General features: G+C 37.7%; 3 protein-coding genes across 3 annotated transcripts; 1 reads left to right on the forward strand and 2 right to left on the reverse strand.

Moving 5' to 3' along the window:
* Positions 1 to 35,068: 35,068 nt before the first annotated feature.
* On the forward strand, positions 35,069 to 51,968 carry LOC127094060 (uncharacterized). Its single transcript, XM_051032931.1, has 10 exons — positions 35,069 to 35,292; positions 35,808 to 36,177; positions 36,535 to 36,700; positions 41,741 to 41,837; positions 42,120 to 42,218; positions 42,326 to 42,461; positions 42,561 to 42,860; positions 43,041 to 43,201; positions 47,438 to 47,754; positions 51,690 to 51,968. Exons 1-9 carry the CDS (start codon positions 35,069 to 35,071, stop codon positions 47,502 to 47,504), a joined length of 1,620 nt encoding a protein of 539 aa, XP_050888888.1. The 3' UTR covers positions 47,505 to 47,754; positions 51,690 to 51,968.
* LOC127091603 (legumin J) lies at positions 43,974 to 46,042 on the reverse strand. The gene is made up of 3 exons (NM_001427859.1): positions 45,405 to 46,042; positions 44,682 to 45,266; positions 43,974 to 44,583 (listed from the first exon to the last, which is right to left on the reverse strand). Exons 1-3 carry the CDS (start codon positions 45,966 to 45,968, stop codon positions 44,206 to 44,208), a joined length of 1,527 nt encoding a protein of 508 aa, NP_001414788.1. The 5' UTR covers positions 45,969 to 46,042; the 3' UTR covers positions 43,974 to 44,205.
* Positions 51,969 to 52,551: 583 nt separating the features above from the next.
* On the reverse strand, positions 52,552 to 54,806 carry LOC127094061 (legumin K-like). Its single transcript, XM_051032932.1, has 4 exons — positions 54,720 to 54,806; positions 53,912 to 54,478; positions 53,254 to 53,829; positions 52,552 to 53,148 (listed from the first exon to the last, which is right to left on the reverse strand). Exons 1-4 carry the CDS (start codon positions 54,804 to 54,806, stop codon positions 52,771 to 52,773), a joined length of 1,608 nt encoding a protein of 535 aa, XP_050888889.1. The 3' UTR covers positions 52,552 to 52,770.
* Positions 54,807 to 72,089: the final 17,283 nt, after the last annotated feature.

The raw sequence follows: 72,089 nt of genomic DNA on the forward strand, positions 1-72,089 counted from the left end.
AGTATGAGTACAACAAAATTACAATGTGACTTTCTTCCCTTTCAATATACCAATTCAGAATAAATAATTACTAAATTCTCAAAAAACTTTTATCTGATATGAAAGTCTTATGTAGAAAACTTTTTAACAAATTTCAAAGTTATGCGGTAGAATTGTTATATTAATTGAATTTGAAAGAGGTGAACTTGAATGATGAAAAAATTATAATTTTATGGTGCTCAAGATACATCTACAAATCATGATAAACTTTAGAAACTACTCATGATTATTTGGAATTGATTTGGAAAAGGTATAATGAAAGTGTGCAAGGAAAAAGTGTGAAAATGGTTCAGAATTTTTTCAACAATTTGTAGGGTTAATCGAGTTACTCAGTGAAGGAAACAAATTTGCCTGCTTTCAACGTTCAAAATATTTTGAAAAATAAACTAGGTTAATCGGTTTACCTAAGGGGAAACTAATTTCCCTTCATTGTTTCTTCATAGATTTGTTTGACAGAGAGGAAAGAAACCGATTTCCTCCAATAGAGAAATCGATTTCCCTAGTCAAAAACACAAAATTTGGCCAAGTTAAAATCCATTTTTTAAAAGTGAATCATGTAACCGTATTTTTCCAAACTTTAGAAGATATGATATGAAAGTTGTGAGCACCTCATTCTTATAAATAATGAATTGAAACATTGTACCTTAAGATAAACACCATATATTAACTAGGATAAATCTTATGATAATGAAGATTTCTTTATACTTTTATCACTTAAGAATCCTCCAAACTTTTCCTTCTTTTCACTTATTTTTCTTCATCAAAATATCATACAAATGAGATTGACTTCATAGGATAGTCATACAAGGTTCATCTATAGAAACTATAACCTCTCGACAAATTTGTCATGAGCGACCTTTGTTAGGGCTTGAACTTAATATTTCTTGAAAGCCTTAAGTTTACCATCAAGTTCCATGTTATAAGACTTGGGACCGCGTGTCAAGATACTGACTTCTCATCTTGTAAGATTTATATTTATGGTCATAGAAGGAAGCTGATCAAAGCCATCAAGTTCCATGTTATAAGCCTTAAATTTAGCACAATCCATAACAAATGCCAAGACCTGGGACCGCATGTCAAGATACTGACTTCTCATCTTGTAAGATTTATATTTATGGTCATAGAAGGAATCTGATCAAAGTCATCAACAAATTTTGGATGATGGTCATACCCTCATTCTCTTCTTAGGAAATATCCAATAATTTGAAGGAAAGGTTCGCTTTCACATGACCAAAAATGTCCTGACTCTAGCATTTGGGAAATTAAGGTTCATAGACTACATCAAAATCCCCTCATCACAACTACGTATGTTCGAATAAATGGTGAAAATAAAAGGCCCAACCATCATGTAATTCAACTTAAATTTTTTTAAGGACTAAGTGAAAACCTCAAACATTTTGTGGATTTGTTTGAAGTGAACTAAACTGTAAGAAGAAGCTGAACCTTCATAGAAGCTTCTTGATCAAAATTTCTAAACATAGATTGGAAAACTCAAAAGAAGGCTCAATAGTTATGGTGTAACTGTGAAGGAGGAAAAACCAAGTAATGAAGAACCTCTTGCTTGAAGGTAGTAAACAAAAGAAAGAAATGCATTTCCCGAAAGACGATATCAAACACAAGGAAAGAAGGATGGGAGAAATTTTGACATCATATATTTGTGAAAGCTGATATTCTAATTTTCCATGCATTATAAGGACCTCCTACTTAAGTAAAAAATTTCAAAGTTCTCTAATTTCATAGATTTATAATACAATAAAGAAATTCCCAAGTAAAATTCTTTTAGCCAAGAGTATGAGTCGCGTTTGTCTTCACCAATATTAGGTTTAGAGGGGTATTTGATGGCATGAACCATCATAAGTGTCCAAAAAAAAGAATAAGATGTGAGGAAAGCAACCCCGTTTGCTCACTACTTTCTCTCACGAGAAATTTAGGACAACATATGGAGCACCCATAACTAACCTAAAATCGCCATCACATTATTGTAACAAAAATCCATAAATATAAATGAGCAGTGAATGATAGAAACTTACTAACGTAGAATGGTGAGGTAGTTGGAGAAGAAGAAGAATACTTTAAAAAGGATCAAGAGCATCTCGAGAAGCACAACATCTTGAGAGAAAGTAGAATAAGAAAGAAGACGAAAATACATATTTTCATAATCTAGAATCACAATGGGTAAAGGGTCGAACGTCAACTAGTAAACAAAGAACACGTTACTAATATCATCGTCAAAATAATCATGACAAACACAATTTCCATAAAAATAACCATATTAAGGTTAATAATATGCCATCACGCTATAAGCTACAGTTTGACACATGACAGACGACTAGGATAACAAATATCAAGAAGTCACATCAGTTTCTGACAAAGAGGTATGAGAATATCAAAGGACCAAATGATAAGACGAGTTAAAGATGGATGAAATATCCATTAAAACTGTCACTCACTTGCTACCGTCTTATAATAGACTCACAAGCCACACCTCGACTCCAATGAGCCATGCTTGAGGGGAAACTCTTCCTACTTGATATGAGATTAAAATAACATCGGCCCACCAGGACAAATGAATGTGATTTAAGAAGGAAGAGACATAAGGTGTCGAGAACATATTAAGTTATGCCCTAAAAATGCAACCAATAACCTGATGTGATTAAACAAAGGTCATTAAATGACATAAGGAATAATATGATAACACATGTACTGGAGAAAAAGTTTTGGAGTCCATAAATCCTAGAATTCACCTATAAGAAGGGGAAAACATAGTAATCAAGATGTACACTCTCTAAAATCTAAAAACATTCTTCTCTACCTTATTTTCTCATTGACATGAACATCAGAGTGTTTGGATATACCACACATCCTCTTCTCTCAATCAAAAGAAGAATTTTAAAATATAAATGCCATTGAAAAAGATAATCTTATTAAAATCAAAATTTTCAGAAAAATATTTTAATCGAGATGAGATGAAATACGGTTTTTTTACCGAGATAACCCAGTTTTTCGAAAAAATTCCTAAAATACCCCAGTTTTCAGCGAAATTCCCAATCTACCCTACTTTTAGGAGGAGGCGCCAATTGAATTGGCGACTCCTCTTAAAAATTGCAAGGAGGTGTCAATTGGATTGGCTAGGGCAGGTGCCCTAGCCAATCCAATCGGCGCCTATGTGTAATTTTTAAGAGGAGGCGCCAATTCAATTGGCGACTCCCTTAAACATTCCTCAAATGACAAAACCTCCAACATGAAAGTTGTAGATATTTTCAAGATAATGAATTTGGACATAAATTTTGCATCATTTGGAGTTTTTATGAGAAAGTTATGGGCAGTTGAAGTTGGACATCTGATTTTTTCAACTGTTATCTGACCTATAATGTTTTGTATTATTGCATGTGTTTCTTTTAGAATTATGAAATTTTGTCCAACATAAAAATTTAAGTAAACATCTCAAAGTTTTCAATGGACTTGGTCCCACCTCAAAATAATTAAAAATGAGTGAGTTAGGTCCTTGCGAAGTTGACCCAAAATTAGGGTTTCTGTCAAAACATGTGTATGTGAATTTTGCCAAAAGGGACCAACTTCAAGCCCTTCTATTTGAATGATAAAAGCCTCAAATGACAAAACCTTCAACATAAAAGTTGTAGATATTTTCAATACAATGAATTTGGACTAAAATTTTGCCTCATTTGCATTTTTTTTGAGAAAGGTATGGGCACCTGAACTTGGACTCTTTGACATTTCAATTGTTATGTGGCCTATAATGTTTTGTATTATCATATGTGTTTATTTTAGAATTATGAAATTTTGTCCAACATATAAATTTAAGTAGACATCTCAAACTTTCCAATGCACTTTGTCCCACCTCAAAATCATAAAAAATGAGTGAGTTAGGTCGTTGGGTAGTTGACCCAAAATTAGGGTTTCAGTCAAAACATGTGTATGTGAATTTTGCCAAAATGTAGTTTAGACAAAGAAACCTAATGTTTGGAGTTTACACAAAGATAAATTTGATATAATACGACTTGATATTAATAAAATTTGGAGTTTACACAAAGAATCCTAATGGTGATGACTGGGATCACCTAACCGACCGCCGGTCCCACATCCCCTAGCTACCCTAACCCTTGGCCCTAACCCACGCTGACGATTCTGCATCGGTGTTTGTTCATCTGAGGGGCCAGGAGCATCATTACCTCCTACAGGAGAAGATCTGTTGAGGTATTCAGCCAACTCAGCATAGTCTTCAGTATTCAATGATGGTGTACCGGCGTAGCTGAGCTCATGACCCATGCCAGAGAAGTTGGGGTGTGGTTGACTCATGGATGGGCGACCGGGACGGTTGAAGGGAGACATGGGTGTGAATGATGCGTCTAGAAAATGTTGGAAAGGTTGTTGGGGTGTTTGGAAGAGATAGGGTTATGGGATGTTTTGGTTTTGTGATGTTTGGGCTTCTTGGCTACGGTAGGAGGAGGGGCGATTAGTGTTTTGGCTAAGGCGACTTTGGTAGGATGATGGTGTGGGTGCGAAGCGATGTTCAGTCTGAGGTTGATAGTCCATTTGTTGGTGATGGTATGGGGTATATTCTGGGTATTGGGGTTGGGTGAATGGCATGTTTTGGTTGTATGTTTGTGTGTTTGTGGAACGGAAAGTTTGACGGATAGGTGGTTGTGAGTAACCGAGCTGAGAATGTTGTTGGGGGTTAGATGTTGATCTTTCTTGTGTGTAAATTGTCTGGCGTGGGTCGTAGAGGTACATATCATAGGCGATGAATTGAAATCCAACCGATCTGTACCAAGCCATATAAGTACGACTTGGTTTTACCTCATTTGGCATGACTGCGTCAGTTAAGACATGGTCATGACGGTGCTTCCACTTGTGACACTCTGATCTTGTGAAGGTTTGCCAAGGGTTGAAGTTCCATTGGTCGTTCACTTTACGCATATGCCATTCTCCTAGGCTAGCTGGGGGATCTGGGATATTCTAGACCATACCGAACTGCAGCTTCACACGATCGGTGTTGTGCATCTCCACGGTTGTGAACCGTATTATCGGTGTGCATGTTGTCCATACGGCTGTGTCTTCAGCGTTGACCTCATGGTCATGATCCAGATTAAGGTATGGACGCCAAATGAACTGAAATGTTAAAGAAGATAGGATTTTAATGAATGTAGAAAAAGTCAACATAATATGACGAAATAATGAAGTTATTTTGCTTACGTCTGTCGGTCGAAGGTGATCCAACAGGTTGCGATACTGAGTAATTTGTGTTTGCATGGTGTCTCCACCTCATTTGGCGACCATGTACAATCCTAAAGAGGGGTCGACATTCAAATTGGCGCCTCCATAGGGACATGCATGCAAGGCTAGGTCTGAATGCTTGGTTTCGAGGTCTGATTGCATGGGGTCGCCACTTGAATTGGCGACCATGTACAAGCCTTAAGTGGAGGCGCCAAACCATTTGGCGACACCATCTGCATGACTGACACATGGCTGTCTTGTCTCCTGCATGCTGAATAACTCACTTGTGGAAGGCTTGCATGGTTGACACATTAGCTCTGACTATCTTAGATGTCCGACACGTGGTTGTCTTGTCTCCTGCATGCTGATGACTCACTCCTTGATAGCTTGCATGGTTGACACATCATCTCAGGCTGTCTTGCATGACTGACACATCATCTCAGAACTATCTTACATGTCCGACACATGGCTCTCTTGTCTCCTGCATGCTGAAGAGTCACTTCTTGATAGCTTGCAAACTTGACACATCAACTCACACTGTCTTGCATGACTGACACATCATCTCAGAACTAGCTTGGATGCTTCACACATCATCTCAGAGTAGCTTGAATGTCCGACACATCATCTCAGAACTAGCTAGCATGTGACACACTGATACCATCTATTTAAGTGTCTTACTATCAACATCCAAGACACTTCACTCACATTCATCTGCAGTATTTTCTTAGTTTTCATCTCCACAATGTCATCTTCATCATTATACAGTGTTAACGTTCACTGCAACGGTGAAACTTTTGAGTCTGAACTTCATGGCTTTTGTTTTCGAAACACTGATACCATTAGAATCACGATCAAGAGAAATGCAACCTTTTTGCATTTGAAAAAAAGAATACAATCCTTTATAAGATCAGGTATTGTGTCAAAGATCACATATCAAAATCTAATATTTTTTGAGAATGGTCAATGCAAGTTTTTCCCCCTTAAGGTACGAGACGATGAAGATGTTGAATACATGTTTGTTAGTTATGAACATTCAGGCAACAACTGTATCGAGTTATACATTACTCTACAACCATGTATACCATCCCAACAGTCTCAACTAACCGAACAGGATGAAGCTGGTGAAGATGATGCAGATGATGCACAATGGTCAGATGAACTCAACCCAGAAGCAGAAGTAGAAGTCGACGTTGTTGATGAAGAAGAAGAGGAGACCGAGATACAGGTTGATCACATGTTGAACAACGACGATGAAGATGATGATCAACCACCACCAATACCTCCTAGTCATGTCTACAATCCGCCTCAACATATGACAAATATGGATCTTCACGATGATGAAACATCCGACAGTGTCTTCTATAATCCGTATCCGAGACCAGTAGGCGAATTAAAGGTGGGAGACATGTTTCGTACCAAAGAAGAATGTGTTCTGGTAATCAAAAAATTCCACATGAACAACTTTGCTGACTTTACAGTGAAACGCACTGATTCTAGAAGGTATGTTATCGAATGTTGTAACATGCTTTGCAAGTTTCATTTGGCTGCGTCTTACAAGAAGAAAAATGACTCTTGGGAGATCGCTTCAATAGACCCACCGCACAGTTGCGTTGCAACTAACGTTGAACAAGATCACCGTAAACTGAGCACAACTTTGATATGTCAAGACATTCTGCCATTGGTAAATAAAGACCCATCAGTGAAGGTGAGTATAATTATATCCCATATCCAAACAACATATAATTATACTCCATCTTACAAGAAAGCATGGATTGCGAGGACAAAAGATGTTGAACAGGTTTTCGGCAACTGGGAGGATTCATTCAAGGAATTGCCATGGTTTTTATGGGCACTAAAAACATATGTCCCAGGAACTGTGGCAATTATGGAGACAGTGCCAGCAATGATGCCAGACGGAACCTGTGCTACAGGTAATAGAATATTTCACCGTCTCTTTTGGGCATTTGACCCGTGCATCAAAGGTTTCGCTTTCTGCAAACCTATCTTGCAAATTGATGGCACTTGGTTATACGGAAAATACAAGGGTACTTTGCTCATGGCGGTTGCACAAGACGGTAACAACAATGTCTTTCCCATTGCCTTTGCTCTTGTTGAAGGTGAAACGGCTGGTGGATGGGGTTTCTTTCTTCGACATCTCAGAACGCATGTGGCTCCACAAGCCAATCTATGTTTGATTTCTGATAGACATGCTGCCATTGAGAGTGCCTACAACAACCATGACAACGGATGGCATGATCCTCCTTCTACACATGTCTACTGTATCAGACACATTGCACAAAACTTCATGCGTGCTATAAAAGATAAGAATCTTCACAAGAAGGTGGTGAATGCTGGGTATGCTTTAACTCAACCGTCATTTCAATATTATCGTGATGAAATTAGACTGTCTAATGAAGACGCAGGGAGATGGATAAATAACATACCAGTAGAGCAGTGGACAAGAGCATTTGACGGTGGTTGTCGATGGGGCCACATGACAACAAACATTGTGGAATGCATGAACGGGGTTTTCAAAGGAATTCGAAATCTTCCGATAACCGCCTTCGTAAGATCAACCTATTATAGGTTGGCTTCTATGTTCGCAACCAGAGGTGAAAGATGGAGTGCAATGTTAATGTCCGGACAAGTATTCAGTGAGTGTTGCATGAAGGTCATGAAAGAGGAGAGCATCAAAGCTACGACACACGCTGTAATAGTCTTTGACCGTCATAGACAAAATTTCAGCGTCCAGGAAACAATGGGCAACAACGAGGGGAGACCAAATTTAGCCTACGCTGTTAGACTACACAGAAGTTGGTGCGATTGTGGAAAATTTCAGGCCTTCCGCATACCTTGCTCCCATGTCATTGCAGCATGCGCTTATACTCGTCAAGACGCTTACAACCATTTATCTGATGTGTACAAGGCCAACACCATCATGAATGTATATAGTCAAAGCTTTTCAGTACTACCAATGGAGGATTACTGGCCTCCATATGAAGGAGATATTGTTTGGCACAATGAAGAGATGCGTAGAAAGAAGAAAGGAAGGCCAAACAACACACGTATCAGAACAGAGATGGATTCCACAGATAAAATGATAAGATTATGTAGTATCTGTCGTCAACCAGGACACAATAAAAACAACTGTCCCAATCAAGGAGCATCATCTAGATCTTAAGCTTTCTGTAACATTGTATTTCTGTAACAATCAATCATTATATATCATTAAGTTCTTGTTACAACGAGTTTCATAACAAACATCAGTACAAAACATCTTAAAACATAAATAATTCTAACTGATTACAACAATCAAATTAATGTCGTCTCGACCGAACATCATTTCCCTAGCATCCTTATCAGTCTTCATTCGCACCCAACCAAAGATACTGTCAAGTCTCTCAATACTTCTGATTTTTCCCCTTCTGGTATTTTCCCGTCTAACCATCGAACCAGCTCCCTCTTCAGTTGATCGAACGTGGTGATGTTCCAAAACAGCATCAGCATTTGAGGTTTGTCTCTCGCATAAATCACCTTACCGTATCGGCGACGAACACCAAACATGATAGCCAAATGATTATATGAGTTGTGGAACAATTTGTCACACAACGCATCTATTTATAATACAAAAAAGGCATTTTATGAGGGAGTCACCATTTGAATTGGCGACTCCACTAAAAACCTACACATAGGCGCCAATTGGATTGGCTAGGGCAGGTGCCCTAGCCAATCCAATTGGCGCCTCCATTCAAGTTTTAAGAAGAGTCTCCAAATATGAACAACTTTCATGTTAATCAAAAATCCATTTGAAACTTGGAATCTCATCATTCATTTCAAAACATTATAGGTCATTTTGACAGAAACCCTAAATTTTGGGTCAACTTCGCAAGGACCTAACTCACTCATTTTTAATTATTTTTAGGTGGGACCAAGTGCATTGGAAAATTTGAGATGTCTACTTCAATTGTTATGTTGGACAAAATTTCATAACTCTAAAAGAAACACATGCGACAATACAAAACATTATAGGTCAGATAATAGTTGAAAAACTCAGAAGTCCAACTTCAACTGCCCATAACTTTCTCATACAAAATCCAAATGATGCAAACTTTATGTCCAAATTCATTGTCTTGAAATGATATACAACTTTCATGTTGGAAGTTTTGTCATTTGAGGCTTTTTTAAGGGAGTCGCCAATTGAATTGGCGCCTCTTCTTAAAAATTACACATAGGCGCCAATTCGATTGGCTTGGGCAGGTGCCCTAGCCAATCCAATTGGCGCCTCCTTGCAAGTTTTAAGAGGAGTCGCCAATTCAATTGGCGCCTCCTCCTAAAAGTGGGGTAGATTGGGAATTTCGCTGAAAACTGGGGTATTTTGGGAATTTTTTCGAAAAACTGGATTATCTCGGTAAAAAAAACCATGAAATACAATAGAGACTAAATTAAATTATTCTTTGACCCGTAGTTAACTTGTTTAAAACTTAAAAAAAAGTAAAGTAAATTGAATTAAATTATTTGATTTCCATATATTATTTGATTCATATCTTAATAATTGTTAAAAGTAGTTGCAAAAAACCCGGATGTTAACCTATTTTTCGCAGGAATTTTGAATCCTAATATCTCCCTCCCTCAGCCATTCCCATACTCCTGTGTTCAGAACATCGATCACCGCTTCAGGTACCACTTTTCTTCTTCTTCTTCTTCTTCTTCTTCTTCTTTCAATTCTCATTATAATCAATCGCTACTGTAGCGGTGTATTCGTCACTTTAGGATTTATTGATTAAATCAAAAGCAAAGCATACAAAGAATCGAGACGCCACCGCACTTTTATTTATCCAAAGGAATGGCTAAAAAGCGAACAAAAGCCTAAGAAGTTTTACACAGAGAAAACTAATGAAAAGATCAGAGATCGGGGTAAGGGGTTAATTATGCAATGGGAAGGTGTTAGGCACCCAAAACGTCCTAGGTACTCCTAGGGAGCCCTTTTCACAACTTGTTGTATGAAATGTTATTCGTTTATGAAATATTTATTGTGCAAACATGGACTGAAGGGATGAGAAAAGAATATACAAGTTATTATTTTTGTGTTTGAACGGATGAACCCGTTGCCTACGTACCTTTCCATGGAAGGTAAGGATCAAAACGCCGTAGTTCAGCTAAAAGATTTCCAAAATTAAGTGAATTGATTTTAAAACAAAAGCCCTAAGGTCTTTCGTTATCCACGGGAGAAAACTCAACCTTATACAAACAACAAGTCCACCATGTGAGAAAAGCTTCAACTTGCTAGTGAGGGGTTAACCCTATAATAAGCAAGGAAGTCTTACAATTCAATCACTAAGGACAACAGGTGAGATTAACATCAACCAACTAGGATAAATCAAACCTATGGCTAATGTATGAAAACTTATCAAGAATGGACAAAGCAACAAAACAATTGAGTGAGTGGAATTAATCAATTAGAATTTATTCATAAAAGATGGTCAAAGTATGATTAGAATTCAATTCAAAAGAAGTATTATGAAAATGAAGTTTGAAAATCAGAGGCTTAAGGCCTAGGTTTCTAATTTGAAAAACAGATGAAAATGTTTGCACAATAGTTTTTAGGTTTTGGGTTAACATGTAAGTGGAGGTTTAAAGCAACAAAAGGTGGGAGGGTGAGGGAGTAAAACCTCTTAGATGTTCACCTCTTGAGATCATATGTAGATGATTCAAGTGATTCCTTTGGAATAAGGTAACAATGCAATAACAGATGGACAAAGTAAATGGATACCGGATGCCAATCAATGGACTTATTCCAATCTCCTAAAGCAAAGAGAAAACATGGATACCATATGCCAATCAATGGACTTATACTAGTCTCACAAAGCAAAATGAAACAAGGATACCAGATGCCAATCAATGGACTTATACTAGTCTCCTACCATATCATAGGAAACAACTGCCAAGAAATGGACTTATGCTTGCCTCCTCCATGGACAAAACAAAATGTTACAAAATGATGAACAATGTTTATGAAATGATATACAAGTAATGAAGATAAATGCACAAAGGCACACTCAAGCAAATATGCACAGATGAATCAAGTAAGCAACAAACAAGTCAATTAGCACACACTATATACAATCAATTAGGCTCAAGCAAGGTTAGGCTTTACAGCCAACTGGAATGGGGTATTTTGAGCTCTTAACCCTAACATTGAGAGTTAGGGTGAAGCAGATGAAAAGGAGATGAGGGGGGGTACCTCATAGCTCTTATCCCTGGTCAGGGAGAGCTTTGATCAATGGAAAGTGTGGGAGTTCAGAAAGTTGGAACTCTTCTCCACAAATGGACTCTATAAGATCTTGGGTTATTATTCACCATGCATCAACACATGGTGTGAGAAAGGTGAATGTACAAAAATGTGTAAGCCATGAGGCAAACTCAAATGAGTTAGCATCAACCTCCAAAACACACAAGTGTTAGTAATCAAAAGCCAACATCAATACTCAAATGATGGAGCATCATCAACTATAGAACTTGGATGTTCAACCTAAAATCAAAACTCAAATATAAGCAACAAACCACTAGGTCAAAGCCTTGGGTCAAAGATGGAGAAAAATTTGAAACAGGAGCTGAAATTTAACACAAAGTAACTTCACACACATATTGACATATCCTAAAAAGGCTCACATCAAAATCAATCACCAAATGCATTTCATGATCAAGAGAAGTTCAAGGCAATTTCAAAGCTCATATGTGATCAACATGAATAAAAAATTCAAATCAAAACAGAAATGATTTAAATAAATCTGGCAAAATTCATGCACATTCAAGACATCTAACATGATCAACATACAAAAAATCAGGGGAATCAGAGATCATTTGGCATAGAAATCAAGTTTGACAAGTTGGACAATCAAAGGTGTGACACAAATTGTCACACCAAGTTAACACAAGCATAAAGCAGCAATGGTAATTGAGAAAAATGTCAAACCAAAACCAAAATGTCAAGCAATGTGTCTAGAATTGTCATGCAAAATTTCAAGTTCATTGGATAAGAAACAAGCATTTCATGATGAGATAAGCAAGGCAAGGTCATACATGCATATGTATCCAATCATCCTAGCACAAATTATTTTTCCAACCAAGCACAACTTGCAAACTCATGCTCATAAAAAAACTAGACAGAATAAGGAGCATTGTGCAAAAAATTGGAGTGAAATTGATGCATTTTTCAATTTTATATGATTTTCCTAAGTTGAGGAAAAAATTTGAAAATGTAAATGAAGCATGGCATGAAAAGTGGAGGGAAACATGGAAAATGGCAAGGCATTTGAAAAATTACACTCGGCAGGACTCAAACCTTGCACACATTTGAATTTGCACGCTCAACATCAAAACGGTACCGTTTTGACTCAAAAACCCTAGCGCTGGAAACAATTCCCAGAATCGTAGCAAATTCATGAAGGTCGTAGCTAAATGCATGGCAAAACCGTAGCAAATCTGGAAATGCATGAAGTTCATACGTTGAAGATGAAGATCATGATGATCTTCATCTGGATTTCCAGAAAATCAAAAAAAATGTCCAGAAATCACAAACAAGCACAGCATTCGAATCATCATGACATGTACATTCAAGATCAACAACCAAAACACGCAAAAACATCAAAACAAACTCGGATCGAAGAAAATTATTTCAACATGTCAAATGTTCAATCATCCATAACTAACTCAAAACAGCACCAAATCACACGATTCAAAGCTCAGATTCATCAGGACAACAAGATCTACAACAATATCCTAATGAATTCAAGAATAATTGAGATCGAATCCTGACCTCTTGAAGAACAGAAGTTGGAATCGTGCTCCACAAAGCTCAGCAATGCCTCAAATCTTCTCTACAATGCTTAATGAAGTGATTGATGATGAATTTGAAGCTCCAGCATACACGAATCCAGCTCAATTTGCAAAATCCATGGAACCTTCAAGCTTCGAGTATGGTTCAATATGGCACCAATTTGCTCCAATTCCACGTTCAAACTTGCTCAGAAATGCTTCCTCATCATGAATCAATCAAGAGAAATGGCTTTTGTGTGAAGAAATTGAAAAATATTTTGAGAGAATTTTTTTTGAGAATTTTGAGATTCAGATCTGAAAATGTAGTTAATGGCAAATGCAGTTATGTTTAACCTTATATATGCCATGTTAATCATGTTTAAAACCTGTTTAAGCCAAAGCTAATGGAGATTAGCAACTTATGAGGTGTATGTACAAAAATGGTTTTTCACCTCATGCACTTCATGCATGCGTGAACAGTGCCAGAACAAGGCCCAAAATCACTTAAAATGAGTTCATGCACCCTTTGGAATTGGTTTTGTATGCATATGATTCACCAAAATGGTTTTGTGAAATTTCTTTTGAAAATCTTCATGAATGAGCACATGATAATGCTAATGGAATTCAAGCCATGTAATGAGATGTTAAGAAACTACAAGTCATGAGGAGAATATAGCAAAAAGAACCACTCATTTTGGAGCTTTGGTTGAAAAGTTATGCTCATTTGAAGTCCCATGCATACTTTGCCATGATTTGATCATATCTCCTCAACCACACATTAGAAATTCATGATCTTGGAAATTTTGGAAATGGGAGAGAAATATCTACAACTTTCATGTTCAACAAAATTTCATTTGAAGCCTTCTTGATGATGTAATATTGAGTTGAAGTTGGTCCAAAATCTTTCCATTTTTGGAAAGTTCAAATTATAGGTCACCTGCTATTTTTGGAAATTTTTGACCTGACTTCAAATTCTTCAATGTGAGTGTTTGAAATGTCAAATGAGACTTGTTTGAACATGAATGAAGTATTTCTAATCACTTCCCACCTCCAAATCCATAGTTGACTTTGCAGTTGACTTTCTAGGTCTTCAGATGACTTGAAAATGTTCTGATGAGATTCAAGCCTCTACCACTTGGGATTTTTGCTTCAAAATGACATCATAACTCATATGAACTCTTGATAATGATTGTGGGGTCCAAATCTCAAGAATGACCACTATCTATTGCTCAATGAATGCCTTTGATTGCCTTGACCTGTTAATGCTTCATCTGCAAGACAAAGGTTAGATGACATATTTTTGTACTTTTTGGTTAGTGATAAAAAGAAAAACAATGATATACAAATGCAAACATGCTTGGTGATCAAGAACCACTCTCAAAAAGATGACCCACCCACAGGGAAGGAAGCAAGGTGTCCAATGATCCTTGAGGCAATGCAATGTTATGATATGATGCCCTGAGGGATCTTAGGGACAAAATTGGGGTCTTACAGATGCCCCTATTTAAGGTCATTCTAGCCGGAGAAGTGAAGGTTAAAATCTTCATCTCGACGCGGTAGAATGGGCTTAAATAACAGTAATGAGACAAATTTTGGTCCCTAAGAGACCTCATGATGCAAATGTATGCATGTAAAAGAAACAACCTCTGTGGTGAATATTGGTCCACAAAGAAAAGACGATCCATCGGAGTAATACACTCACCAGGAATAGAGACTCTAACAGGACTCTCATGGGGATAAGAAAAAGAAAAAGAATGCGTGAGCAGGACACGACTCGGAATTAGGGGAAACAAGAACTAGACACAGCGTGAGCAGGACACGACTGGACTGAAGACCTCACTGGGGAGAAAAGAGTTCCAAAGGAAGACACATCCATTGGAAAGACCCAAGCTGACTCAAAACTATCCACGAAGGATACTTCGGATGAAAACCCGGACTCGGACTGGGGAAAAAGATTCACACAGAATCTCCCTGCCGGGGAAAACTGCATATATTGGGGAAAACACCAATACAGGAAAAGGGCAAAATCACAACGGAAACTCCACTGGGGAATGTCTAACAAAGAGACTCTCCTGGAGAAAATCTGCAAGATGAGGTGTTACCGGTTACTGGGTAACAAACTCAAAGAGACATGTGATCTAAACACCGGTTACTGGGTGAAAGAAACAACAAGCTCAGGAAGAATGAATATCTAAGACCGGTATAAGGGTGAGAGATATCAATCAACCAAACATCTGAGAAAGACCTGAAAAAGGTACATCAACTCAGGAAAATCTGACTCCACAGGGGACCAAGGTCATAATAGGGAGCAGAAAGGAAGGAACACCAGGGATACCGGTTACTGGATATATAATAGGTGACCGACCAAAGCGTGAATTGGTATATATGCCAAGACACTCATCATCCGAAAGGAGGGCTTGAAAAAGCAAATCGACTTACAGGATGGACATTCGACTCCGCAACGGGAAAACGAATCTTACTCAACTGGGGAAAAAACCCAAAGAGCGCATGAGATATAATATCCATTACCGTCAGAACGTGGATAGTATACTCGCATGAGATATATTATCTATTACTGTCAGAACGTAGATAGTATACTCGCATGGAAGGAACACCAGGGATACCGGTTACTGGGTATATGATAGGTGACCGACCGAAAAGAGAGACAATCGATACCAACACCAACAGGGTAAACGAAAGATAACTCACAGGGGATAAATTGCAAGCATCCGGCAATCATCCGGGAAACATATCACCAGTTACTAGGAGATACACTGAATAAAGAATATTCGATTCCACAAAGGAATACGAATCTTACTCGACTGGGGAAACACAAAAGGCTTCGACTGAAGAGTGCACGAGATATATTATCCATTACCGTCATAACGTGGATAACATATTCGCATGGAAGATTATCCACAACCGGTTACGGGGTTAATAAAGGATAAATCAACCGAAAAGAAAGGCATCGGGATACCAAAACTAGGTATATAAAGATTACCGATCAAAGGGAGCAATAATCATTACCGGCAAAAGGGTAAATGAAAGAGAAACTCACCGGAGATGCATTGATAAACATCAATGATCCAGGGAACAAATCACTGGCATACAGTGAAAGGACCCGCTGAGGACAAAATTGCTAGCATCTGGCAATTATCCACAAGGAAAGATCTGTTGGGATAAAATTGCTAGCATACGGCAATTACCCAGAAGAAAGAGGGAATATCAACATCGAATACTGGATGAAGATAACCACAAAGAGTAACCATCATCGGTTAGGATGAACAACAAGGTTAACTCTGCAAAAGGGAGAAATTAGGATTTACAACTACCGAATACGGGGTAGAAGACCAGAAACTCTGGCTGAGGATAGGGTGAAATAACTGCTGAATACTGAGCAATTATTCAACTATTCCACAAGAATGCACAGACTCCGCTAGGGAGACAACAATAACATAGGATTTACAACTACCGAATACGGGGTAGAAGACCAGAAAATCCACCATCAACCAGAATGAACCACAAAGGTTACCTCTGCTAGGGGATAAAAGTAGGATTTATAACTACCGAATACGTGGTAGAAAACCAACAACTCTCTGCGTGGGGAATGAAAGAATCACAAATCCGCACGGGGAAACAAAACAGGGTTTATAACAAACCACCAACTGCTAGAGAGCAAGAAAAATAGGATTTACGACTACCGAATACTGGGTAGAAAACCATCGACTCTTGCTGAGGAACAAAGATGTTCATAAACACCTATTCCATAAAAAAAGTATACAGGATTTACAACTACCGGGTACTGGGTAGAAAACCAAAATGAAATTCCGCTGGGGATAAGATGAACTATTGCCGGTTACTGGGCACTTCATTCATTTATTCCACAGGGAAGTACAAGAGACAGTTGAAAAAATGCCAATTCAGGATCAAACCAAAAAGGCAAACTGAATCAAGACTCGTCCTAATGAGGATATAACTCAATAGGAAGATCCATCCCAATATATGTGTTGGGAGGAAACGGAAACAACCGTCATCCGCGAGGATATATCTCAGTGGGGAATTGCAGAAGGACGGACGGACACTTTCTGCTTTTGGGGCTGACTCTATATTGAGATAATAGACACCCGACATCTGCTTGGGAAGATCTACTGGAGAGATCTATATAACCCTTAGCAGGAGGCAACAAACAAAAGATATATGGCAAAAAAAATGCAATCATGAATATCTGAATGTTGAAAATATGCATGAATATGCGTAATTTATGTTTGATGAATGCTGACAAAACAGACATACCTAATACAAACAACCCCAGGAATCAAAACGCCCGGTACTACACTTCCAGAGGAAAATCCAAGGAAAGCCAATCTGCTGGAGATCTGAATGCTAAAAAGCAAAGATCTGCGGGGAAGCAAGAGGTCAAAGATATCAAAGAAATCACAAAATCTCTGAGTGATGGATCATCAATCAACCCAACTAGGGAACAGAAGTTCACAACAGGCAGCAACTGCCACAAAGACAAATCTGTTGGGGAAATGGAGAAATTCCGAGATTTCTGCAGGGGGGATCCTCAGTATCAACTGGGAAACAAGAGTTCACTGCGCAAGCAAGAACTGCTGAAGAGAACAGAACACACAAGTAGAATATAGCCGCACAAGCAACTCTACTGGGGATACTGTCAGCCACTCCATTGGGGATAAACCCACTGAGGGAAAATAGATCACACAAGTAGATTCTACCACAAGCCACTCTACTGGGGATCAAAAGCATCAGGAATCAACCAAATCTACGAATGATAGATCACCAACCAACCCTACCGGGGAACAGAAGCTTACAACAGGCAGCAACTGTTACAAAAGCAACTCTGTTGAGGAAACCAACTCCGTTGGCAATACTGCAGGGAAATCAAGAAACTCCTGTAGGGAAACAATCACAGACACAATCCACCGTACCACAAATCTACTGGGGAATTATCTGAGGAAGAGAAGGAGAGCTGGGGATCAACCACCAAATGCTGAACCTTCCAAGAGGAAACCACCAACTGCTGAGGAGGAAATAATCACTGCTCTACTGAAGGGATAAGAGGTGAAAACCTCAACAAGCACGCTGATGGGGAGATATAGCATAAATGAAGTATATCATGCCAACACCTCCGCTGGCGACTTTACTGAGGAAACAGACGAAGTCCCGGGATGTCAACCCACCAACTACCGAATCTTCCCAAAGGGAAGCACCCATGCTGGGGAGAGAATATTGTTGGAGAGGATTGTGAAGTTCTCAACAAACACTCTGCTTAGGGAACAAAATCTCAACAGAAGCTCTGCTTAGGGAACAACCCTAACAACAATCTGGATAAAAGAGGATACAACCAATGCCAGGAGTATGAACAAATGTCTTACCTTATTGGAAATCATGCCACCCTTGGGAGAGCACTGAGAAATTCTTAAGTATCCTTTTATCATTGTGAATGTTCACTTTGTTCAACACAACAATTTGAAAAAATTTATTTGTTTAAAACAATGACATTTTATCAATTAAAACATGCAAAACATTTGTTGAATTGAAACAAATAAGAGTGTAAATAATTGGATAAAAGCTCAAATTGATTTGATGGAGTGGTAGTCTGCGAATGGCGAGACTCCATAGATTTGTACAAACTTGAAATCTGTGATATATATTGGAAGAGGGCTACATTGAACATAATGACCATTTCTCTACCAATTTGAATCCGATGTATTCGAAGCTTCAGTTGACGACGAATCGAGAATCTCTGACGAAAAGACAGTTGCGGAACAGAAAGTCTTGTCAGGATGCAGTTACTTGCCAAATCCCTAATTTTTGCCTAGATTGCCCCAGGGTGAGGTACTCAATCTAGCGGGATGCAAATATCATTTTTTTTTCATGTCTCTAACTTTTGCCTGGATCTCCCTTTCGGGTTTTCCACCGAGACGCTCATTTTTGCCTAAGCCGCCATTTCGGGTTTTCAACTTAGCGAGCTATTCTGTTTTTCTTTACTTCTTCTCTTTTTTTTAGGCAAAGTATTTCTTGACTGCATCTGAATTCACAGGACGAGTGAAATCCTCCCCATCCATAGTTGTGAGCATCAAAGCTCCGCCTGAAAAGGCTCTCTTAACAATATATGGACCTTCATAGTTTGGAGTCCACTTGCCCCTGGAATCGGGCGCGAAAGACAAGACTTTCTTGAGCACGAGGTCGCCTTCTCGAAACACACGAGATTTGACCTTCTTATCGAATGCTTTCTTCATTCTCTGCTGATACAACTGACCATGGCACATGGCAGTCAATCGCTTCTCTTCAATCAAATTCAACTGTTTGTAACGACTCTGAATCCATTCAGCATCAGTCAACTTGGCTTCCATCAAGACTCTCATTGATGGGATCTCCACCTCTACTGGGAGAACAGCCTTCATGCCGTAAACAAGAGAGAAAGGGGTTGCCCCTGTTGAAGTGCGGACAGATGTACGATATCCATGCAAAGCAAATGGCAGCATCTCATGCCAATCTTTGTACATAACAACCATCTTCTGGATAATCTTCTTGATATTTTTGTTAGCAGCTTCAACAGCCCCAATCATCTTTGGTCTGTAAGGAGAGGAATTATGGTGTTCAATCTTGAACTCAGCGCACAACTCTTCCATCATCTTATTATTCAGATTAGATCCATTATCAGTAATGATCTTATCTGGCACACCATAACGGCAAATCAGCTGGTTCTTGATAAACTTCACGACCACCTGCCTGGTCACATTCGCATACGACGTTGCTTCAACCCATTTGGTGAAGTAATCAGTTGCTACGAGAATAAACCTGTGTCCGTTGGACGCCTTCGGTTCAATCATGCCAATCATGTCGATTCCCCACATAGAGAAAGGCCATGGTGATGAAATCACATTCAGAAGTGTCGGAGGAATATGAATCTTATCCGCATAAATTTGACACTTGTGGCATTTCTTCACATATTTGCAGCAGTCAGACTCCATTGTCAGCCAATAGTAGCCTGCTCTCAGCATCTTTCTAGCCATGGCATGTCCATTGGAATGAGTACCAAATGAACCCTCATGGACCTCAGTCATCAACAGGTTTGCTTCGTGTCTATCCACGCATCTGAGCAAAACCATATCAAAATTTCTCTTATATAGCACTTCACCGCTGAGGTAGAAACTGCCTGACAACCTTCTTAAAGTTTTCCTATCTTTCACAGATGCCCCAGGCGGGTAGACCTGGTTCTGGAGGAAATTCTTGATATCAAAATACCAAGGCTTGTCATCATTCACTTCTTCAACTGCAAATACGTGAGCTGGTCTATCCAAGCACATCACGGTAATATTGGGAACTTCATTCCAATACTTGACTACAATCATCGAAGCAAGCGTAGCAAGCGCATCTGCCATCCGATTATCCTCTCGAGGAATATGATGAAAGTCAACTTCAGTAAAGAACGTTGAAATCCTCCTCGCATAATCTCTATACGGGATGAGACCAGGCTGATTCGTCTCCCATTCTCCCTTGATCTGATTGACAACTAGGGCCGAATCACCATACACATCAAGATGCTTGATTCTCAAATCGATACATTCTTCCAGTCCCATAATACAGGCTTCATACTCAGCCATATTATTCTTGCATTTGAAAGTTAGCCTTGCTGTAAAAGGAATATGTGTGCCATGAGGAGTAATGATTACTGCCCCAATTCCATTTCCATACTGATTCACAGCGCCATCAAACACCATCGTCCATCTGGAACCAGGTTCCGGACCTTCATCAAGTGTAGGCTCATCACAATCTTTCATTTTCAAATACAGAATCTCCTCGTCAGGGAAGTCGTACTGAACAGACTGATGATCTTCAATCGGCTGGTGCGCTAAATGGTCAGCCAAGATACTACCTTTGATAGCTTTCTGAGCTCGATATTCGATATCATACTCAGACAACAACATCTGCCAACGGGCAATCCTCCCAATTAAAGCAGGCTTCTCGAAGATATACTTGATTGGATCCATTCGGGATATCAACCAAGTTGTATGATTTATCATGTACTGGCGTAAACGCTTAGCAGCCCAAGCCAAAGCACAGCACGTCTTCTCAAGCATAGAGTATCGAGACTCACAATCAGTAAACTTCTTACTGAGGTAGTAGATAGCAGATTCTTTCTTCCCTGATTCGTCTTGTTGACCGAGTACACAACCCATCGAGTCTTCAAGCACAGTCAGATACATGATCAGAGGTCTTCCTTCTACAGGCGGAGACAAGATCGGAGGTTCAGACAGATACTCTTTAATACTGTCGAAAGCTTTCTGGCAATCCTCGGTCCAATCAAGAGACTGATCTTTCCGGAGGAGCTTGAATATTGGCGCACATGTGGCAATCATGTGGGATATAAATCTGGAAATATAGTTCAAGCGGCCAAGAAAACCTCGGACTTGCTTCTCAGTTTTGGGCGCATACATCTCTTGTATTGCTTTGACCTTTGCAGGATCAACCTCAATACCTCTCTCGCTGACTACAAAACCCAATAACTTGCCGGAACGGACTCCAAATGTACATTTGTTCGGATTCAGACGAAGCTTGTACTTCCTCAAACGCTGAAAAAGCTTCAACAAATGTTCAACATGTTCAACTTCCGTTCGGGACTTAGCAATCATGTCATCAACATAGACCTCTATCTCTTTGTGCATCATATCATGAAACAAGGTAGTCATAGCACGTTGATACGTGGCTCCGGCGTTCTTCAAACCGAAGGGCATCACTCGATAACAGAATATTCCCCAAGGTGTGATGAATGTTGTCTTCTCCATATCTTCGGGTGCCATCTTAATCTGGTTATAACCGGAAAATCCGTCCATAAACGAGAAGACTTTGAACTTAGTTGTATTGTCTACCAACATATCAATGTGTGGTAGAGGGAAATCATCTTTTGGACTAGCTTTATTCAAATCTCTGTAATCAACGCACATACGGACTTTTCCGTCCTTCTTAGGCACAGGCACAATGTTGGCCACCCATAGAGGATATGTAGAAGTTACCAGAAACCCCGCATCAATTTGCTTCTGAACTTCCTCTTTGATCTTCACTGTCATATCTGGATGAGTTCTTCTGAGCTTCTGCTTCACCGGCACGCACTCAGGCTTCAAAGGCAGGAAATGTTGCACAATATCTGTATCTAGACCTGGCATGTCTTCATATGACCAAGCGAAAATATCGGAATATTCTCGTAGCAAACTGATCAACCCCTTCTTAACAGACTCTTCAAGGAGTGCCCCAATCTTCACCATACGAACACAATCTTCAGACCCCAAGTTGATTGTTTCCAGATCTTTGAGATGCGGATGAATGGTCTTCTTCTCGTGCTCAAGGAGACGGGTAATCTCATCAGGAATCCCTTCAACATCATCTTCCTCTGCCTCAAATACAGGGAATTCAAAATTGGGAGATGGCGTTGGATCATTATGTTCAATGGGTTTTAGAATCAACCTGCATAATGATTTTGGATAATAAAAAGATTTAGAATTTAAACAAGCAAATCATTATGCAGATGAAAAGATTGCTTTTATTCTTGTTTTTAGGGTTTTTTGTGATCACCGATTTCATGCAAACGCAAAAAGTGAAAACAAATGGAAAAACAAATGTTTAACAATGCATTAATTGAATGAAATATCATTGTATATATGACGCCAACGATGTCATCACTTCTCCTTTTGGCATGGGAGAAGGGTTTTGAAACAAAGTGAATAAATTACGCTGACTTATGAATGACTGTAGGAACATCCACAGCGACCCAATTATGGCAGACACCGCCAGGGATAACAAAGTTGCTCAAATCCTCTGCATCCTCTTCCAAGATACCAGCAGCTTCCTCAGCTTGATCAGCATGGATGAAACCTCCACTCTTGAACAACCCTTTCTCATTGAATGCCCCAGAAGAATAGCCAATGCCAGCCCGGGACTTGTTGTCTTCAAGCTCAATCATCTTCCCTAAACCAGCAACTGCATCACATTCAATGGCCAGTTTTACATCTCGATAGGAAGCAAATGAAGGAGACTTCTTCTCAATTGGTTCAGCGACAGACAAAGCTTGGAAAGGCGTTCCAACTTCATCTTCAGCATCAATATATGAGAAAGAAGACAAGTGGCTAACCAGGAGAGCCTTTTCTCCCCCTACCACAACCAATTTTTTTATTCTTGACGAATTTCAACTTCTGGTGTAGGGTGGATGTCACGGCACCAGCCTCGTGAATCCATGGTCTACCAAGGAGACAACTATAAGATGGGTGGATATCCATAACCTGGAAGGTAACTTGGAAATCACTTGGTCCAATCTTGATTGGGAGATCAACTTCCCCAATCACGGTCTTACGCGACCCATCGAAAGCTTTCACAACAACACCACTCTGCCTCATGGGAGGCCCCTGATATGACAATCTCGAAAGAGTGGTCTTCGGCAATACATTCAAAGATGACCCAGTGTCCACCAGCATGTTAGACATGGCGTCGTTCTTGCAATTCATAGAAATATGTAAAGCCATGTTGTGGTCTCTTCCCTCCTCAGGGAGATCAGCGTCACAGAAACTCAAAGTGTTGTAAGCAGTGATGTTTGCAACAATACTGTCAAACTGCTCAATCGTGACATCATGATCAACATAAGCCACGTCCAATACTTTCTGCAGAGCCTCCCTATGGGGTTCTGAATTCAGAAGCAAAGATAGCACAGAGATCTTGGACGGCGTTTGTAGAAGCTGGTCTACAACGTTGTACTCACTCTTTTTGATGAGCCTCAGCATCTCATCACAGTCTTCATTCACAATGCCACTAGTGCCAACAGAAGATGCAGGAGTCTTTTGTATAGAGGAGGGTTTAGCAACAGGTGTCGGATTCAGAACATTCACCGCAGTCCCAACCGGACGCTCAACAGAATCAGAAACAACATGAGGCTTCGGGGGTGTAGAAAATACACGACCACTCCGGGTCAACCCGCTCACATCAGCAATATTTACCACAGAAGTTGAAGGCAAAGGCACTTCTTTCCCATCTTCAACAGCAACTGGATTATATCGAAAAGGAATTGCTCTATCTGAAGCATAAGGCACAGGGCCTGCAGGCTTGATTACCAAAGAAGGAGAGACCTTCGGCTTGCTACCATCATAACGGATGACAACAGGTTCAGGAATCTTGAAACAGGAGAAATCACATTCACCTCAGGTTCATCTTCATCAACATTTCTGTTTTGAAGAATCTCAATGGTACCATCATCTAGCAGCTCTTGCAGCTCTCTGCGCACTTGGCGACAACCCAGACGATTGACAGAGCAGATACGACATTTGTCATGGTCGTGCTCCATATGACTGTAATCACACAGCAGACGATGCAACTCAACCAATGACTGTCGAATATGGCTTACATATTTGACCTTATATTTTCCAGGGCAACCCTGGACCATGTTAACCGACTTCCCATGCTCGGGCAATGGGTTCTTCGTAACATTGGGGCCTGAGTCCTCAAAGCTCAGAATGCCGCATCTCATAAGGTCTTGAACCTTAGTCTTCAATGGATAGCAGTTTTCTATATTGTGATCGAGAGCACCGGAATGATAAACACAATGCTGGTCGGGCTTGTACCACCACTGCGGGTTAGCAGGTACAGCCGGAGGATCCCTCGGGGTAATCCGTTTCCGCTCTATTAAAGAGGGATATAGCTCAGCGTATGACATAGGAATAGGATCGAAAGTGATCTTCTTCCTATCATAATTCAAATTAGCCTGATTATTGTTGCCACGAGGCTGGTAAGCCTGTTGCTGTGGGCGATGTTGCTGTTGATACTGAGGTTGTTGCTGATTATGCTGATTGTTGTCTCTGAAGACAGGTGCTATATGAGCCACCTGATGCTGGTTGTTGGCATGACGCACAGGCTTCCTCTTGGCAGAGGGTCTTCTAGGTTTAACATGGGATTGCACAGCATGTGCCTCCCCATCTTTCTTCTTAAACGCCCCATATCATTTAGAAGAGCCTTCATCCTTAGATAACCGTCCTTCCCGGACTCCTTCCTCCAACCGCATCCCCATGTTCACCATTTCGGTGAAATCAGAGGGAGCACTAGCGACCATCCTCTCATAATAAAATGAACTAAGAGTTTTCAAAAAGATCTTAGTCATCTCCTTCTCTTCCAGCAGAGGAGTAACCTGAGCTGCCAGCTCTCGCCACCTCTGGGCGTACTCTTTAAATGTCTCTTTGTCCTTCTGGGACATAGCTCTGAGTTGATCACGGTCAGGAGCCATATCCATATTATATTTGTACTGCTTGACGAAGGCTTCGCCAAGATCGTTGAAGGAACGGATGTTTGCACTATCAAGGCTCATATACCAACGAAGAGTTGCACCAGACAAACTATCCTGAAAATAATGAATCAGCAGTTGATCATCCGTCTGAGTAGACATTTTCCTGGCGTACATAACCAGGTGGCTGAGAGGGCAGGTGTTCCCTTTATACTTCTCGAAATCGGGGACTTTGAATTTGACGGGTATCTTAACACCGGGAACCAAACACAGTTCAGCAGCAGACTTGCCGAACAAATCTTTCCCTCGGAGGGTCTTCAATTCCTTGCGGAGCTCAAGGAATTGGTCATTCATCGCATCCATCTTTTCATTAACATCTGGGCCCTCAGACGGCTCAGAATGATAGATGGTGTCGTCTACCCTGGGAATGCACGACAGGAGGAGGCATCGCAAGGACCGGGCTAGATGTCGGCATAGAAGCAAAGGTAGGAGCTGGAATATTTGGCATAAAACCTGGAGGCATACCCCACGGAAACCCGGCTGGCATGGCATTCGGCATGAAATGGGCACTGGCCACTGGCACTGTCGAGGAGACAATCTCTGAAATCACAGTCCTCTGGGGTGGAGTGGCGGGAGGTGGAGATGGTTGATTCTGGGCAGCCAAGAATTGCTCCATCAGAGCGCTCAGTCTAGCGACCTCTTCCTTCAACTCACGGTTCTCTTGCTCAAGTTGATCCATCACTCTTGCAGAATTAGCTCGGGTGTAGTACCGATGAGTCAGCTTGTCTTCAAAATAAATGAAGAGCACAGAGTTAGGCCACAGACAAGAAGACCAGAACAACACCTGCTTATGCGAGATGATGCATGCAATGCTTGTGCATATGCTTTGTTTTTTTTATTTCAAGGAACTTTTAGGGTTCTATTTGCGAATTTTTTGAAATTTACAGCATTTAATCGCATATGGAAAAATATCTCATCAAATATATATTTGGGACAAAGAAGTACAGCATTATTGATCATTACAAGGGAAAAGGAAAATAAACATCCTATGGATCCCTAGAAGCTCGAGATGCTGGAAGACGAGATGCACAAAGCCTCTTGATCTCTCTCTCATATGTTGCTTCCATATTCGCTTTCTCCTTAGCAAGTCTATCATACTTCCTCTTCCAGAATTTGGAAGACTGAGGAAGTAGAGAAGTCCATGTATCATTCGGATCGTCTATCACCTGGTGCTCGAGGAATTCGATCAGAGCGTCCTTTTCCTTGAGTTGTTGAAGCAACTCTTCTCTTTCACGGATCCAGGCACGTGAAAGGTCTTCGTCTCTCAACTTCTCTACGCCTTGGTTAGGGAGGGTTGAAGGCCCAGCCACATCCAACGGGGTAGGTCTCGGATAATCATATGGCATAAGATACTCAGAAGCTCTCTGTCTGACCCAAGAAGTATACGACTCTAAAGCAATGCAGTTCTTCGGACCCAACTCATTTCTACCCTTCTTGTGAATCTTGCGCCAAGCGCGGACCATCCTGGCTTTCAGGCCTTGGGGATCTTTACCCTCCTGAAAGAACACACCTTCTAACAGAATGTTATGAGGTTTATCCTTTAGGGGGAACCCAAGCTGACGACGTGCTAAGATAGGGTTGTAGCTGATCCCACCACATGTACCAAGAAGAGGCACATTAGGGAATTCACCACAATAATCAATGATCTGAACTGTATCATACACACGATCATACCAAGAGATATCGTCATTAGTGAGAGACATAAGTCTCGTAGACCACCGTAGACATCCCTTGTTCTCCTTGAAAGCGACCGTCTGTGGTAAGTGAGAAATAAACCACTTATACAACAGAGGCAAACAGCACACAATAGCTCCTCCACCCTTTACAATCCTCAGATGCAAAGAGAAATAGGCATCACCCAACAGAGTAGGAACGGGATTAAGAACAGAAAAGATCCTGATGGCGTTCACATCCACAAATTTGTCGATGTTGGGGAACAACACCAAACCATAGATGAGTAGCACGAATATGGCCTCAAAGGCATCCTCACTCATGGCCTTCCCATAAACGGTAGCTTGAGCAACGAGGAAATCAGAAGGAAGACCCTGAATTCCATCTTTGGTGGTCATATGAGCTTCAATAAGGGATTCATCTATGTGCAACAAGTCTGCAATCTCCCGAGAAGTCGGAATACTCTCCAAGCCATTGAACGGCACCTGATCCAGAATAGGAATACCCACAAGATGAGCATACTCCTCAAGCGTAGGCAACAACTGAAAGTCTGGGAAAGAGAAGCAGTGATATAGAGGATCATAGAACTGTGCCAAAGTACTCATCAACCCTTCATCAACCTGAGTAGTCAACAGAGGCAGAAGCTTTCCATAACGAGCTTTGAAACCCAAGGGATCTAATACATAAGATGTCAGATTCCTTAACTCTTTCACATAGGGCTGTCTAAAACTGTACTTCTTTGTATGCCTTTTTGGTCTTTCCATGTCTGAAAATTTTGCAAATAAACCCTTTAAGTTCCTTGAAAATTTTCTGATTTTTTTCTGATGACATGAATGTGGATGAATGCATGAATGTATGAATGCAACAATCACACTCAAGGATCAAGCAAACCACACCAAATAAAGGTCATGGGAAAGCTCATAGTATCCTTAATATCAATCATCCATTTTGGTGGATTATGGTTTTCACCTTATCGACACCCAAGTTCCATTGATATTAACGATACATGAACCGGCTCAATCATCCTTAATATCAATCATCCATTTTGGTGGATTGTGGTTTTCACTTTATCGACACCCAAGTTCCATTGATATTAACGATTTCTGAACGACTCAACCATGAATCACGGGTTTGTTGAGAGTCACGAGCATGGAGTCTCGGTTAAGAACCACCCAAAGGGAGTGTACTAGGGTTTAAACCTGCCGAACATGTTCTACAAAAGGTTCCCATAGTCATCATCCCATCTTTCAAATATTATCGGAGGAACGAATACTCGTATTCCAAAAATATTCTCAAGAGAGACTCTTATAAGTGTAGTATCGCGTAACAATCGCATCAGATCTTACATCTGAACGACCTCCGCACTACGTCCTAGAAATAGGCCGAGATGGGCTTGGTAAACTAAGGTCCTTGGCTTCTAATGCACATGATTGAAAGAATAATGCCTAGCCACAAATAACTTGTGTGACATTATCAATCCAACATGACCTCCACCAAGTGAATGGACTCGCAAGTCAACTTGCTAAGGAATACTCCACACAAGTCAACGAGACTATGCCATTCTCCTATCCTAAGGTGCACTCGAGTTCGGGTATAGAACTCATCTCACAGAGATCGCCAAGCAAACAGCAATTGTATATCAAGCAATTCAATCATTACAATCAATACAGTAATCCTAAATTATACAAAAATATGTCATATAACGAATAAACAATATCATACAACAAGGGTGAAAAGTAGGCAAAACCACCAGAGATTTTGTTCCCCAGCAGAGTCGCCACTTTTCTGTAGCGGTGTATTCGTCACTTTATGATTTATTGATTAAATCAAAAGCAAAGCATACAAAGAATCGAGTCGCCACCGCACTTTTATTTATCCAAAGGAATGGCTAAAAAGCGAACAAAAGCCTAAGAAGTTTTACACATAGAAAACTAATGAAAAGATCAGAGATCGGGGTAAGGGGTTAATTACGCAATGGGAAGGTGTTAGGCACCCAAAACGTCCTAGGTACTCCTAGGGAGCCCTTTTCACAACTTGTTGTATGAAATGTTATTCGTTTATGAAATATTTATTATGCAAACATGGACTGAAGGGATGAGAAAAGAATATACAAGTTATTATTTTTGTGTTTGAACGGATGAACCCGTTGCCTACGTACCTTTCCATGGAAGGTAAGGATCAAAACGTCGTAGTTCGGCTAAAAGATTTCCAAAAGTAAGTGAATTGATTTTAAAACAAAAGCCCTAAGGTCTTTCGTTATCCACGGGAGAAAACTCAACCTTATACAAACAACAAGTCCACCATGTGAGAAAAGCTTCAACTTTCTAGTGAGGGGTTAACCCTATAATAAGCAAGGAAGTCTTACAATTCAATCACTAAGGACAACAGGTGAGATTAACATCAACCAACTAGGATAAATCAAACATATGGCTAATGTATGAAAACTTATCAAGAATGGACAAAGCCACAAAACAATTGAGTGAGTGGAATTAATCAATTAGAATTTATTCACAAAAGATGGTCAAAGTATGATTAGAATTCAATTCAAAAGAAGTATTATGAAAATGAAGTTTGAAAATCAGAGGCTTAAGGCCTAGGTTTCTAATTTGAAAAACAGATGAAAATGTTTGCACAATAGTTTTCAGGTTTTGGGTTAACATGTAAGTGGAGGTTTAAAGCAACAAAAGGTGGGAGGGTGAGGGAGTAAAACCTCTTAGATGTTCACCTCTTGAGATCATATGTAGATGATTCAAGTGATTCCTTTGGAATAAGGCAACAATGCAATAACAGATGGACAAAGTAAATGGATACCGGATGCCAATCAATGGACTTATTCCAATCTCCTAAAGCAAAGAGAAAACATGGATACCAGATGCCAATCAATGGACTTATACTAGTCTCACAAAGCAAAATGAAACAAGGATACCAGATGCCAATCAATGGACTTATACTAGTCTCCTACCATATCATAGGAAACAACTGCCAAGAAATGGACTTATGCTTGCCTCCTCCATGGACAAAACAAAATGTTACAAAATGATGAACAATGTTTATGAAATGATATACAAGTAATGAAGATAAATGCACAAAGGCACACTCAAGCAAATATGCACAGATGAATCAAGTAAGCAACAAACAAGTCAATTAGCACACACTATATACAATCAATTAGGCTCAAGCAAGGTTAGGCTTTACAGCCAACTGGAATGGGGTATTTTGAGCTCTTAACCCTAACATTGAGAGTTAGGGTGAAGCAGATGAAAAGGAGATGAGGGGGGGTACCTCATAGCTCTTATCCCTGGTCAGGGAGAGCTTTGATCAATGGAAAGTGTGGGAGTTCAGAAAGTTGGAACTCTTCTCCACAAATGGACTCTATAAGATCTTGGGTTATTATTCACCATGCATCAACACATGGTGTGAGAAAGGTGAATGACACACTGAGTAGCAGGAGATGGATTACACATCTCTTTTATCTGCCAATTGCCTCATAAGAGGACTTTACCTGCTTGGCACAAAAATTAAACAATCACAAGCATTGCCTCTTAAGGAAGGCTTCAGACAGGTGCCTACCAATAACAGTAGGTCTTCCAGACTACATAAAGATTAGAGATTATACCTAAGTGGTTAAGCAACCAAGCAAAAGCAAAGTTTAAATGAACTTAAAGCAACTTAGGTACCTGTGGAAACACTAAACAAATCAGTACAACACTCAGACAAACAGACAACAGTCAATAAGCAACATATGATCTCAATGTACAAAAATGTGTAAGCCATAAGGCAAACTCAAATGAGTTAGCATCAACCTACAAAACACACAAGTGTTAGTAATCAAAAGCCAACATCAATACTCAAATGATGGAGCATCATCAACTATAGAACTTGGATGTTCAACCTAAAATCAAAACTCAAATATAAGCAACAAACCACTAGGTCAAAGCCTTGGGTCAAAGATGGAGAAAAATTTGAAATAGGAGCTGAAATTTAACACAAAGTAACTTCACACACATATTGACATATCCTAAAAAGGCTCACATCAAAATCAATCACCAAATGCATTTCATGATCAAGAGAAGTTCAAGGCAATTTCAAAGCTCATATGTGATCAACATGAATAAAAAATTCAAATCAAAACAGAAATGATTCAAATAAATTTGGCAAAATTCATGCACATTCAGGACATCTAACATGATCAACATACAAAAATCAGGGGAATCAGAGATCATTTGGCATAGAAATCAAGTTGCACAAGTTGGACAATCAAAGGTGTGACATAAATTGTCACACCAAGTTAACACAAGCATAAAACAGCAATGGTAATTGAGAAAAATGTCAAGCCAAAACCAAAATGTCAAGCAATATGTCTAGAATTGTCATGCAAAATTTCAAGTTCATTGGATAAGAAACAAGCATTTCATGATGAGATAAGCAAGGCAAGGTCATACATGCATATGTATCCAATCATCCTAGCACAAATTATTTTTCCAGCCAAGCACAACTTGCAAACTCATGCTCATAAAAACCTAGACAGAATGAGGAGCATTGTGCAAAAAATTGGAGTGAAATTGATGCATTTTTCAATTTTATATGATTTTCCTAAGTTGAGGAAACAATTTGAAAATTTAAATGAAGCATGGCATGAAAACTGGAGGGAAACATGGAAAATGGCAAGGCATTTGAAAAATTACACTCGGCAGGACTCGAACCTTGCACACATTTGAATTTGCGCGCTCAACATCAAAACGGTACCGTTTTGACTCAAAAACCCTAACGCTGGAAACAATTCCTAGAATCGTAGCAAATTCATGAAGGTCGTAGCTAAATGCATGGCAAAACCGTAGCAAATCTGGAAATGCATGAAGTTCATAGGTTGAAGATGAAGATCATGATGATCTTCATCTGGATTTCCAGAAAATCAAAAAAAATGTCCAGAAATCACAAACAAGCACAGCATTCGAATCATCATGACATGTACATTCAAGATCAACAACCAAAACACGCAAAAATATCAAAACAAACTCGGATCGAAGAAAATTATTTCAACATGTCAAATGTTCAATCATCCATAACTAACTCAAAACAGCACCAAATCACACGATTCAAAGCTCAGATTCATCAGGACAACAAGATCTATAACAATATCCTAATGAATTCAAGAATAATTGAGATTGAATCCTGACCTCTTGAAGAACAGAAGTTGGAATCGTGCTCCACAAAGCTCAGCAATGCCTCAAATCTTCTCTACAATGCTTAATGAAGTGATTGATGATGAATTTGAAGCTCCAGCATACACGAATCCAGCTCAATTTGCAAAATCCATGGAACCTTCAAGCTTCGAGTATGGTTCAATATGGCACCAATTGCTCCAATTCCACGTTCAAACTTGCTCAGAAATGCTTCCTCATCATGAATCAATCAAGAGAAATGGCTTTTGTGTGAAGAAATTGAAAAATATTTTGAGAGAATTTTTTTTGAGAATTTTGAGATTCAGATCTGAAAATGTAGTTAATGGCAAATGCAGTTATGTTTAACCTTATATATGCCATGCTAATTATGTTTAAAACCTGTTTAAGCCAAAGCTAATGGAGATTAGCAACTTATGAGGTGTATGTACAAAAATGGTTTTTCACCTCATGCACTTCATGCATGCGTGAACAGTGCCAGAACAAGGCCCAAAATCACTTAAAATGAGTTCATGCACCCTTTGGAATTGGTTTTGTATGCATATGATTCACCAAAATGGTTTTGTGAAATTTCTTTTGAAAATCTTCATGAATGAGCACATGATAATGCTAATGGAATTCAAGCCATGTAATGAGATGTTAAGAAACTACAAGTCATGAGGAGAATATAGCAAAAAGAACCACTCATTTTGGAGCTTTGGTTGAAAAGTTATGCTCATTTGAAGTCCCATGCATACTTTGCCATGATTTGATCATATCTCCTCAACCACACATTAGAAATTCATGATCTTGGAAATTTTGGAAATGGGAGAGAAATATCTACAACTTTCATGTTCAACAAAATTTCATTTGAAGCCTTCTTGATGATGTAATATTGAGTTGAAGTTGGTCCAAAATCTTTCCATTTTTGGAAAGTTCAAATTATAGGTCACCTACTATTTTTGGAAATTTTTTACCTGACTTCAAATTCTTCAATGTGAGTGTTTGAAATGTCAAATGAGACTTGTTTGAACATGAATGAAGTATTTCTAATCACTTCCCACCTCCAAATCCACAGTTGACTTTGCAGTTGACTTTCTAGGTCTTCAGATGACTTGAAAATGTTCTGATGAGATTCAAGCCTCTACCACTTGGGATTTTTGCTTCAAAATGACATCATAACTCATATGGACTCTTGATAATGATTGTGGGGTCCAAATCTCAAGAATGACCACCATCTATTGCTCAATGAATGCCTTTGATTGCCTTGACCTGTTAATGCTTCATCTGCAAGACAAAGGTTAGATGACATATTTTTGTACTTTTTGGTTAGTGATAAAAAGAAAAACAATGATATACAAATGCAAACATGCTTGGTGATCAAGAACCACTCTCAAAAAGATGACCCACTCACAGGGAAGGAAGCAAGGTGTCCAATGATCCTTGAGGCAATGCAATGTTATGATATGATGCCATGAGGGATCTTAGGGACAAAATTGGGGTCTTACAGCTACGATACACGAATGTACTATTTATTTCTATAATCCATTCCAAATTCTACTTTAATTCAATCAACTCCTTTTTCTTAATGATCGTTTAGGGTTTCTATCAACCCAAACTAGAACATCTATGATTTTATTCAATTTCTTATATTTGCCATGACTAAATTGAGTAGTAGATATAAACTATAACCTTACTTCTTTTTTTATTTTGTTTATTCAATTTCTTATATTTATGATCCAAGTGTTGATGAGGCCAAGGTTGACGAGAGCAAACAAATACACTTTGCTAAAGTTGAAAAGCGCGTGTGTACTACAGGCGGTGGGAGCACAGGAACTATCAAACAATCTGAAAAACCCATTATTTACTATTTTTACTTACATCGCACAACATTTATGGTTCTAAGTTCGTAATCCCTATGAAGGAGAATTTATTTAATTACTTCTATTTCAAAAGTAGTTCACTTTCTAGTAAATTGTCATCATATTTTTGGCGTTGTTGTTGGGGATTGTTGATTTTCAACAAGACAATTTAGTGTGACATTTTTAGTTTTTGTTTTAATTTTAAATTTAGTTCTAATCTTAATTTTTAATTTATTTTGTTATTAATTTTGATTTTAATTTTATCTATACTATTGTGTTATTTGGTGCAATGCTAATAAGGTATTTCTTGTTTGTTTATGTGACGTACTGAGACGACGCTGATCTGATCGATCCTAAAATCGAAAGAACAACGTGCATATTTCATAAAGCAAAAAGAGAAGCACTTCAAGCTACTAAATAAGTAAAAGAAGAGAAAGTAGAGATGGTCACTCCATTACATCAAATGTTGGGGACTACTGCAGCAGAATAGACTCCGATCAGATTTGTTAAGGATTCCAACTGGCGAATCCGATAACTTTTGACATCAAAAACTATGTGCTTAGAGGTTTGAAAGAAAACTTATTCAACAGGAAAGAAATTAGAGATCCTTTGGAGCATCTCACTGAATTTTACGAGACCCACTCAATGTGCAGATCAAGCGATGAGATCATCGAACATCAAGTCAAATTACATTTGTTTGGTTTTTCCTTGATAGGGCACACAAAGGATTGGTTGCAGCGTATTCCAAATGGAATTATCTAGACTTAGAAAGAAATCGAAGACAATTTTTTCAAGAGATAATATTATAATGCTCAATTTATGGAAAGAAAGCCGTAATTACTACTTTTGCTCAAGAAGAGGTAGAATCACTATCTGGTGCATAGGAAAGATTCAAGTTGTTACTCCAAAAGTGTCTGAATCACAACATGAGTTATATAGAGAAGATGACAAACTTCATCTATGGTCTGAGAACAGAAACGATAATTCTTCTTGATGCCTCAGTTGAAGTTACATTTAGACTAAAAATTGATGAAAAGTTGAAGACATTGTTGAAGAATATGTGTCAAAATGAATATCGCTCAAGTGAGCGAGATATGAAAGGAAAGGGTTTGTTAGCTTTTGATATCCAAACTACTTTACTAGCCCAACTGGAGGCTCTGACCAAACAGTAGGTTATTTCTCAGTAAACTAGGGAAATGTGAGTTAGATCCAAACTCTAAGACGTGATTTATATGGAGGTGAGTATTCAAATGGTAATTGTGAACCAAACGTGGAGTCTGCGGAATTCAAATATGCAGGCTTCCAAAGAAATAATTTATACTCTAACACGTATAATATCGGGTTGAAAGATCACACTAATTTCAAATGGAGAAAATATAGTCAAACCTTGCATACTGGTCAAGGTGCACCTAGAGAATCTCAAGCGCCTTAGCGAAAGCCGTATGTGTTGGCTGAAACACTCAAGGGATTCATGATTTCTACCCATGGTAGTTTTCTAAAAGTAATCCTGGCACAACAAGAGATGATGTAAATTCAACTGGACACAAACAAAAATACACAAGCCTCCATAAAAAATTTAGAGTCACAAATTGGGCAGTTGTCTAAGCAAATAGCAACTCGGGCTAATTCAGAGGGGGGATTCAATGGTAACATTGTGGATAACCCAAAGAATGAAAATTGTAGTGCTATTGAGTTGAGGAATATAGTTGTAGGTACACCTACACAAGATAGTGGGGAGAAGAAACAAAGTGAAGATGAGAAGAAAGAAAGTGGAAAGAAACTGGTTGTAGAAAATGGTGAAGAGAATAGGGAAAATGAGGGAGAAAAAAGTGAGATTAAGAGTAATGATGAGGTTATAGGTTGGAGTCTTGATAAATTTATAGATAAGAACTCACCATGGAGGAGGACCAAGAAACATATTCTTAATGATCCTAACCATGTACTCTCAGATTATATCAAAGCACCCTACCCTTTCTTGAAAAAGAAACTTGAGAAGAAAGATGCAAACGAAGAGCGGTTTAAGAAGTTTAAGGAGATGTTGAGAAAAACTCAAGTCAACATCCCCTTCTGTGAAGCCATGAACCAAATGTCGGTGTATGATAAGTTTATAAATGAGCTACTCTCTGGAAAATGACGGTTAAGAGATGATGAAAGTTTCTTTTTGGCTGAAGAGTATGGTGATACCATTCAAAGGAAACTTCCACCTAAACTTACCGATCCTGGTAGGTTCATTATCCTTTATTCTATTGGTCCTGTAAAAGTTAACCAACCCCTTTGTGATTTGAAGGCAATCATTAATATGATGCCACTCTCAATGATGAGGAGGTTGGGTTGTGGAGAGCCTAAGTCTACCCATATGACTCTCACATTATCCGACTGATCTGTAACATATCTCTATGGAATATTGAAGGATGTGTTAGTTAAGGTTGATGACCTTGCTTTTTCGGACAACTTTGTAATTTTAGAGATGTCTGTGGATGCCGAAATACAATTGATTCTTGGAAGGCCATTCCTAGTAATAGGAAGGGCTTCAATTGATATGGAGATGAACGAGTTAGCATATGAACAACCTCAATGTTACAAGGTGAGCAAAAGGAGAAAATTACCTGAAAGGCAGAAGCTGGCAAGAACAAAATTAAGAGTGATACTAAGGGTCTTTTGGTAGAAGTCGAGGCTAAAGCAAAAATGTCAAACTTGTTAGAAAAACAAGTGTAAAAGCCTAAAGAAAGCCATAAAGATGGAAATAAGAGAGCCTTGTCGAATCAATTGCCCATCATTGGGAAATGACATCTTCAAAAGTGATCCATTATTTCATGAGTTTTAAACCATGGAGGGTTAAAACACATGTGCCCTTGTCCGGGAACACCCTGTTGGTGTAAGCCCTAGAGGCCAATACTTTTGGTACTTGTATTGAATTATTTATTAATAATAAAAGGCTTTTTCTTTATTATGTTTGTCTAATAAAGTCCCTAGAATAGATAGTCTGTTTAATGTATCAAGTGTGACATAATCATGAGATCACATTAAACATAAGGACATTATTCTTAAAGTATCCATAGTCGAGCTTTATTGTGAAGTGGGATAATATTAAAGCATTAAGACTATTATATATATAGACTGATGATCACATCTCATGGATCATGGATAAGGAGTTATCAAGTCTTAAACATAGGTATGAATATTAAGAGTAATATTTATACTGGATTGACCTGTTATGAGAATACTATATAGAATGTTATGCAAAGTGTCATAAGTTATTCTCATGGTGATAATGGTATATACCACCCTTCGACCTGAAACCACTATGGACCTTAGATGTAGAGTCGAGTGCCTTATTGTTGATCAAACATTGTCCGTAACTGGATGACCATAAAGACAATTGATGGGTACTCCACGAAGCATGCTAAGGAACATGAGTGACCTAGATGGAATTTTCCCATCCTGCGTAACAGAATAAATGTCTATGGGCCTAATATTGAATTGGACAAGGATGACACGGTCTACGCCTTGTGTTCAATATAGACATAAGGGCAAAAGGATAATTGTACACATAAGTATTATCACAAAAGGATTTGTCAGATCACATGACATTTTCGTGTCTTGGGTAGCAGTGATGTGTTGCTAGATACCGCTCACTGTTTATTATGTTAAATATGTGATTTAATATAATTGCCAATGCCTCGAAAACCGACAGGGTCACACACAAAAGGACGAATTGATGAGAGATAAAGTAACTAAGGAATACCGTAATGTACGGTGCCCTTAAGTGAATTGTAGAACATCGTAAGGTACAATGTACTTAAGTAGAATATGAAATATGGTAAGGTATCACGCGCTTAAATGATTTTGGCATATTATAAGATATGGGCCACATACACTTGAGTGGGTTTTTTAGCTTGCAGCCCACACAAGTGGTTCTTCAAATAAAACCCTTGCGTAGAAGCATTTGTGTTGTTGAAATTTCGTTTCTCTCTCTCTCTCTCTCACTCAAAGCCTTCATTCGTAGCAGCTAGCACTGAGATTGAAGGAATCCGTTTGTATGGACTGAGTAGAGGCGTTGTCATCGTTCAACATTTGTGATCGTTCCATAGATCTGCATCAAAGGTTACAATCGCCACAAGAGGTAACGATTCTATCACTGATCATGCCCATTTGTAAGGATCATTAAAGGAGAAATTTTAAATTCCGTTGCGTTTTGGATCGCTCTTCTCCTTCACACCCTTGCAAGTAGATACACAAAATTATGACAAACATAGAAAATAATAAACATAAATATGATGTAAATTTAACAAAGGAAACCCCATTGTACAATGTTTAAAGTTACAAGAAAGGACGGAGATACAATCTATAACCAAATGCGAAAGACAAAAGATCATGGATAGTCATCAAAGGTTCGTCTATAAAAACCATAACCTCTCAAACAAATTTGTCTTGAGTGGCCTTAGTTAGGGTTTGAACCTAAGATTTATTGAAGGCATTAAGTTTATCATCAAGTTCTATATTATTTTCAAGAAGAAAATAAAGAAAAAAATTAGTAAGTTAGTACGAAATGATAAATAAGAAGGGAATAAACAGAAAGATCATCAGACACACCCAACAAACTTTTAGCATAATCCCCAACAACGGCCAAGACCAGGGACCGTGTATCAACATACCGACTTCTCATATTGTAAGATTTAGAATTATGGTCATAAAAGGAATTTGATCAAATCCATCAACAAAATGTTGGATGGTGGAAAGACCCTCGTTGTCTTCTTAGGAAAGAACCAATCATTTTAAGGAAAGGTTCGCTTTCACATGACCAAAAATGTCATGACTTCAACATTTGGGAAATTAAGGTTCATATACATGAAAATCCTCCCCATCACAACTATGTATGTTCGACTAGGTAGTGAAAATAAAACACCCAACCATCATGTAACGAAACTTAAAGTTTTGTAAGGACTCAGTGAAAACCTCAAACATTTTATGGATTTGTTTGAAGTGGACCACAAAATTTGACCAACTTAAAATCCATTTTTTAAAAGTGAATCATGTAACAGTATTTTGCCAAACTTTAGAAGGTATGAGATGAAAGTTGTGAGCACCTCATGCTTATAAATAATGAATTGAAACATTGTACCTTAAGATAAATACCATATATTGACTAGGATAAATCTTATGATAATGAAGATTTCTTTATACTTTTATCACTTAAGAATCCTCCAAACTTTTCCTTATTTTCACTTATTTATCTTCATCAAAATATCATAAAAAATGAGATTTGACTTCATAGGATAGTCATGTGAGGTTCATCTATAGAAACTATAACCTCTCGACAAATTTGTCATGAGCGACCTTTGTTAGGGCTTGAACTTAATATTTCTTGAAAGCCTTAACTTTACCATCAAGTTCCATGTTATTTTCAAGAAGAAAACAAAGAAATAACTTAGTAAGTTAGTAGGAAATGATAAATAAGAAGGGAATAAACGGAAATATCATAAGACACACCCAACAAACTTTTAGCATAATCCCTAACAAAGGCCAAGACCAGGGACCGCGTGTCAAGATACTGACTTCTCATCTTGTAAGATTTATATTTATGGTCATAGAAGGAATCCGGTAAAAGCCATCAACAAATGTTGGATGATGGCCATACCCTCATTCTCTTCTTAGGAAATATCCAATAATTTGAAGGAAAGGTTCGCTTTCACATGACCAAAAATGTCCTGACTCTAGCATTTGGGAAATTAAGGTTCATAGACTACATCAAAAACCCCTCATCACAACTACATATGTTCGAATAGATAGTGAAAATAAAAGGCCCAACCATCATGTAATTCAACTTAAATTTTTTTAAGGACTCAATGAAAACCTCAAACATTTTGTGGATTCTTTTGAAGTGAGCTAAACTGTAAGGAGAAGCTGAACCTTCATAGAAGCTTCTTGATCAAAATTTCTAAACATAGATTGGAAAGCTCAAAAGAAGGCTCAATAGTTATGGTGTAACTATGAAGGAGGAAAAACCAAGTAATGAAGAACCTCTTGCTTGAAGGTAGTAAACGAAAGAAAGAAATGCATTTCCCGAAAGACTATATCAAACACAAGGAAAGAAGGATGGGAGATGACATCATATATTTGTGAAAGCTGATATTCTAATTTTCCATGCATTATAAGGACCTCCTACTTAAGTAAAAAATTTCTAAGTTCTCTAATTTCATAGAATTATAATACAATAAAGGAATTCCCAAGTAAATTTCTTTTAGCCAAGAGTATGAGTTGCGTTTGTCTTCATCAATATTAGGTTTAAAGGGGTATTTGATGGCATGAACAATCATAAGTTTTCAAAAAAAAAAAGAATAAGATGTGAGGAAAGCAACCCCATTTTCTCACTACTTTCTCTCACGAGAAATTGAGGACAACATATGGAGCACCCATAACTAAGCTAAAATCGCCATCACATTATTGTAACAAAAATCCATAAATATAAATGAGCAATGAATGATAGAAACTTACTAACGTAGAATGGTGAGGTAGTTGGAGAAGAAGAAGAATACTTTAAAAAAGATCAAGAGCATCTCGAGAAGCACAACATCTTGAGAGAAAGTAGAACAAGAAAGAAGACGAAAATACATATTTCCATAATCTAGAATCACAATGGGTAAAGGGTCGGATGTATACTAGTAAACAAAGAACACATTACTGATATCATCGTCAAAATAATCATGACAATGACAATTTCCATAAAAATAATCATATTAGGGTTAATAATATGCCATCACGCTATAAGCTACAGATTGACACGTGATAGACGACTAGGATAACAAATATCAAGAGGTCACATCAGTTTCTGACAAAGAGGTATGGGAATATCAAAGGACTAAATGATAAGACGGGTTAAAGATGGATGAAATATCCATTAAAATTGTCACTCACTTGCTACCCTCTTATAATAGACTCGCAAGTCACACCTCGACTCCAACGAGCCATGTTTGAGGGGAAACTCTTCCTACTTGATATGAGATTAAAATAACATCGGCCCACTAGGACAAATGAATGGGATTTAAGAAGGGAGGGACATAAGGCATCTAGAACATATTAAGTTATGCCCTAAAAATGCAACCAATAACCTGATGTGATTAAACAAAGGTCATTAAATGACATAAGGAATAATATGATAACACATGTCCTGAAGAAAAAGTTTTGGATTCCATAAATCCTAGAATTCACCTATAAGAAGGGGAAAACATAGTAATCAAGATGTACACTCTCTAAAATCTAAAAACATTATTCTCTACCTTATTTTCTCATTGACGTGAACATCAGAGTGTTGGGATATACCACACATCCTCTTCTCTCAACCAAAAGAAGAATTTGAAAATATAAACGTCATTGAAAACGATAATCTTATTAAAATCAAACCTTTCGGAAAAATATTTTGATCGAGAGGAGATGAAATACAATAGAGACTAAACTAAATTATATTTTGACACCTAGTTAACTTGTTTAAAACTATAAAAAAAGAAAAGTAAATTGAATTGAAGTATTTGATTTTCCATATATTATTTGATTCATATCTTAATAACGGTTAAAAGTAGTTGCAAAAACCCGGACAAACAGCCTATATAAATAAATAGTTGTTAACTTATTTTTCGCACGAATTTTGAATCCTAATCTCTCCCTCCATCAGCCATTCCCATACTCCTGTGTTCAGAACATCGATCACCGCTTCAGGTACCACTTTTCTTCTTCTTCTTCTTTCAATTCCCATTGTAATCAATCGCTACGATACACGAATGTACTATTTATTTCTATAATCCATTCCAAATTCTACTTTATTCAATCAACTCCTTTTTCTTAATGATCGTTTAGGGTTTCTATCAACCCAAACCAGAACATCTATGATTTTATTCAATTTCTTATATTTGCCATGACTAAATTGAGTAGTAGATATAAACTATAACCTTACTTCTTTTTTTCTTTTGTTTATTCAATTTCTTATACTTATGATCCAAGTGTTGATGAGGCCAAGGTTGACGAGAGCAAACAAATACACTTTGCTAAAGTTGAAAAGCGCGTGTGCACTACGGGCGGTGGGAGCACAGGAACTGTTAGGTGATTTTCTCATCCACACTATTTTAATAATGCTGATAGACTACATATTCTGTTAAACTCTAATCATTTTCATTGATGGAATGGAACTAAAATGCCCTTATTTTCAGGAACTTATGTCTTCGCGAGGACACGACTAAATATCTGTGGAATCTCAATGTCAATTCTGCCCACTATGATCCCAAGACTAGGTCCATGCGTGAAGATCCTCTTCCAGTTGCCCATCCAAATGAGAAATTCTATGAGGTAGCCTATCTCAATAATCAAAATTCATAAAATATCGTAATTTACTTTCCTTTCATATGCTTGTATTTGGATTAAATTAAATCTCTTTTTGTGTAATAGGGTGATAACCAATATAGGAATAGTGGCCAAGCTTTGGAATACAAGGATCTAAACAAACACACACAAGAAGCATTTGATAAGGGGCAAGATGTTCACATTCAAGCATCTCCATCCCAAGCTGAATTGCTTTATAAGAATTTTAAGATCATGAAAGAGAAAGTGAGGTCTCAAATGAAGGAAACCATTTTGGAGAAGTATGGAAATGCAGCTGATTGGGATAAACTTCCAAGAGAACTTTTGCTTGGTCAAAGCGAGATGCAACTTGAGTATGATCGTGCTGGTAGAATTATTAAGGGGCAGGTGAGACACACATTAAATCTGCACTCTCAGCTTCCTTTTGCTTATATTTATTTGTTCATTCAATGCTTTTAACCTTTGAACTCTTGACAATGTCATTATCAGTTCTAATCTGAACATTAAACTGCTTTGCAGTTGCTATTCAATTCGTTAATCTCGATATCTATTGATGTTTTTCAACAGGAGGCTGCGTTTCCAAGGAGCAAGTATGAAGAAGATATTTTGATAAACAATCACGCAACTGTTTGGGGCTATAAGTGCTGCATGCAGACAATACTTAATAGCTATTGTACAGGTGCTGCTGGCATTGAGGCTGCAGAGACTGCTAATATGAAGAACTTCAGGTGTCACTTCAGGCGTCTCTCTTGTTGAAAACCCATAGGTCTTTATGTTGCTTTTTTTGCATGTAGTTACTAGTATTCCATGGCTTTTGGTTTTGAATTTCTTAGTGAAAGAAATGTACTGCCTTCAATAGATTATAATTTTTGTATTTTTCATGAAATTTACATATGCAAAATGAAAGAAATTTGAGTGATATCATTTGGTACTTGTTATACACGCTTTCTGTTTAATGATTTTGATTATAAAATCTAAAAAACCATAGTTTTTATATGATTAAAACAAGAACATTGACTATAATGAGAGAAAAAATATATAATGATTAAAAAATTCAGCAATCATTTTAAAATAATACTACTAACCGTGTGTAAAACATTTGATAAATTTTATGAGAGTTTGAATTCAGTATTTATCAACATTACAAATTCTTTATTTAATCAACTAGTATTTATTTGTAGATTTTTCGGTTCTCATTTTTATCAACATGACAAGTGTGTTCATTCTCTAGCGAGTAGTGGGATTAACCACATCTTCTTGCTCTTGCTCTCAAGATATTTATTTTATCCTTTATAGTTTGACAATTATATTGATAAGGAAATGGAATAGTTCCATTCCAGTCACACAGAAAAGATTTTTAGAAAACAATTAATTACACTTCCTTATAATTGTGATTGTTAAAATTTGCTGCTGCGTTGCTGTATTCAAAAAGCTGATATTATTATTGAGACAATTCATCATTAGTACTAATGAAGAAGATAATGAAGGAGAAATTTTTAAAAAGTGTATGCATTTTATTATGGCAATTGGAAGGTGTACAAAACCAGTGTTATTCACCCCTCTTTACATGCATACAAATTCAGAGTAAGATCAGGGTAGTAGGGCGATACTTTATTGTTTTATTATAGGAAGTGAAATTTTTTACTACAGTTCATTCAAAATTTATTTTATCATTATTATTCAAGACAAGATGGCCATCTTGTTATTGTATTGCATTATGCATAGCATCATCTCAATGAGATTGAGATTGAGACCGAGGGTGAACCAGCGGGCCACGGTTTCCACTGAGCTTTAACTCCGTGACTTGGCGTTGACGAAGACCAAAAGCATTTGCAAGAACCTCTGAAGGAGTGGCCCTAAACACCTGTTGTACGTGGCTAACAGCAGCTCTGTCATTTGTCTTGAACACAACATACTCTAATCCTTCTTCCTCCCCAGCTTGTTCCGCCACCACAAAGTTTTGCGGTACCACCACCAACTGTCCCTTTCTCACCTTGTTGTCGAACACCGTGTTTCCTTGGCAATTCACAATCCTAACTCTTCCTTCTCCCCTTATCACGTACAGCAGACTGTTGGCGTTTATGTTCCAGTGTGGAGCATATATACCATTCTGCATATACATACATACACGTTATTGATTAGTTTATTAAAAAATCATTTATGTAACTAATCATATCATGGAAATATACACATTAGTTTAATAGTTACCCTGTAGAGACGAACATACTCAGCACTGAGGCGTAAATAGCGGAGGACTGGGAGAGTTAAACTGTTTGCAGTGCTGATACGACCAGCACGTGGGTTATAAAGGTCGGCACGTGCAGCGTCCGCAATGTTCTCTCGAATTTTGGCACTACAGATAGTTTCTTCCAAACCATTCTTTCTTTCCTCACTTCTTTGTTTCTCCTCCTCATCTTCTTCTTCTTCTTCTTCTTCTTCCTTCTCCTCTCTGTGAGAGTGAGAATGACTTTGTTCTTTTTCTTCTTCTTCCTTCCCCTTGGGGTTGATAATGCGGAGACCTCCCTCAACTCGCACAATTTGACTCCTTTCGTCTCGTGGAGATCGGAGTCTCTTCGCTGTATCCTCTTCAGTGTTGAACGTTTGTGCTAAAAACTCTGAGCTGAAGCCACTCAGCACGCTGTTACCTTCGTTTTGTTCTTCAGATTCCTCTTCTTGTTGGTGATGTCCACTCCTACGTCCAACAGGGTAACTATGCTTTTGCCGATGCCTTCCTTGTTGTTCCTCCTGTGTTTCGGGGAACTCTGTTTCTGGGTTCCCACCAAGGTAAAATACCTGCATACACATATTTACGTGTGATTGATTTAGTATAACAAATTATACATTAGAAACTTTTAAAGTTATAATCGAATGAGCATGCTGTATGAACAATTTATAAGAGATAATGTAATGTATGGATACACTATTACTTACTCTTGGGGTTGAATCGAGCTGGTTTGCAATGTTGGAAGTGTCAAGAAGACTAATGGCAACAAGAGGTTCATCGCCATGGTTATATGTCCAATAAGGAATTCCCGATGGAATGGCAATGATATCACCTTTTCTGAATCGACGAATCTTCTGGTGACTGTCACCTTGTTGCTGCCTGGATTCTTGTCTAGATTGTGATGAACGCGGCTCTTCATAAGTCTCAGGACAGCCAGGAAATGAAAGTCCAAGAACACCCTTTCCTTGGATGATGAAAATCAACTGTGGAGAGGGTGAGAAAGATGGCAAGTGGAGTCCATTAGGGTCGATGGTGCGTCTAATAAGTGACACACCGGCGCATTTTAGCTCAGGGTGATTTGGATTCCATGTCTCAGTGAGACCAGCTTCGGACTCAACACGGTGGTCTGGTTCCAATGCATTGATACTGTCTAGCTGGCATTGGTTAAGTCTGTCAAACTCAGAGCTAGTTGCTAAACATGCGCTTGCAAAGAGTAGCAAGGAAAGTGAAAGCAAAGATAGAAAAGGTTTGGACATTGTGACTGTGATCATAAACTACTAAGGAGAGATTGGTGAGTGAAGTGGTGAAGTGGAGAAGCTGTGTTGTGGTGATTTATAGGAAGAGGGGAAGGGTGAGATAGGAACACGTGTGACAGAATGTGTATGACATTGTTCAGCATGCATGGCTATGGAGTCCTAAATTGATACACATCATATGTGGGACGCAGCGCAAGTAGCCGCTTCATTCATTCTTCACAGATTGATAATTAGTATATATCCAAATACCACAAAGAGACAATGAATATTTGTTGGTATTCTTATATGTGGATGGTCCCCTTCACTTCTCTAGTTCTTTTCTCTGCGTCGACTCTATGCATTTATCTCTTTAACTCAACTATTAATTTACTGTCTAGAGCATATATTTCATTCGACTCTTGCATGTTTTACTACTTTATAAACTTTAATAATTGGCCTCCTCCACTCAAAATGTACTGCTGGTGTATTACTCCCTGATATAATATAGATACAGTTGTCTTTCTTTTAGGTAAATTCTAGATTGACTGGTTATGTATTTTGCTAAATTTTCATTTCAAATTAGAAGATGAAGATGACATGATGATGATTGCACAAATAAATTTTAGCTTGTGTTAACACACTTAACTTTATGTTCAAATCCCTCCCACCTATTTAGTATTTATGCAAATGGATTAATTGACGATTCTTTCAACATACTTTAGAAACTTTGATATGAATTACATGCTTACATCAAGCATAATAATATTTTACTGATTACAGGTCTTTTAATTATTTACTTTCATGCACTAGGTAAATAATTATTTAGAGATGACTTCCACAGAAATTTAACTATGACTTACGAGTACACGTACACTATTCTTATATTGTATTTATCATTATACTTTCACCCCAGCCTGACATATTTAACTATAGACCAATAGATTTGAGCAACAGTTCAAGAAATGCATGAGGTGTTAATATTAGTTCTAAATTACAGTGGTTAGCCGTGTTCAAAGTCCCTACAGCAATATTGCTACTAAAATTGTTAACATATCAACATTAGATTTCGAATGATTAAATTTATAAGTGAGAAACATCTCTTATCTTACACGATTTCGAATGATTAAATTACGCTAAGCCCAAATTTTAAGAGCAATTGTGGTTGCATTGGCATGTTTCGTCACAATTTTGAGCGTAACTAACATATTGGTGTTTCCGTCTAGCTCTTTCATTTTCGGATAATGATTATTTGATACATGCCCGAGTGGACACACAATTGAGAAGAAGAGGTTCAAGAAAAAATAAAACAGAAATAAAAATGAGTGATGTTGAAAGATGCTGGCTGGACCTGTAATGTTCCTTTTAAATTTGTGTTTCCGATTTGTCTCCAACTAATGCAAAACTACTAGTTAATTACGGTTTTAAATTGAAGTTGTGGTTATATTCGTATTATGATTAACCTTTCATAGAGACTGTTCTAACATATTTTCACTCCTGCTTGATAGTGATCGTGACCGTCTTACTGATAAGGCAAAGTTTCGACAAATGACCATAAAATATCACAAGCATTAGATAGTTTGTGTTTTAGTTTGACGAAAAACAATGTGTGAGGTCTTGATTTTTCGAAGATATTGGTCGAAGAGCAGGCCAAAGAAGGTTGTCGAACCTGGTGATGGTGACCATGTTCGTGATGGATCAACCTTTAAAATTCTGCACCAACTGAACATTAGAGGACCAAAGGATGAAGAGAAGATGGCTGTTTCAGGGATGTATTTGCGTTGGCCTTTAGAAGAAAACAACGAACGAAATCCCGCCAGGAAAGGTATTGTTGTAAAATATTTTACTGATATATTAAAAAGTGATTCTTACATGTTACATCTACATGCTTTAAATAAGAGAGAATAGAAAATCTAATGGGCTTTGACTAATGGACCTCATTACTAATAGACATAATTACTATTTACAATCTAATATTTACAACACTCCCCTCAAGCTGGTGAATGGATATCTATCATTCCCAGCTTGCAAGTAAGTTGTCTGAATCTTTCTGTTGGTAAGTCTTTTGTTAACACATCTGCCAGCTGATGCCTGGAAGGAACGTAAGATGTAGTTATCAGTCCACTATCCAACTTATCTTTGATAAAATGTCGGTCAATCTCAATGTGTTTAGTCCTGTCATGCTGAACAGGATTATGAGCAATACTAATAGCCGATTTATTGTCACAAAACAATGTCATAGGACCTTCACATTGTATCTTCAAGTCTTCTAGAATTTGTTTCATCCACAATAGCTCACAAATTCCTAGTGCCATAGCTCTAAATTCTGCCTCGGCGCTTGATCGAGCAACTACACTTTGCTTCTTACTCTTCCAAGCTACAAGGTTACCACACAGAAAAGTACAATAGCCTGACGTAGATCTTCTGTCACTCACTGATCCGGCATAATCCGCATCAGTGTAAGTCTCCATAGTTAGATTTCCACCTCTTTTAAACAAAAGTCCTCTCCCTGGAGTTGCTTTAAGATATTGTAGAACGCGGTCTACAGCCTGCAAATGTCTCACCCTCGGATCATGCATGAATTGGCTCACCACACTGACTGCATATGCCAAATCTGGTCTAGTGTGTGCCAAGTAAATCAATTTTCCCACTAATCTCTGATATTGACCCTTGTCAACTTTGTCACTTTCCTCCTCAAAGCTTATCCTGTGATTTTGTTCAATGGGAACACTTGCAGGTTTGCATCCAAGTTTGCCAGTTTCCTGCAAAAGATCAAGCACATATTTCCTTTGAGAAATAAAGATGCCTTGCTTTGAGTAGGCTACCTCAATTCTCAAGAAATACTTGAGTTGCCCAAGGTCTTTCATCTCAAACTCTGCTGATAATTTCTCTTTGAGGAAATGTCTCTCAATCAAATCATCTCCTGTAACAATAATATCATCAACATAAACAAGAAGTACAGTCAGTTTTCCTCCTTGTGAATGTTTAAAAAATAAAGTGTGGTCTCCTTGAGTTTGCTTATAGTCCAAACACATCATTGCCTTTGTGAATCTTCCAAACCATGCCCGAGGGGACTGCTTTAGTCCATATAAGGCTTTCTTCAATTTATACACCTTGTTAGCTCCATTTGTTATGCCAACACCTGGTGGAATCTCCATATACACTTCTTCCTCTAAGTCTCCATGCAAAAATGCATTTTTAACATCAAACCGTTGCAATTCCCATCCACATGAAGCAGCAAGAGATAGTAAAATTCGAACAGTATTCATCTTTGCCACTGGGGCAAATGTCTCCTCATAATCAATACCATACGTCTGAGTATAACCCTTTGCCACTAGTCTTGCTTTGTACCGATCAAGTGTACCATCAGATTTGTACTTTACAGTATAGATCCATCTGCATCCAACTGGACTTTTGTCTCTTTTCCTTTCAATAATCTCCCAAGTACCATTTTTTTCAAGTGCTCTCATTTCCTCATCCATAGCTTGGATCTAATTTCTATTTTGCAATGCTTCTTCAACAGATGATGGGATTTTCACAGAATCAACCGCTGCAATAAAACTTTGATATTGTGTGGAAAGATGTTTAGTGGAGACATATTGAGAGATAGGGTGTCGATATAGGGAGGGACAAGATCTTTTATCCTTCCTCAAAGCAATGGGTAAATCAACTGGATTAGTGTCACAAGTATCAGAAATGGCACAATCATCACTAGAGGAATCATTTTCAGTACTTACCTCCGGTTCAGGCGATTGAATTTGTTTCTGGAGAAGGTCAGGTTTACTTCTTCTCTGATACACTAGAGTTGGTGCTGGAGGTGCTGATTCCTGTAAAACAGAAGGCCTTGAAGGACCAGGAACACTTACTGACTCAGATTCAGGTGTTGAACTAGGACTCAAACTAGGTGACAACTCGGGTTCAAGAGAGGGAACACTGATAGGTGTTCTAGGGAGGCTAGGACCAAGGATCAGAAACTCGGACTCAGACTTTGACTCTGACTCTAAGTCACTTATGTTCTCCCTCTGAGACTGAGAACGAGTGAAATATGACACATTTTCATGAAAGGTGACATCTTTGGAGACAAAGAATTTTCGACTCGGAGGATGATAACATTTGTACCCTCTTTTGTTGGGTGCATAACCCAGAAAGATACATCTGACAGCACGGGGATCCAATTTGTTGCGATATTGTTTGTGAACATGAACAAAAGCAACACAACCAAAAATGCGAGACTCAAGAGTGTGTAAGATAGGAACAAATGGAAAACGTGAAAGCATAAATTGGACAGGACTTTTATTACCTAACACTCAAGATGGGACCCGGTTAATCAGATAGGCAGCAGTAAGAATTGCCTCACCCCAATAAGAGGTAGGAACAGACATTTGAAAAAGGAGAGATCTAGCAACTTCAAGTAAATGACGATTTTTTCTTTCTGCGACACCGTTTTGTTGTGGGGTGTCAACACATGTGAATTCATGGAGAATGTCATGTTTACTAGTGAAATTGGAAAAGGTATGATTGACATATTCTTTACCATTGTCAGAACGAATTCTTTTTATGCCTTTCCCAAATTGCGTTTGTGCCATATTATAAAATTGGATAAATATTTGTGGTACTTCGGATTTAGTATTCATCAAGAAAATCCAAGTTACCCGAGTACAATCATCAATAAATGAGACAAACCATTTTGCACCAAAAATATTAGAGGTAGGGGCAGGTCCCCAAACATCAGAATGAATCAAATCAAAAGGTTCATCACTTTTATTAAAACTGGAAGGAAAAGATACACGATTGTGTTTTGCCAACTGACAAACATCACACTTAAAAGACTCAACAGAATGGTGTAAGAACAACGACGGAAACATAGACTTAATTATATAAAATGGAGGATGACCGAGACGCTTGTGCTGAAGCCAAATTTGTGAGGCTGAAGAGGAAGACTGAGACTGGAAACAGGAGGACAACACCTTTGGATGGTCATCAGAGAAGTAGTATAACCCTTCCTTTTCCTTAGCAATTCCAATCGTCTGCCCCGTGGTAAGGTCCTGAAAAACACAATGGGACATAGAAAAAATTACTTTACAATTCAGATCACGGGTAAGCTTATGGATGGAAATTAAATTGTGGGAAAGTGTGGGAACATGAAGCACAGATTGCAACTGGAATGGAGGTTGCAAGTCAATATTTCCAGTGCCAACAACACAAGCATGAGAGCCATCAGCAACAGTGATATAAGGAATACTCGAAGGTGTGGTATAAGAGCATAATAATGTGGAATCAAATGTCATATGATTAGTAGCACCAGAGTCAAGAATCCACGCATTCTTAGGAATATTACCACTCGGGAACACAAACTCTTACCAGTAATCTCAGCCATTGAAAGGACAATCGAGAGAAAACAAACCAAGAAACAGGATGGGTTAGGGTTTCAAAGATGAGTGAACAAAAAACAAGAAGCACGATGTGCTACAACACAAAACAACAATGACCCAAACACCCAAAAACAACAACAAACTGCAAACTGCAGTAAAAAAAACTCCGCTACAAGGCGGCTAGGGTTTAGGCGGAAGCGAATCCCCAAAAATCGGGAGTTCTTGATACCATGTTGTAAAATATTTTACTGATATATTAAAAAGTGATTCTTACATGTTACATCTACATGCTTTAAATAAGAGAGAATAGAAAACCTAATGGGCTTTGACTAATGGACCTCATTACTAATAGACATAATTACTATTTACAATCTAATATTTACAACAGGTATGAACAATGGCATGCAGAACAACCTAACCGCACAAAGCAATCAAGTTGAAAAGGAGAGGCCGACAACCCTTAGGACTGCAAGATCGTGGCTTATCTTGGAAATAACTAGGAGAAGAAGCCCTATTGGATCTTCAATTTTGATATCTTCTAGAATTGTCTTTTAGGGTTAATTGATGAGTCATCAAATTTTGTTTTAGCTTGAAAAGCCATGTTATTTCCTACTGCAGCTCAAGAAGTCAATGTATTTGATTTTACAATTCAAATGAAAGTTAAGAAGGTGCAAATGGGATGTTCGTTTGAGTCTTAAAACTGTTTGTGTCATGCATTTCTGTCATGAACTGCTATTGGATGATATCAATCTGGTATGGTTCATCAAGACTGTGCAGATGGTTAGCATGCAAATTAGGGCTTGCTTATTACTCAAGATACATGTCACGGACATTGCAACGGAGTATTTTGATGCTGGAAGTGTAAGGTAGATGTATATGCATTTGGAATCATTTTATTAGAGTTAATAACTGGTTGAAGAAAAAAGAAGGGCTTTCAGAATATAAGTTAGTTAGCAGGTCATATTTACTAGGAGTCATGTTTGTGTTTGAAGCATTTCAGATACCAATTTATGTATTTCATTTGCTGGTTCTTACTTTGTTCCTCTATACAGCCATCATATTCTCTTGTAGAATATAACTTCCCGCTTGGAGTTTTTCAACTCGGTTCATTGAAGGTATTTGCATGGAATGAAAAACATCAGGGTTTGCGTCATGAAATCGGTTTCCTGCAGATATATAATCAAATGCCGAAGGAAAAATGCAGATTTGTAGTTGTGTTTTTTATATGATTCAAACAAACATATAAGCAATAGTAAAAAGTGTATGCATTTTATTATGGCAATTGCAAGGTGAACAAAACTAGTGTTATTCGCCCCTTATAGATGCATACAAATTTAGATTAAGATTGGGATTTTAAGGCCATACTTTATTGTTTTATTATCGGAACTGAAATTCTTCTCTACAGTACATTCAAAATTTATTATTTAAGATAAGATGGCCATCTCATTATTATACTCCATAGCATCATCTCAATGAGATTGAGATTGCGACTGAGGGTGAACCAGAGGGCCACGGTTTCCACTGAGCTTTAACTCCGTGACTTGGCGTTGACGAAGACCAAAAGCATTTGCAAGAACCTCTGCAGGAGTGGCCCTAAGCACCTGTTGTACGTGGCTAACCGCAGCTCTGTCATTTGTCTTGAACACCACATACTCTAATCCTTCTTCCTCCCCAGCTTGTTCCGCCACCACAAAGTTTTGTGGTACCACCACCAACTGTCCCTTTCTGACCTTGTTGTCGAACACTGCGTCTCCTTGGAAGTTCACAATCCTAACTCTTCCTTCTCCTCTAATCACGTACAGCAGACTGTTGGCGTTTATGTTCCAGTGTGGAGCATATATACCATTCTGCATATACATATATACATGTTATTAATTAGCTCATTAAATTTCATTTTTTTCAACAATCATCAATTGGAAATATATTGATTAAATAGTTAGTACTATACACACCCTGTAGAGACGAACATACTCAGCGCTGAGGCGTAAATAGCGGAGGACTGGGAGAGTTAAACTGTTTGCAGTTCTGATACGACCAGCACGTGGGTTATAGAGGTCGGCACCTGCAGCGTCCGCAATGTTCTCTCGAATTTTGGCACTACAGATAGTTTCTTCCAAACCATTCTTTCTTTCCTCACTTCTTTGTTTCTCCTCATCTTCTTCTTCTTCTTCCTCCTCCTCTCTGTGAGAGTGAGAATGACTCTGTTCTTTTTCTTCTTCTTCTTCCTTCCCCTTGGGGTTGATAATGCGGAGACCTCCCTCAACTCGCACAATTTGACTCCTTTCGTCTCGTGGAGATCGAAGTCTCTTCGCTGTATCCTCTTCAGTGTTGAACGTTTGTGCTAAAAACTCTGAGCTGAAGCCACTCAGCACGCTGTTACCTTCGTTTTGTTCTTCGGATTCCTCTTCTTGTTGGTGATGTCCACTCCTACGTCCAACAGGGTAACTATGCTTTTGCCGATGCCTTCCTTGTTGTTCCTCCTGTGTTTCGGGGAACTCTGTTTCTGGGTTTCCACCAAGGTAAAATACCTGCATACACATATTTACATTAGAAACTTTTTAAGTTATAATCGAAAGAGCATACTGTATGAATGGATACACTATCACTTACTCTTGGGGTTGAATCGAGCTGGTTTGCAATGTTGGAAGTGTCAAGAAGGCTAATGGCAACAAGAGGTTCATCGCCATGGTTATATGTCCAATAAGGAATTCCCGATGGAATGGCAATGATATCACCTTTTCTGAATCGACGAATCTTCTGGTGACTGTCACCTTGTTGCTGCCTGGATCCTTGTCTAGATTGTGATGAACGTGGCTCTTCATAAGTCTCGGGACAACCAGGAAGTGAAAGTCCAAGAACACCCTTTCCTTGGATGATGAAAATCAACTGTGGAGAGGGTGAGAAAGATGGCAAGTGGAGTCCATTAGGGTCAATGGTGCGTCTGATAAGTGACACACCAGCGCATTTTAGCTCAGGGTTATTTGGATTCCATGTCTCAGTGAGACCGGCTTCGGACTCAACACGGTGGTCAGGTTCCAATGCATTGATGTTGTCTAGTTGGCATTGGTTGAGTCTGTCAAACTCAGAGCGAGTTGCTAAACATGCGCTTGCAAAGAGTAGCAAGGAAAGTGAAAACAAAGATAGAGAAGGTTTGGACACTGTGAGTGTGATGATACACTACTAATACTAATGAGAGATTGATGAGTGAAGTGGTGAATTGGAGAAGCTGTGTTGTGGTGATTTATAGGAAGAGGGGAAGAGTGAGAGAGGAACACGTGTGACAGAATGTGTGTGACATTGTTGAGCATGCATGGCTATGGAATCTTAATATGGTACACATCATATGTAAGACGCGACGTAGGTGACCGCTTCATTCATTCTTCACAGATAGATGATGATTAGTATATATCCATATTACCACAGAGAAACAGAATGAATATTTGTTGCTATTCTTATATGTTGCAGGAGATGGTCCCATACAATTCTCTACTTCTCTTCTCTGCATCGACTCTCTGCGTATCTCTTCAATTCAGTGATTATTAGTTATATTCATAATACTAATACTGAATATGTACTAATACTAATACTGTATTACTTCTATTCATAATTTAATTTTAAAGTCTCACCTCTAAATATTTGTTTCTACCATTGGATTAGTAAATCTCGTCGTTAGATCAAGTAACAAGACATGGTGGAACTTAGTGATCCGACCATTAAAAATAAATCTCTGTATAATACAACATTATTACCTTGTACACAATATACACTTAATCTTATTTCTGGTTATTTATAGCATTTATCTCTTTAATTCAATTATTAATTTACTGTCTCTAGCATATATTTCACTCGACTACTTAATAATTTAGATAGAGTTGTCTTTCTTTTAGGTAAATTCAAGATTGGCTGGTGATGTATTTTGCTCAATTTTCATTTCTCAGTGAGTGTGACATCTTGTGTCGGGGATACTGCAAATAAGAAGATGAAGACGACGTAATGATGACTGCACAAGTAAATTTTAGTGTGTATTAGTGCACTTAATTTTGTGTTCAAATTCCTCACACCTTTTTAGTATTTATGTAAATTTATAAATTGAAGTTTGATATAAACTACACGCTTACATCAAGCATAATAATATTTTACTATAAAGGTTTTTTAATTACTTACTTGCATGCACTAGGTAAAAAGTTATTTAAAGATGATTTTGATAGAAATCTAACTATGACTTATATGACTTATAAGTAGGGGCGTGAAAAAAACCGGTTATTCATAATTAAATTGGTATCTAAATTGAATCACTTTAAAAAAAATCAAACCAAATGCTAAATAAAAATTTGGATATCCATTTTGTTATCCAAATATAAAATCTTATCCATTATAAAAATTTGGTTTTGTTATTGGTTATCCAAATTTTACTATGTGTTAAATTTTTATATTCGTATGTTTTCATGTTTTATCACATTATAAATCAATTTTATATTTTAAATTTTTTTATATTTTATAAAAAATTTATTTTAAAAATAAAAATCAGATTTTCTTTTTCTTTTCATCAAAAATATTATATTTGGACTTTTTTTTCGAAAAAATTATATTTGATATTTTTTTTCAAATAAAATTATTTTTTTTTAAATAAAAAAAATATTTTTTATCAAAAATATTTTGTATTTTTTTAGTAAAAAAATGTTTTTTTTAAAAAAATAGACTTTTTTTTTCAGAATATAATTTTATTATTTTCAATTTTTTATATATATATTTTTTTCTTTTTTCTGAATATTTGTTATTTTTTTTCTAAAAAAATTGTTTTTTTTTATGTTTTTTAAATTTTAAAAGAAAAAATATTTTAAAACCTCATAAAATTTGTTTATGAACAATTATGAGAGATTTTAGAAATTTGAACAATTTTTTTGATGAATTATTTATTTTATGAACAATTATGATTTATAGAGATATGATTCATAATTATTTTATTTTATGACCGTTTTTATGTAACATATCATACTTTGGGATTGTTTTTAATCGAGATATTATTTGTGGTGATTATAAAAGTCAAATTTAAAGTAATTTTTTAAAATAAATATTTTTTTATATAAAATAGTTTTATAATTAGTGAAAATAAAAAAGTCAGTTAAAAGAAAATAAAATTATTTTTGATATAAAATTGATTTTTTAAAAATATAGTTTTAAGAACTATTTTTTTTTATAAAACTGGTTTTGAAATTGATTTTAATAAGAAATTAAAAAATTGATTTTAAAGAAATTGATTTAAAACTGTTTTTTTTAAACTATTTTTTTTAAAAAAACCGGTTTAAAACCGAACCGATCCACTTATAAACCGATTTCTAAAAAATAAATTGGTTTTATGAAAGTGGTTTTAAGAACCAAACCGAACCATATATATGGTTCAATTTGGTTTGGTTCATGATCCATGCACACCCCTACTTACAAGTATGCGTACATTATTCTTATATTGTATTTATCATTATACTTTCACACAAGTCTCGCATACTTAATTATAAATCAATCAAATCAATGTCATTTTTTAGAATATTCTATGACTCATTATTAAAATCTATGATATGTGTATATGTTTTTTTCTTCCACCATTCAAAGTCAGTAGAATTTTCATCGAAATTTGGAGGTCTAATTGTATAATTTTTCTTTTCTGAATTGCTATAATCATGATTAATAGCAGCATGTGGATAGGAGTACCACTATCGATTCAAAAACTCCAGACATTGTTTAATGGATCCTTTATGCACCAATGTTAAGTGTTAAGCAAAAACTGCTCTAATGCCAACTGAATGTGAGAAAAACACAAGAAGATGGGTTGATTTGTATTTACTTTTTCTTTCTATTAAAACTCTTGGTCAGACTCTAAACACAAGCCATAGAATTTGATTCAGTCAGAGGTAAGCAGCGGATATAAAATGCAAGAAAGAAGAACAACACACAGTGTCATCCTGGTTCCTCTCACAACTTGAGAGTAATTCAGTCTCATTGTGCTTACAAGAGATTTTCACTATAATCACACAATATTATAACTTACTCAAGCACACAGGCAAGAAACTTCCAATGCTCAAACACAAAGTAAAAGACTTATATGCTCAAGCACACAAGCAAGAGACTTCCGATTTTCAAACACACAGGCAAGGAAATTTCAATTTTCAAACACACAAAAAAGAGACTTTCAATACTCAAACACAAAGTAAGAGATTTATATGTTCAAGCACGCAACCAAGAGACTTCCAATTCTCAAGCACACAAGAAAGAAAATTCCAATACTTAAGCACACAAGCAAGAGACTTCCAATACTCAAACACAAAGTAAGAGATTTATATGTTCAAGCACGCAACCAAGAGACTTCCAATTCTCAAGCACACAAGAAAGAAAATTCCAATACTTAAGCACACAAGCAGGAGACTTCTATGCCCAAACACACAAGATAGAGATTTCAAATGCTCAAATACTTAGTAAGAGACTTTTAACAATCTATCTAACAAATAAATGATTGAGAAAATACACTTGATATACAATCAGAGGTGTATAAAGAATACAATGCAAATAAATTATTTTAAGATTTAGGAATTTATAAGATATATAAGGATAAGAAATCTTAAGTTCAACTTGTGCTTTTATATTTGAAATTTTGGTGTAGTCAGAATTCAGATGTTATACTCCACGTCATGACATCTGATCTAACATTGTACCTAATACAGCAAGATAGTTATTAACCACTGTACTAATATGCACAGGTTCACAGATGTCACGACATCTCATTCTATGTCACCCTAGAATGTATGAACCCCTGGTTCTGTGCATCAGGAAGAAGGACTCAACAGAAATCAAACCTAGCACTCACTTCTGTTGTTTTCTTCCATAGTTATCAGCATGATGTCTTACTGTTGTTTGTGGACATCATCTGTTACATTGTTCCAGTGTGTGTATCTTTTACTTGTATTTCCTGAATTAAAGATTGAACATGTTAATCTAATTTCCACTTATTAGATTGCTAACAATTTGGCTATTTGTTAGGTTCATTAATTGTAGGTTAGTATTTGGTTTTCTGGTTTTTCTCTAAGCTATTGAATCCCTGAGAAAAATACTGAACCAGAAAAACCAATCATCCTACACTTTAGCACCTGCTGTTGGGAATGAATGTCACAACATTCAGTTCGACATCCAGAACATATGTTGATTCTGTTATGTTCCTGGAAACTTGCTGTGCTAAGTTTGCAATACTGGAAAAGACCAACCAGTCTCTACTTCAGTATCATCCTTCAGTATCAACTGTCAAAACATCCAGTTTGACAGTTTCACTATGATCCTTCAGCCATGTCTGTTATCCTTGAGAAGAACAGACTTAAATAAATACTGAACTACAGTTAACCTACTTATCATTCAGTATGTACTGTCCCTGATGAATGTTACAACTTTCTGATTAACATTCAAACTGAAGGCTATAAGCCAGGTCAGTTATCATCTTGATAAGCTGACTGGAATACCTGCTGAGTTATGACAGTAATAAACACATGCAGAAGGAAAACAAACACAGGAAATTGTTAACACAGTTCAGTCCAACATGACCTACATCTGGGGGCTACCAAGCCAGGAAGAAGATCCACTATTAGTAGTATCAATTCAGAGTTAAACTCACCCGTTTACAACTCATCACTTAATCCCTACCCAATGCAATCTATACCTAGGAACTCCTAGATAGAAACCTCCAGTTTCCATTCCTATCACTACAAATACAATGTAATGTTAACACACCTTGAACTTGCTTCACAGCTTCATTCAAGAACAAAATCACTCTTGCCTACAGGCTTTGAGTTACAAAAACTCTCAGGATTTACCACTGAGATACACATGGTAACCTTCCCACAGATTGGGAGGTTTACCTTACACACACCCCTAAAAATTCATTCTAAGAGGCTTACAAAAACTAGATTACAATCAGCTATTTATAACCTAATCACCCAACTGGATTTGGGCCTTCAGAAATCGCAGCAGACTTGTTCTTTGCTGTTACAACTTCAGCAGAAAAATTCTGCTACAAACAAGGTCTTCAATCCTAAAATCTCTCCATATATATCTCCATATTTTGAGTCTATATATCTTCTGATTGAGTCTTCAAGACCTCCACATGGGAGTTAGGATATTCACCAGATATCCTTGCTGATCCCAGAATATATACTGAATTAATTAATTCAGTTTTCTACACATGTGCGATGTCACAGACCTGATGTCGTGACATCGTACATGACATGTTGGTCCAGATGTTGAATTTCTTCAACCCAACATATTAAAACAACAGAGATGATTACATTATTTGTTTTCTAAAATTAATGCCAATCCTAAGGAATCAACAATCTCCCCCTTTGGCAAATTTTAGCTAAAACAAATAAACAATACACTGGACAAAACATCCCAATTTGGGAATGCTCTTCATCTCCGTTATTGGCTCCACCACCACAAACACCAAAGTTGGTGTACATGGGGAAGAAGAGGGACAAGACTCAGTTGTACCAGAACCCTTCCCCTCAACCGGAGAGCTTCCTGAAGAGTATGTAATGCTGAGTACATAGACAATGTAACTCAGATCACAAGGCACAACTGTCTTCTTAACTCAGATCACAAGACACAAGTGGTAAACCCAGTTGGTGGATTTTGTGCCTGATGCCAACTTCTGTTTGCTGCCACATCCACAGTTGGCTTGCTTCTGGTACATCCTCAACCCCAGGACTATATTTCTCTCCCCCTTTTTAGCTAAACATTTGTAAAGGCATCCTTCACAAAACCAGATCCAGGCGCAGCTTGCCCAAACCTTAACATACCCCATGATTCTGAGAATGGAGTGTTTTTCTTGTGAGAGGAAGAGGGCTATTGCATCCTTTAAATAGTCCAGCCCGTGCCTAGGAATTTCCGGTAGAAATAAATGCTTGGTCAAGATGCATTTATTTTTGCTGAGAAACAGTCAGAGAATCACCACCAAAATCTCAGATTATCTTTGAATACCTTTTATAGCTCCTGACTGTTTCTTTTCCAAAACAGTCGTTCCAGTGCATGGAGACTATTCCATATATGCAGTCAGACACGTTGCACGCGATGTCTTAACATTTCACGCGGCTTTTTCCTGCATTCTGCTAGTATTCAACATTTTCCAAGGTTCCTGTCATACCTCTAGTAGAGACTTGACATCTGGCACTGATACAGTCAAATTCCCACACTTCATCAGATGGTTACTCCCCCTGTACCACACAGCTATAGCCATCTGGCTTATTCTGATTTGTCAGAATTTGACACATCACCTTCATAATCCCTACTGACTTTTAGTTTCAGAAGGAATTAGCAGCATTGTCCAGGGCAATGTCATGACATCCGGTCAGACATTCTTCAGCTCACTCAGCCTTGACATACATCACAGTATCCTGATAACTGACAAGGTGCCATACCTAGTTATCTGAGTACACATAGACCACAAGCTTGATGATTACTTGCAGCTTCAAGGACAAAACTCCCCCTGTCATGGACGCCCTACTCTCCTCTTGAAACTTGGAGATCACACATGAGCATATCCAACACCCCAAAGTTGGGCCTTCACATACTTCCTGATTCAAAGAGAATCCAGACCACTTGATGAATGGAAAACATAAGACGCATCTTCATGTCTTCAAGAGCACACCCTCTGTTCAACCCTCTTAGCTGAACACATTCACACTCTGTGTCAATCTCTCTTCTAACCAGAACAGAAGACCATTTCACAAGATGTTCTAACATCAGCTGGGACATCCTTCACAACGAGGAGCACCATCTGATAGTCTTCAGATATCACTGAGTCATCAGCTTGATTAAGAAGACCCCAGCCCTAAATTGGGACATATACATTTTCATCCCATTACAAGAGATAATCTTCCATAGATGGCTCAGAACTCCTACCACAAGCTCCAAGGGATGAATAGAAAGCACCTCCTTTAGTCTTCAACTTACTACTTTTCTACTCAGGAGTAATTTGTCTCAGACTTTCCTCAAGACTAATCAGCTGCCATATGTTGATTATCTTGATTCTTCGAACTCACTTCTGAGGTAAACCAATTGCCACTGGTTGATTACCTCCTTCATGAATCCTCATATGAAAAGGTCAAATGCTGCTTTTTGACCTCCCCAAGTTTATCAGACTTCTCCCAAAGATATTCTGACCTTTCAAGTGAGACTAGAACTTCAAGCTTTTTGAAGTATCCAATCTATAACCCTGTAGACCTTTCTATCTCAAGTTGATGTGCCACTTCACCAACTAAGAGTCTGATGATGAACCAAATGTCACAACATTGTGTTTTGACATCTAGCTGTTGAATTCAGCTCCTTCTTCTGCCACTTGAAAGAACTTCCTCCCTTCACAAAACAAGAGTTCAATGTTCTCAGAGACTTGATTGTGAAACCAAGTTTGAGTAAACAACCTCCATCCTGCAGGTTTGCAGTTAAGTCATCCAAGCTCACACCTTGATGAATCCCTGCTTCTTCTCCAAAGACATCAAACACTCTGATGTATGAGTCTTCAGAAGGACCAGTTAGAAACTAATCCTTCAGCTCTACCAAGGATTCCATATCCTAAGGCAAGGCTGTTTCCATGATGTCAAGACTGCTGCCACTGTTCTTGACTCCACAGTGTGCATAAGCTAATGCACTTCCTTACCTAGATCAGAAATAAACTGATCCAAGTAACCACCATCAAGACTATGATGTCTTCTTCTTCTTGTACATACCAAGGCTGAATCAAGTTTCTTGCCAGGAAACCTTTTCAGAGATCATATGCTTTTGCTGCCACCAAAGAGATAGATCATAAGCCAATGTACTATCCTTCCTGTGATTCTGCACAGGGTCTTGAAGAAGTGATGTTCCAACATCTTTAAGAACATCCGTTATCTTGAGCTCCAAGGATAATCAATTACGCACTTGTACTTGGCACAAGTAGACATTGATCTTAAATCCTTTCCCAATTTTCCTTTCAGATATTTCCACCATAAGAATACTTTGAAAGTACTCTTCTTGTGTCAACATCTTCTGCTTGCAAGCACCTAGACAATTTTGAAAGTCTTCCCAGATTAAATTCACCCTTAGGAATGAGAGAGATGAATTCTTCCTTGCAAATGTGTCACACAGCCACCAGAACCCATGTGACACAGGTTAACAGCCAACCAGACCCTAGGCTGACCAGACTTGAGGAGGTTAACCAAGACTCCCCCTCAACTTAACAATCATGGAAACTCCACACCAATAACCATGCATTGTATAAAAAATGTCTCTACCTGACATACTTCATCCCTACCAGTGGTAACTACTTCTATGAGTTATACCTACGCAAACTCCTACCACACCAATCAGACTTTAGCTGACCATAAGTACTAGAGGAACACCAGTCAATAGCAGATACGCATTTCCAGAGCATACTTCATCAACCAACCTATGAATCTTCATATTCTCACTCCTTGAAAGAACTGTCACTTCTGATCGTGGTGCTTGAATAACAAGATTCATGGTCCCAATCCTCTGAAATGAAGTAGCAGTCAGGTTGCTCCATTGTTGACTGCTAGCCTCCAGAGGACTTGTCTTACAACACTCCATAGTACTCCAGAGAACAGCCATTCATCCCTGATCAATCTACAGGAGTAGGACAAGCAGCAGGAAATTGCTCAATGTCACATCTCACCCAGCTCCACTTCTAGAGACCAGACCTCTACATGTGACCTTCTTGAGCATACACACAGTTGACCCTACCCTTGTCAACTTAGTACACACAGATGTCTCCTCTTCCAGGTCAGGAGTAGGTTCCAAACAAGTATCCCTTTGTTTGACACCTAAAAACATCTGCTCTTCAACCAGTAGCTGCATACTTGTTGAATAACATGTTCTAACACCGCATAGAACATTAGTTCCACCTCCTTGGAACAAATCTGCCTTGAAGGCCTTCAAGATCTTCATACCCCCTACTCAAGTGAGTAAAAGAATCAGTAATTAAGTGATTCTTACTATCCTGAAGTGAGAACTTCATGATGAGTGGACTTGAGGAGACTCAAGTATCTTTGACATCTTCAGTAGATTATGATGAGATCTTGAATACAGCAGCCTTTCATCCACATGAGGGGAAACAACATCAGAGTTTGAGTTTTGCCAGGTATTATGCAGCGGAAATCATAATACAACTCAACCTATGAACACACACTTCACCAGATCAGCCTCCAAGACCATACCAAGTTTGAATGTGATTCAATACTGGCACAGCTGTCCCACATACAGGCCAATTGCCACCCTCCAGAGACAGGTACACACCATTCCTGTCATGAACAGTCCATCCACCTACTTCAAGGGACCATTCAGGGAAATTACAGAACCTTTTACAGGTTCCAGCATCAGTACTAACATAACTCCTTGCAAGATACCAGAAAGTATCACCCATGGATCTCATCCAGAAGCAGAACAGGATGCCTGCTTTGATACCAATTGAAATTCTGGTGTAGTCAGAATTCAGATGTTATACTCCACGTCATGACATCTGATCTAACATTGTACCTAATACAACAAGATAGTTATTAACCACTGTACTAATATGCACAGGTTCACAGATGTCACGACATCTCATTCTATGTCACCCTAGAATGTATGAACCCCTGGTTCTGTGCATCAGGAAGAAGGACTCAACAGAAATCAAACCTAGCACTCACTTCTGTTGTTTTCTTCCATAGTTATCAGCATGATGTCTTACTGTTGTTTGTGGACATCATCTGTTACATTGTTCCAGTGTGTGTATCTTTTACTTGTATTTCCTGAATTAAAGATTGAAAATGTTAATCTAATTTCCACTTATTAGATTGCTAACAATTTGGCTATTTGTTAGGTTCATTAATTGTAGGTTAGTATTTGGTTTCCTGGTTTTTCTCTAAGCTATTGAATCCCTGAGAAAAATACTGAACCAGAAAAACCAATCATCCTACACTTTAGCACCTGCTGTTGGGAATGAATGTCACAACATTCAGTTCGACATCCAGAACATATGCTGATTCTGTTATGTTCCTGGAAACTTGCTGTGCTAAGTTTGCAATACTGGAAAAGACCAACCAGTCTCTACTTCAGTATCATCCTTCAGTATCAACTGTCAAAACATCCAGTTTGACAGTTTCACTATGATCCTTCAGCCATGTCTGTTATCCTTGAGAAGAACAGACTTAAATAAATACTGAACTACAGTTAACCTACTTATCATTCAGTATGTACTGTCCCTGATGAATGTTACAACTTTCTGATTAACATTCAAACTGAAGGCTATAAGCCAGGTCAGTTATCATCTTGATAAGCTGACTGGAATACCTGCTGAGTTATGACAGTAATAAACACATGCAGAAGGAAAACAAACACAGGAAATTGTTAACCCAGTTCAGTCCAACATGACCTACATCTGGGGGCTACCAAGCCAGGAAGAAGATCCACTATTAGTAGTATCAATTCAGAGTTAAACTCACCCGTTTACAACTCATCACTTAATCCCTACCCAATGCAATCTATACCTAGGAACTCCTAGATAGAAACCTCCAGTTTCCATTCCTATCACTACAAATACAATGTAATGTTAACACACCTTGAACTTGCTTCACAGCTTCATTCAAGAACAAAATCACTCTTGCCTACAGGCTTTGAGTTACAAAAACTCTCAGGATTTACCACTGAGATACACATGGTAACCTTCCCACAGATTGGGAGGTTTACCTTACACACACCCCTAAAAATTCATTCTAAGAGGCTTACAAAAACTAGATTACAATCAGCTATTTATAACCTAATCACCCAACTGGATTTGGGCCTTCAGAAATCGCAGCAGACTTGTTCTTTGCTGTTACAACTTCAGCAGAAAAATTCTGCTACAAACAAGGTCTTCAATCCTAAAATCTCTCCATATATATCTCCATATTTTGAGCCTATATATCTTCTGATTGAGTCTTCAAGACCTCCACATGGGAGTTAGGATATTCACCAGATATCCTTGCTGATCCCAGAATATATACTGAATTAATTAATTCAGTTTTCTACACATGTGCGATGTCACAGACCTGATATCGTGACATCGTACATGACATGTTGGTCCAGATGTTGAATTTCTTCAACCCAACATATTAAAACAACAGAGATGATTACATTATTTGTTTTCTAAAATTAATGTCAATCCTAAGGAATCAACAATATTGACAGAGTATCTTCTCTTTGAGTGTCAATTTGTGTATCTTTCTTCAAGTCTTCGGCTCCTTAAATAGAGAAGAAAAGAGTCGTTGAAGATCTAGCACAATAGAGTCCTTTGAAAAGCTTCGAAAGAGATATTGGGAGGTTTCACCAAATAGTCAATGGTGGTGAAGGCTAGTTTGAAAACTATTTGCTGCAAAAGGAGTTAGCAGTTGTATCCCAACAGACTCTATGAAGAAAATAGAGCTTAGGTCTTCACGTGAAAAAGTAGTCTTAGAGGTTGAAAGTGACCTATCAGAGTCACCTTGGTCCTTGCCCTTTGTCTTGCTCAGATTCTGGTCATCAGAAGCAGACTTCTTCAAAGTCTGGTCTTTAGAGGCTGGCTCCTTCAGACTTTGACCTTCAGACGTTGACCTCTTTAGAAGTTGATTTCTTCAGAGTATAGTCTTCTGCTTCTTATCCATCAGATTTTGGTCTTTCAGCTTCTCTTTGTATGTTCATAGTTAGAATCAATACTTGGATTTTATATGAAATTTTAATCTATGATCCTGCACACTTGAACAAACATTAGTATACCCAATTGTTCTTTAAATACTTTATTATCCTCAAAATCCAAGAGATATGGGACAAACCAAATTTGATCCAACAGACTACAACTATAATAATAGTGGTATAAAAGAAAGAAGTGAAAGTACACAAAATACATGCACAACCTAGAAAATTTGTGTACAGGGATGAAACCAGATAACAAAAAAGATGTTGTGTGAATCTTCACATTTTTAAGTAATGATGAATGAATAGACCATCAACACAAACCAACTCACGTACCAATAACTCCCTAAGAGAAATCAAAGCAGACATAAAAGCTCTTTCAAGCCAAACAAGCATAAATCACAGTGAACAATAGCTGAGAAAACATAAACCTAACAAGATAGTGACAAGGCAGTGAAACAAAACAAAATAATTGTTATGATGGTGTCAACCCAAATGCCTTGAAAGTTTCATAGAAACTCTTACACGTTTTTAGGCCAAAACAGAATCACAATTCTGCCGGATTAGATCAAAACAGTCTGTCGGAGAACCACCTTAAATTCGTGTGGTGTCACCGAAGACAGAATGGAGAAACCCAAATGAACAAATATTAGTATATCCAATTGTTCTTTAAATACATTGTTATCATCAAAATCCAAGGGATATGAGACAAACCAATTTTTTCCCAATAATCCCACCCTTTTTTATGATGACAAACATAAGTATTTAAGAATAATGGTTGATAATTTAATTAACTAGTTGACTTCAGGGTCTAAGGTTTGTAAGTTTCCCCTGAGTCTAACAGTCCATAAGGTGAGGTTTGTAAGCTCCCCATAAGTCACATCCATGTTAATTGAATTTAAACATTTAAAGCACAAAGATGATTATTCAGAATTTAAGCAAATGTAATAACTGTCAGATTTCAGGTGCTTAAATACTTCTATATCTACTCCCCCTTTTGTAATCAACAAAAAAGAAATAAAGGAATTAGAAAACATACTGAAGAAAATTTCATATAACCAAAGAAGAATTTAGATGTTAGAAAAAAATATGAGCAAAAAATGCACAGAAAGATAATGTTTGATATTTTACCAGATCTGAATAAAAATAATTTAAAAATTATATTTGATATCCCCTTTTTCATTTTTTTAAATAGAGAAATTAATTGAAAACAAATTAGAATGGTTAGGAAACAACTTCTTCAATTCTTAAGATGGTTAAAATAGGTTCCGACATCTAAGCATTTGATAGGAATAAGACAGTCAAGGCTTGGGAGATGTGCTTGAATACCAAGAATGTCTCTCTCTCCAAAGTCCATTGGTGCATAATAATCAACATTGATTCCATTTCATCCAAAACTCTCTATAAAACATGTCTTCCGTTACCATCAAAATCACATTCATTTCCATCTATCTTTTCTCATAACTGATAATATGAGTAAGTCATCCTAGAATTCCAGGGAGATCTCTTCCAATAAGATTTACAGGGCTGTCAAAGATGCTCAAGGAAGGAAGCTCAAGATTGATAAGATCAGTAAGGCTGAAGGTTCAAAATCATAAATTGGTTCATCTGCAGAAGCTTATTTGGTGGGGAGGACATCAGTCTCCAAGATGAAGAAACTCAAGAAGAGTCAGGATCCAGCTAATGGCTATGATTCAGATGTTGGCGAGGACTGGATGAACTACCTCAGACGTCGTGTTTTTCATCTTGATGAATTCTGAGAGATATAGTCTTTACAATGCATTTTGTTGCTTATGAAAATGAATTAGGATTTGCAATAGTTTCTTATCAATAATAACATATCCTTTTCCCTATGCATCGATGGTTGTTTTGTCACTAACATCCATTGTTGAGCCATTAAGAAGAATGTTACAGAGAAGTTTTCAACCACTTCAACCAATTTTGTGATACGGGTGTTATAAATATAGTGAGTAAAAGAAGGAATTTTAAATACCACACCCATAAAAGAAATTATTTAAGGGGAATCAAAACAAGATTTAATTTTATCCAAGAAAATAATTCCCAATGGTAACACAAACACTTTTTTCATAAGAAGGAATATGCATGACAAGTATCACACTCATTTGCTTAAACAAACATGATTTATTAGGCAAATTAATATAACTCAGAGATCATACGACATAAAATTATTAGAAGAATTTTGACTTATGACCTTCTTAATCATAAAATCTTCTTAATCAGAGAACTAACTGGTTCAGAGTCAAATATCACAGATACACATAGAAACCAATTAGAGACACAAAGGAATCTGATGGTAACAAAACATATGTTAATGATAGATGGAGATGATACAAAGTATTAAAAAGTACTTACATCATTAACCACCAGTTATTATCCAACAGCTGAGAAACCAAGTGTCAGAAAAACCTTTCAGATTCATGACACATAAATGGACAGATGTTAAAAGTAAAATTTCCCACTTATATGCTAGCAGAGGCAACTAATCAAATTCTGAACATTAGAGGCTGAGTTGCATCAGATGCTACTATTCATTAGAAGCTACTTCAGAGCTTTTGATCACAGTAGCTTCTAATCATCATCAGACTCTGATCCTCCATTCAGAAACAACATCAATCTTTAACAAAATGCATGTTCAGATTCTTTTTGATAAAATCAAATCTTTTAAGAGTAAGATGCTTGGTAAATATATCAGCCCATTGATTATCTGTATCAATGAACTATATATCTATCACACCCTTCTGAACATTGTCTCTAATAAAATGATGTTTTATTTCTATGTGTTTGGTTCTAGAATGTTGAATATGATTCTTTGTCAAACAAGTAGCAACACTATTATCACAAAAGATTAGAATATTGCTTCCATTTATCTAATAGTCTTCCAACTTAAATTTCATCCAGAGTAGTTATATGCAACAACTTGCAATTGAGATGTAGTTTGCTTCTGCTATAGACAAAGCAATAGTTGCTTGTCTTTTACTAGCAGATGATATTAGCTTTTCACCTATGAATTGACATCTTCCACTAATGGATTTTCTCTCAATCTTATCCCCAACATAGTCAACATCACAGAATCCAACTAGCTTATAATCTAGGGATTTTTTATAAGGCAACCTTAGATTGATTGTTCCCTTCAGATACCTAAAGATCCTCGTAACAGTTGTTAAGTGAGTCTCTATAGTATTTGACTTAAATCTTACACACGGACAAACACTGAATAAAATATCTGGTATAGAAGTTGTTAAATAAAGTAGATAGTCAATCATACCTCTATACATCTTTTAACAGACCTTGGTGTTGCTTTCCTCTTTGCGTAGGTTTAAGGTTGGATGCATAAGAATTCTCATGATCTTGCAATCATAAAGCTTGAACTTCTTCAGAAACTCCTTTGTATACTTAGTCTTATGAACATAGACTCCCCTTTTGCATTGATTGATTTGAATACCAGGGATGAACTTCAGCTTTCCCATCATACTCATTTCAAATTCAGCCTACATTGTCTTTGAAAATTCTTGGCAAATAAAATCATTAGTTGAACCAAATATAATATCATCAACATAAACTTGGACAATTAAGATGTCATTCTTTAGTGTCTTTCTGAAGAGTGTAGTATTTACTTGCCCTTTCTGAAAGCCATTTTCTAATAGAAAATTACCCAGTCTCTCATACTAAGCTCTGGAGCTTGTTTGAGTCCATATAGTAATTTCTTAACTTTGAAAAGAAAACCTAGATGGACCGAGTCCTCAAACTCAGGTGGTTGTTTAACATATACTTCTTCATAAATGACCCCATTTAATAATGCACTCTTAACATCCATTTGGTATAAAATAATGTCATGATTGATAGTATAAGAGAGAAGTAACATGTTTACCTCTAACCTTGCAACATGTGCAAAGGTTTCAGAGAAATTTATACCTTCTTGCTGACTATATCCTTGAGCTACAAGTCTACCCTTATTTATTACAACTTCTCCTTGCTCACTGTCGCAACCTAAAAAATAGAATGCGAAAAAACAACTGGCGAGAAAAGAAATGACAGAAGAGTCGCCACCGTGCGTTATTTATCCCAAAGGAGGGAAAGGAAACGCTCGAAGTAAACCTGGAGAAAGGAAAGGAAAAGACAAGGTCTCGCAACCAAATATTGGGTTCGGGAGTCGATTATGCGAAGGGAAGGTGTTAGCACCCCTACGCATCCGTAGTACTCTACGGGATCCACTCTTGTTGCTCTTGTCTAAAGGGTGTGAGTGTATTTAATATACTATTTACTAAAAGAAAAGGGTCAAAGGAAATGACTCGCACGGATGTCGCATCCACTGCATACGTATCTCATCTGAATATGAGAATCAGAGTCTTCGTAGCTCGGCTACCTATGGGCTAAAGAGAAGTGTGCTCGCTAAGACATCGCGTCTTATGCCTACGTATCTCATCTGGAATGAGAATCAGAGCAAAAAAGTAGTTCAGCTAACTACGAGAACAAGGGTCTCGATTGCAACTAGGGCAAGAGAAAGGGAAGATCTCGATCGCAACGAGGGAGAGAGAAAAGAATCGCAGCAAGGGCGAAAACAAACAAGGATTAGTTGTTAGTTGTCAATCAAACTCGGCAAGACATCGCATCTTGTGCCTACGTATCTCATCTGAACATGAGAATCAGAGTTGCCGTAGTTCAGCTACATAGGGGTTGCCATCTGAACATGGACTTACAAAGGAGGACACCAGTTGTGTCAAAGGAGAGTGGGCAATGTGATCACGTCCTAGCAGCAGGTGTCACAGCACGCTGAATCGAGTCTTAGGCAGTTACCTCTTTGCAATAGAACGGAGTGACATGCCACAGGATCGGAGACGCACAGAAGGTCTAAAAATGGGGAAGCTCTGCCCTAGAGTTGTCATGCAATGTGGACCTATGAGTTAGGATTTACAAATGGGAATATCTACCTAATGTTAGCATGCAAAGAATAAGGGAATTCTACCTATGTTATCATACAAAAGAATAAGGGAATTCTACCTATGTTATCATACAAAAGAATGAGGGAATCCTACCTATGTTATCATACAAAGGGTTCTACCTAATGGGTGTTACCTAAACGGAACAAGAATCGACGAATGAAGCAAGGAGAGGAACCAGGGGTAAGGGTAGATGGTGATGCATGAAGCAATCGACTTATAGGTGGTAGATGGCGATGCATGAAGCAATCGACTTACAAGAGAAATGGTGATGCATGAAGCAGTCGACTTACAAAAGGATGGATGAATACGTGCTGGTTCTGTTAAGTTTTGAAAATGATTACTCGATGTTGGGTCGAGGTTTTGATCTTGTTATGAAATGGTTATCGAATGTTCGTTTTAATTTTGTATTAACAGATGAATAAAAAATGAAAGAATAAACATTATACAATTCATGGGAGAGGGGTACATTTGTTATGAATGGGGATTGTTCATGGCAATCAAACAATAATATTATGTGCCTCATACAACATACAAGTAGGCAACAGTTTAATCAGTAAGATAAACAATCAAGTATATGATCAAATCAAATAATCAAAGAATGAAATGAATGAGCATTAGACAATGCATGAGAAGTATAAACATGTTAAGCAATCAAACAATAGAATCATGGATGAAAGAAACAAGTATAAAAAATATCAGATGAATCAGACAGGTGAAACTATGCACACAAAGGATCAATGAGTAATTTAATCGGGAAATGGTGCAAGGATCAAATAAAATCAAGATGAAAGGCCTCTAATATGTGGCATATGAGATGAACAAGGGAGGATCAAAAGATCTCTTCAATTTCCCTAAGCAATCCCTAAGTCAAACATCAATCATAGAAAAGTCAACTGTAAAGTCAAGTCAACTTAAAAAATATGGAATAAATAGTAAATTAATTAAGAAAATTATGAAAAATTAAACTAACTAAGATGGGGTCAGGACATCATCATCCTCCAAAAAGATTTTAAAAATAATGAGAATTGGTTATTGAATTAATTGAAATAAAACAGAAGTCAAATGAAAAGTCAACCAAGCAAGCTAGGTCAAAAATAAATCCAAAATAAATTAAA

Source organism: Lathyrus oleraceus, chromosome 6 (genome assembly GCF_024323335.1).
Source record: "Lathyrus oleraceus cultivar Zhongwan6 chromosome 6, CAAS_Psat_ZW6_1.0, whole genome shotgun sequence".
NCBI classification, from domain to species: domain Eukaryota; kingdom Viridiplantae; phylum Streptophyta; class Magnoliopsida; order Fabales; family Fabaceae; genus Lathyrus; species Lathyrus oleraceus.

Coding starts and splice junctions, on each gene's coding strand:
- LOC127094061 (XM_051032932.1), bottom strand. CDS start 54,806: ATGCAGAGAAGAGAAGTAGAGAATTGTATGGGACCATCTCCTGCAACA. Junction 54,479..54,719: donor ATTCATTCTGTTTCTCTGTG/GTAATATGGATA, acceptor TAGTATTAGTAG/TGTATCATCACACTCACAGT. Junction 53,149..53,253: donor AGTATGTTCGTCTCTACAGG/GTGTGTATAGTA, acceptor ATGTATATGCAG/AATGGTATATATGCTCCACA.
- LOC127094060 (XM_051032931.1), top strand. CDS start 35,069: ATGACAAACTTCATCTATGGTCTGAGAACAGAAACGATAATTCTTCTT. Junction 42,219..42,325: donor GGGAGCACAGGAACTGTTAG/GTGATTTTCTCA, acceptor CCTTATTTTCAG/GAACTTATGTCTTCGCGAGG. Junction 43,202..47,437: donor GCTAATATGAAGAACTTCAG/GTGTCACTTCAG, acceptor CCTGCTTGATAG/TGATCGTGACCGTCTTACTG.
- LOC127091603 (NM_001427859.1), bottom strand. CDS start 45,968: ATGATCACAGTCACAATGTCCAAACCTTTTCTATCTTTGCTTTCACTT. Junction 45,267..45,404: donor AGCTCGATTCAACCCCAAGA/GTAAGTAATAGT, acceptor ATGTGTATGCAG/GTATTTTACCTTGGTGGGAA. Junction 44,584..44,681: donor AGTATGTTCGTCTCTACAGG/GTAACTATTAAA, acceptor ATGTATATGCAG/AATGGTATATATGCTCCACA.